We start from the raw sequence: 71,519 nt of genomic DNA, 5'->3' as shown, positions 1-71,519 counted from the left end.
TCCAGCATATGGAATAGATTGGGAGGGGGGGAGGGAAGGCAGACAGGGGGAGAGAAGGGGAGGATGGCCTGCCTACTGAGGTGCCGAACGGAGTCAGGGTGCGGAATGCCCGCTGAGAATACCTGGAGGTGCGGCTGAGGAAACCAGGAGATGCTGGATCACAAGAGGCCTGGTCAGTTATGTTGGGGAGGCTGGATTTCATTCCGAAGCAGGTTAAACAAGCAGGTGCTCATTATAGAAAGGCCTCTGAGGTCTCTTCTCCCACTGTGGCTCTGAAGACAGACTCCTACGGGCCACTTAAGCAGAGGTTCATGTGACATACCTGGGATGTCACATGGGAGTGGTCCCACTGCCACCCTTGGGTTTAGGGTCTGCTCCCATACAACTTAGAGCAAGTTGGGGACAGATGACTCATCCCCAAACAACAAAGCAGTTGTGGGAAGGAGGTGCCTGCTAGGGTTGTGCTTACCTGGTTTGCTGATGGACTACACAGGTCATTATCAAGCAGGATGCCAAGCATCATGTCCTTCTCAAACCTTTTTAATCTCTCCTGCGTACCGTGTCCATGCCCTTCCCCTCCCTGGCGCTCTCTGTGCTCCTCCCCCGCATCGCCCACCTGGTGTTAGCAATGCCCAGGTACTCTGGTTTTCACCTGGTGCCAGAGAAGATCTGAGGCCAGCGACGTCTGATTTGGGCCACGGAAGGAATGTTGTAGGTATCAGCTGGGAGGGCTGGGAAGGTGTCTGCTGTTGGAGGTGGACAACCTCGTTTTCTCATCCTGGTTCAACCAGTCACCAGCCATTTGCCATGGGGAAGAAGCACTTCGCCTCTAGAAGCCTGTTGTCTGAAAAATACGGATAATCTCATGGGGTTGGTGGGAGATTTATAAGGGGTTTTATTTGTGAAAGTGCAAAGCACTTGAGTATTTAGGGGTGATTATGCATTCTTTGCTAGAAGATTCTACTGGAGGGATGGCAAGAGAAAAAAATTGAGGTCCATTGTGTCAGGATATTTTTGACATATAGCATACATACAGGTAAGTATACACCTGTCACAAAATTAAAGCAAAGAAGAATGTCAACTTCTCCCCAATCCCACCCCCAGCCAGCAGCAACTGTTACTGTGTTTGTCACATATTCTCTTATTCATAAGATACATGTGTTTTTTTCTTTTTTTTTAAGATACATGTATTTAAACAAAAAGAATGCCATCACATTTGAAGCTCTATTCTTAGCTTGTTTTTTCACTGTTTGATGTCCTAGCATATAGTTCTGTCTCCCTAGTATATAACTTCACGGTGTAAATGGATCATGGTTTATTTACATATCTTCCTACTGGTGAACATTAATGTATTTTCAAGTTTTGGTCACATACTTCTGGGGTCCTTTGCACATATCTCCACGGGAGAAATTCCAAGTAATGGGATTGCTGAGTCAAAGGATATAAACGTTAACATTTTGATAGATCCCTCCAGATTGCGCTCCATAGAGACTACACACAAACACCCTCCCACAGTGTTCCTGCCTCCCCATGCCTGATCCAAGGATGGGCGTTACCTGTTTTGTTGGGGCTTTTAAAGCTAAAGCCCTACTCCTCCCTGCACTGGTCTGGTGGGCCACTAGCCAGCCCTGTGCCACTGCTCCTCTGCCAGAGTGCTACATGACAGCTGTGGGCAGGTGCCACCCGACAACTGGTCACCCAATAAAATGGTAAGAACCAGGCCCAATGATATCGGGAAAGCTTGTTTTGAGGGTTAAACAGAGTATCGACATCTCCAAACACAAAGTTCAGGAGCAATAGAGGAATCTACTTTAAGCACGTAGCTATATATTCACTATGGTTTTCATTAACAGAACGTTCAGACTCATGGACCTTAGTTGTGCATGGAGGGATGGTCATTGGAAGAGGTCGATGTGGAGAGGTTGAGGTGTTCATTTTGAAAAGTGTGCCTTTGTCAAGCCGTGCTGGTCATATGCAGGCCTTGGGTGTCACAAAATGCAAAACACCAGGTAACCAAATAGCATTTCCATGGAAAGAGCCTGTGACCTCGAGTGCTGTGTGCAGGTGAGAGAGTGAGCACTCGCAGCAAGAGGAACATGAGGGGGTGGGGGAAGGGGGGCATCTTTAGCCTGTGAAACCTAAAACAAGGGGCCACTGGAAATTTCCAGGACTGGATTACCAACAACATGGCCCCACTGCTGGCATGTGTGGGATAACCAAGGACTCAGGGGTTGACTACTCCATCAACTGGCCCATCTTAAAACTCCCACAGGAAGGGGCAGGGAGTCAAGCCCAATGGTCTATGGGGCTATGGTGATCCATGGGAAGCCATGGAAGACGAATGGCTCAGCGTTGGGGAATAAGGAGACAGAAATCAGCATTGCAGGAATAATGCATAAAACAACTGACAGGGGATCCCTGGGTGGCTCAGCGGTTCAGCACCTGCCTTTGGCCCAGGACGTGATCCTGGAGTCCCGAGATTGAGTCCCGTGACGGGCTCCCAGCATGGAGCCTGCTTCTCCCTCCTCCTGTGTCTCTGCCTCTCTCTCTCTTTATGTCTATCATGAAAGAATGAATGAATGAATGAATGAATGAATGAATGAATAAATAACATTTAAAACAACTGACAGAAGCAGCGCTTTACATGCGTTATCTGATTTAATCCCCTTGATTACCCAACACAGTTGGTGCTGTTATATGGTCCACATTTAACAAATGACGAAGTGGAAGCTCAGAGAGGTCAGGTCTACTTGGGCAAAGTCACACCGCAGCAAGTAGCAGATATGGGGAGCAAACTTATGTCTGTCTGACTCACAATCAAAAGGCGAGTAGTGGGGATGCCTGGATAGCTCAGTGGTTGAGCATCTGCCTTGAGCTCAGGGCGTGATCCTGGAGTTCTGGGATCAAGTCCCACATCGGGCTCCCCACAGGGAGTCTGGTTCTCCCTCTGCCTGTGTCTCTGCCTCTCTCTCTATGTCTCTCATGAATAAATAAATAAAATCTTAAAAAAAAAAAAGGGCGAGTAGACCCTCTACTCGGGCATGGCAGGGCTCCCTTGGAGGGTGGAGGATGCTGTCACAGATTGCTGGATGTGATAGTGGTGGTTGTTCATTTTCTATCCTGAAAAAGGATCTGTTTCTACCCAGGCATAGGGCAACGGGAAGAACCAGGACTCCCATTTGTCAACCACATTGCTGATTTTTGTATATTTGACAATTCTATCAAGGTCCCAACAATGTGACCCCAACTGTCTGTCCTCCCATCCTTTCTGAGAATAATAGGTTAAGGCTGGGGCGGGGGTGGGGTAATTAGCATTGGGTTCTTCGGCATGGACTTCCAGAGGGAAGAGAGGCAAGAAGCTTGTGCAGTGTGCTGGTCGGGATGGGGGAGGTTTTTACTTTTAAAATTCTAATTGGGCTCCCAGAGGTCTGGTAGAGGCTCTAGGCCTCCAAGTCTTTGGGGTCATGATCCATTGGTGTCACTAGTCAGCCCTTGGCCTTCATGGTGCCTCTCCAGACTGTAAGGATCTCTGCCACGGGTTCCTACCTAGTCATCTTATGCAGTGAGATGCTCTTCCCCTGGTCCCTTCGGATTCCGGGCACTCCTGGGCTCACAGGTGCTTACTGGGACAGGGGGAGACCCTCGCTATCACATGGGAGGGTGACACAGTTGGGAACAGGGAGGAGCTCCCATGACAGACCTCTCTCTCTTCTCTTCTCTCCAGGCCCTTGTCAGGAAGGATGGGCTGAGAACCGTGGGCAGGAGGAGGATGCGACCACGGGGGAACCTGTGAGTCGGGCATGTTCACACAGGTCATCTCATGGAAAACTGTGTGGCACGTGCTACAGGAGACTGGACATAGGGGTAAGGAGGTAAGGAAGAGGAGAGGGCAGGGGTCTTGGGCAGCCTGGGTCTGAAACTTACTAGAGATATGACTTTGGCCAAATTTCCTAAGTTCTTGGAGCCTCGGCTTCTTCAACTGTGAAACAGAGATTAAAGATATTAAAATATTAAAAATATTTTTAAAATATTAAAATAGTGACTGCATCAAAGCGTTTTTGGGAGGAGTTGATGCAAAGATGCAAGTATCATGCTTAGCACAGTGTGGGATCTCCACGAGGGTTGATGCCACTGCTGATGAACCTAGGACAAAATTCACACCCACTTTACAAGTGGGAGAACTGAGCCTCACATTGTCCCAAGGGCATAACTAGTAAGTAGTAGAGTTGGGATGAAAATCATGTATTTCTGGGGTATCAGAGTGGCTCAGTCGGTCAAGAGACTGATTCTTGATTTTGGCTCAGGTCATGATCTTGGGGTCATGAGATCAAGCACCACTTTGGGCTCTGCACTCAGCAAGGAGTCTGCTTCTCTCCCTCTTCCCTTCCTCTCCCTCTCCCTCTCCCCACACTCTCCTGTGCTCTCTCTCTCCTTCTCTCTCAAATAAGTAAACAAATCTTTAAGAAAAACCCTCTGTTTCTGAGGCAGGAACCCTTCTGTGATGGACAGTCCACAGGAATAGGTCTAAGTATCAAACTATGAGGACTGAAAAACAATCTATCCAATCTGGCGCCAATTTGGCGTGGGTTGATTCTATGTTCCTTTCTCATTCTGAAGCCAGAAGCAAAGTAATGCAATTATGTAAATATTTATTTGGGATTCTGGGAAGCCCAGCAGGGTATAGGGTAAGCCATTCCCCAGCAAACAAGGGCTCACCTGCTAATTCCCCTTCTCTCCAAGGCCAATCAGATTGCTCAGCACCCAGTCAAATGCCAGTTTCCTTCAATGTGCCAGTCTGCTTCTGCTGAGGCCCCGGGAGAGGATGCTTCCTACGTACAGGCAGGTGGTGGCTAGGGATTTAGGTTCTGAAGCCAGGCAGCCTTGGCTTCTGTTGGTCCTTTCCAGCGGTGTGACCTTGGGCCAGTTACCAAATCCCTCTCAACTTCGGCTTCCTCATCCTTAAAACAGAGGATTACAATGCTACCTTGAGGGACTGTGTGAGGATTAAGTGACAAATTGCATGGAAACACAGTTCTTAGTATCTGGCACATAATAAGTGCTTAGGAAAAAGAAGAAGGCAGAGCTGGGGGTTTGGCTTACAGTGCTTTGCGAGCAAGTCTTTTTGTTTCCTGCCCATTCAGGAGACCTGGTGGGACCATGTCTGTTTTGGCCACAAGGTCCTTGGCACATGGGTCTCCAAAAGAGATCCACTCAGTGGCCATCAACAGGCTCATAGATCCTTCGATTCACCTATAGCAATCCATTTTGACACTGCTTCCAGCCCGCCTGCAGAAGTATTCACAGCAACCATTACGGTGCACTGCTGGCCCCCGAGACCTCTTCCATCCCCCACTTCATCCCCGCTGCAGCCTTGGGGGATAGTATCATCTCCATCTGCAGATGAGAAAATAGGGATGCAGAGATGGTCAGTAACCACCCAAGGACACACAGCCTTTAGAGAAGAGCAGATGGGAACACAGTGTTTGCGACATTCAGCTAGGATGACTGGCTTCCCTGGTGCATCTGGGATCACAGGGTTTCCTGATAAACTTGGGGAAGTCTGGGATGGGTTGTTTACTCTACCTGTAGCCTCCCTGCTATGTGTGGCTTGGCAATGGGGGTGAGAGGAGAAGAGGGAGATGCAGTGACAAAACAGCAGGAACAACTCTGCACTGTTTCTGGAAAGACGTCCAGAGCTTTTCCTGCTCCTGACAGGATTCTCAGAGATTCTCCTTTCCAGCAGCTGCTACAGAACCTTGCACAGAGGGGCTCAATAGCTTCTGTGGAGTTGATTTCCATTGGGAAGTAGAATTGTCTCTGTCTGGAGGTGTCCCTCTCTGAGGCATGAGGAGAGCGATCACGGTGGCAAGAGGAGCCCCTGGGAGCCGTGCATCTCACCTCAGGCCCCTGCCTGCCCCATGCACTAACTGCATGAACTCTGGAAAGATGCTGAGCCCGGTAGGGACAATCAGTTTAATGATCTTGTGTGCATCGCACATCTCCGGGATGCTGGGAGGATCTAAGGAGATTCACAGAGGTAACAGTTTCAAAACCACCATAAATACATGGGGCGTGTGGGTTATACCACAGCTTCTAGACACCTGAGCCCCAACTCTGGGGTTTCAACCTCCAGAAACTGCCAGTTCAATGACCCGCTCCTTGAGATGGAGTCATGTTAAGTCTTTCTGGGGATAGGACAATTAAGACCCTGTCTGTCTGTCCGGATGATGCAGCCTGGCTGGGGGAGGGAAAAGCAGTGGTCCAAAGTGGGCTTCCCCCCGCCCCCTGTCAGAATAGGAAACACGCTGACATCCTGCTTCATTAGAATCTACATTCTGTGATGGCAGGGGTTGTGCCTCCCCCCCGCCCCGCATATGGCTTCATCCCTATCACTAGCTCAGAGCCTGATACATGAGAGAAGTTCAATAAACATTTGTGCATTGTCAGCTATTGAATGGTTCCAAATACAGCCCTTCCTCAGTGCGAGGTGGGATTACATCCCAATAAACCCATTGGAAATGGAAAAAAATCGTGAGGTCAGTAATGCACTTGATAAGTCTGACCTACCAAACATCCTAACTTAGCCTCGCCCACCTTAAATGTGCTCAGAACATTTCCATGAGCCCACGGTGGGGGCAAAATCATCTAACAAAAGGCCCATTTTGTAATAAAGTGTGGGACGTTTCATGCCATTTCTTGAATACTGTACTGAAAGTTAAAGACAGAACAGTCATGTGGGTACAGAAGTGTTGTGAGTGTATTGGTTGGACTCTTGTGATCGTGTGGCTGATGGGGAGCTGTGGCTGCCCTGCCCAGCATCACTAGACAGGATGGGACCACATATCACTAGCCTGGAAGAGATCCGAATCCAGAATTTGAAGTGTGGTTTCTATTGAATGTGTAGCACTTCTGCATTACCATGAAGTTGAAAAATCATTGAGTTGAACCATGGAAAGTTGGGGACCATCTGTACAAGCAGACTGTCCCTGGAGATTTAAATCCTAGTTTAGCAGTTGTAGGAGACCAAAGGGAGGAAATAGGTTGCATCCCAGCAGGCAAAGATGGGGAAGGGATGGTCCAAGTGGAGGAACGAGCTTCTAATGAAGCTGGGGAGCACGTGATGCATGTGCAGGAATGATGTGGGTCCACCATGTCTGGGATGCACCCCAAGAGGTATAGTCAGGGGCCAGCGGACTTAAGGCATTGGTGGGGACCAAGTGGTGGAGGGCCAGTAAGTGGTGTACCCTCAGGGAAGCAGGATGTGTCCATCCTGAAGCCACTGTTTCTCCGATTTCCATCACGTAACATTTTCTGAACACTATTTTTGCCATGTCTTCCTATTTATTCCTATTTATTCCTTCCTATTTATTCACTTAATAATTTTCATATTGACTTATACCATTTATACTTTACTAAGTCTGTTCTTGCATCAAAAACATATAACCGTTAAAATAAAAATTATTATTTGCACTTGAAGTCGTCTTGCTTACTACCCTCTCTGTAAGGCAGACTGCTCTCTGAGGAACACCTCCAGGGAGCAGAGATTTCTGCAAGAGGGAAGGATCTAGTGGCTTTCTGGAAAGGCTGCAAACACAAAGAATGGGAACGTGCGTATAAAACTCCGGTACAGTCGTAACAAAAATTGTAAGAAATATTACCAAGGTGAGTCTGTGGGGCATCTCCCAGTCTGTCTAAGGGCATCAGGATAAAACATGCAGAAATTGCTCTTTCCCTCCTGATCTCACCTCACCCTATTTCCTAGCAGCTCAGCCCTACCGCCTAATGCTGGCTTCCAGCAGCTCTGTGGGGAATGGAGGACTGCAGTAAGAGGAACGAATGATGCACTCTGAGGCTGTGGGCCGTGTAGCCACCCATGGTGGGGCTGGACGCCTCTTGATTGTATCCACGTTAACACAATGTTGTGGCTTCCTGGACTTGTCTTACCTGTTTGTTCAAAGAATGTTACCCCCGGCCAAGGCTCAAGTTCACAGAGCATTGACCCATCCCTTAACCAGCCTATTTTCCCCAGCTGTGCATTCAACTTCCAAGTTAAGGTGACCTGCCACGCTGGAAAGAAAAGGATCAGCAAAAATCAGACATTTGCCAAGGGTCCCCCTCCTCCACCACAGCCACATACAATTGTGAGATCTAGAGTTGGACTCCCTGAGGCTTTCTGCTCTGGTGGCTCTGGCAGCCTGGAGACCCACAAACTGGTGAGTCTGGGGACTGTGAGTCTTGGGCAGACTTTGATGTCTTTTGAGAAGAAAATCCATCTACAGTAAACTTTGCTGTTGATGGAGAATGTTCCTAGCAAGACTGACGTTCTCATGCAGTCACCTTGTCAGGGGTGGCTCCCGCCCCTCACCCTCCATATCCCCTTCTTTCTACCATAATAGAATCCAATGGCTTCCATGTTTTCCACTGTAAGGAAGTGTGTAGACGTGGCTGGTTCTTCTCAAAGCAGGGCTGTCCTCTCCGACAGAGCAGTTTTCAGAGGAGCCGACATTGCAGTTTTGGGGTTAAGTTTGCAGAGAAGGAGTTCCTTATTTCAGTTTTACTGTACACCCACCTACAGAATAATTTTTGGTTCTCAGAATTTCAGAGCCATTAACCTCAAACCTTAAATCTGTATTCTCATAAAACTTTCCTGGGGCACTGTCATAAAAGAAACTAGGACTAGTCAAAATATGACTGTTTGGTATATTGTCCTTGTCCAGGAAGACAGATTGACTAATTTCAAGCCCTGAGCTCACATGTAGTTGCTAAGAATGGGGGTGGGGGAGAGATAGGGGAGAAAAACCATAGATATGCCATGATACATGAGGGAAAATTTCATCTGGACTTTCCCCAAATATGGAATTATTTCTGAATAATTATTCAGGGCTTCTCTCTTGACATTCCACCAATGTGCAGGTGCACATGTTTTGAATGGACTGAATGGATAATGTATTTATGCAAATGAGGTTTTTTTGCACAGTTCTAATGGATGTGCTTGTCAACTCTCAGATATCATTTCCAGGAGGTGTCTAGATGCATTCTTTCCAGAGGCATGAGCAGACTCAGAATTCCTAATGTCTATCCGGAAGGCACTTAGGAGCAAAATCTAGTTGATTAGCATTCATGTTACCTTGAGACTCTCTCAACTGCTTATGAAAAAAAGGGATGGAAGAAACTAGGAATTGATGGCAATTTGCACCTTCAATTAGATTCCACTCAACTTTCATACTTAATGCTGTCATCATCACTCTTTGATCTGTGCCTCTGCCATTTCTGGATCCAAATGCCTACGGGCTTCTCACTGTGGTATTTAGCCTTCCCTGTGCTATTAAGCCTGGTGGGTGGCAGGATGACCTTTGTGTCAAAAGATTCTCATGATTTCCCAGGCGAGACCAAGTCACAACTTTTCCAATGGGTTTCCCCTCAACTCTTACTCTGAGCGCTTAGCTTTTCAAGTATTTGGTACCGAATGGCAGGGGCTGAGGACTTTCATAATAAGATCCAGACATGTTTGCTAATTTCATGCTTCTCCCATCTCAACGTTACTATCTCATCCTTCCAAGAAATAGTCACATTTCCAATTGCTTTTCAGAATGGAGCTTGGTTTTCCAAGCCTACGTAAGGTATTATAGTCCAAATTTCAGCAAGTTGTTAAGCTTCTCTTTTTTGGTAGAGGCTTGTGGTTAGGAGGTCTCATTTTTGGAATGACGCGGACTTTGGTTCTGAGCTCCAGCCTTTGGCTTCACTGTGTGACCTTGGTCAGATTACTTCTGAGGCTTATGAGGTTTAATTGCCTCATCTGTAAAGTAAGAATAGTAATAGCACTTTTCTGATGGAATTTTGAGGGGATTAAATAAGCAGATGCAAATTAAATTCTTGGTCTAGGGATCCCTGGGTGGCGCAGCGGTTTAGCGCCTGCCTTTGGCCCAGGGCGCGATCCTGGAGACCCGGGATCGAATCCCACGTTGGGCTCCCGGTGCATGGAGCCTGCTTCTCCCTCTGCCTGTGTCTCTGCCTCTCTCTCCCTCTCCCTGTGTGACTATCATAAATAAAATAAAAATTAAAAAAAAAAATTCTTGGTCTAGAGACCAGGACATGGTTAAAGCTTCATAAATGTGAGTAGTCATTATTACTCTCTGTTCTTCCTATGATGTTTCCAATATCACCCCCTTCTCCTCTTTTGTCTTTTGAAACATGGAGGGTTAGTGTCCTGACCACTGTATGCAACTCATGTGTCCCTAAGGGGATCACTTAAGATTGAAGTTTCATTCTTAGAGGAGACAATAAACATTTCCTGAGAGCCCACCAAGTGCCAGACACTCTGCTAATGCTTTGTACAACTTCTCATTTAACTCCCTACAGCTCGCTGAGAAGTCAACATTCCCATAGGACAGATGGGGAAGCTGAGATCTAAGGTTGACATAGATGTGACAAGGTTGTCCTGGTTCCCAAATCCATGTCCTCTCTATCATACCAGGCTGCTCCCGAGAAAGCTGAGCCATCTTGTTTTATTAGGGTGAGAGAATAGGTTCTGAGCACCCCTAGTCTTCCAAAATGACACGTTCTCCTAAATACTTAGGCATGTAGATGGCTATTTTACACATTTTCTCCTTGGATCTAAGAGTCTGCTGTCTCTTGTAGTCCCTGGGTGAAAGGGACCAGGCGCCAAGATCTTCACCCAAGGTCAGCTCCATTAGAATGTTCTTTTAGATGATAGGAACCCAGTCTTCTGGCTTATCATTAGTGCAATAATATGGGAGCCCACAAAATATAAAGAGAACATGAGGATCAAAAAATTGATTATTTTCTCTGCTGTCACCCACCCTTGCAGGTGTTACTTTGGTGGGCATGAGGAGAGACTCCTGAGCTGTGAAGGTGGTTCTGATGCTCCATTGGCTTAGGGCAAGGAACAGAGTCAGAAGGAGGATCTAGCAGAGAAAGCTGTGTGCTGCCAGTGGATGCCAGGAAGGGCAATGGACTGGGGAGACGTCAGCTGTGTCACCCCCAATCCATACACGACAGCATCTATTCATTCTGTTTTCTGTCTGAGGGCTCCAGGAGCATGGGAAACAAGTTCTTATGCCAAAACAATACATAAAAACACCTGCTATAATTATAAGAAACTTCCCAAGACAAAAAAGAAGAAAATACTGGCTGCAAACAGATTGCCTGGAAGTGGCCAACTTCTACCTGGTCTTCCTTCCTCCCCTGAGACTAAGAAATGTGCCTTCTTGGAGACCCTGATGAGAATACTGTTTCGACACTCAAAGCAGTTTGGTTCGAGAACCAAAGTGCTTATCTCAACAGTGAAGTTGGCACTGAGTGTAGAGCTCTTTGTGAGGAAAGATAAGGTAAGAAAGAGCGTGATAACATATAGGTGAAGGAACAGAGCAGGGTGACTTAAGTTAGGCAAGAATGAGTGTCTTGAGAATAATTAAATATGAAGGGGGAGTTCTGAAAACTCATAGTCCGTGCATAGCTAAGACTGGTGACTTATTTGGATGCCCGAAGAGGTCTTTCTCTCTTTCTCTTTCTGTGTACACATACATGCATATATGAAATGGCTCATTTTTTTCCAGAAATGGTAAGCCACTCTCTCCCACTCCAACATGGGGGTTGTCCCCCATCTGAGTGGTTCAATGGTATGTGCCATTGGTGGAGGATTTGCTCAGCACGTAGGCACAGATATGATGGCAAAAGGCATGATCAGAGGTGCCATGCAAATCTGTTAGGATAGCTGCGAGCATCAGACCTCCCAGAGAGAACTCAGGAGCTACCTTCAGAGTCCATGCAGCTTCTCCTCAGGATTTTAGAAACATGGCTTTTAGAGGATAGTAGGGTAAGAGGCAAGATAATATTTATTAATCCTCGTTCGTTATTCGACCCGAGCCACAGTGATCGATGATAATGTTCTGCTCTATATAACCTCTCCTCCACCACCAGACAGTTCTCATTCCTGTCAGGCCTACTGTAATATTCTTGTGTGGGTCTCACTAAATAGTTGTCAATCTGCCCTGGAGGTAACTCCATGTCATGAAGAGGGGATGATAGACAGAAACATATACAAACACACACTTGCTTTCAAAAATAAATATAGGGCCTCTAGTTAAAAGGCACTGTGTAAAGTAAGCAAGCATCCTCTTTCTTGCAAAGCAAGCACGTAACTCTCATTAACCTTGTAACCACAGCCTGTGTTGGTATTAAGACTCAGACCCCTTAGGGCTTGATACTTGGCTTAAAGAGATTCTTTGTCTTGGCCTTGATTTAGGAAGTGAGGTCTCTTGGGGTTCTTTGGTTCTATGTCTACTAGAAAAGGTGGAGTCTTCTAGTAGACAACCCAACTGAACTCAGGGTCCCCGGGCTATTGCACACCATGTGGTCTAGTTTGCTCTGCCTTCCTTTTCTTCTGTGGGAATGAATGACTTGATTCAAGTGTCTTTGTGCGGATCTGGGACAGGGATAGGGCTTTGGCCTGCGGGGAAGACCAAGAAGAGTAATTGGGTCTGTAGAGCTGGTTCTTTTTCCAGTATTATCTTGATCTTGACCTCAGGGCAACCTGCATTGCCCGGGAACACAGAATGGAAGGAATCTGCTAGGATTGGAGGTCTGACATGATAATGAGACCCTTGCCTGATTCATCCTCAAGAAGGTTGACTTTTAGGAAACAACTGATGTATCCATATAAAGGTTCTGGTGCACTTGATGTTTTTGTGGTTATATTTTTAAATTTCATATCCATGAGAGACATGCTTGAAGTATTTGAGACTCTTGCAACAGAATATCTCAGCACTAAATCCAACTTGTAAAAATAAAATAAAATAAATCCAACTTGTAGTGTTCTCATTTAAAAATTAGGGCTTCCATCCATATCTATCTATCTATCTATCTATCTACCTTTCTATCTATCATCTATCAATCATTCTAATTTGATGCAAGTGTTACCTTGTTGAAGTTAACCATAGGGTGAAAGACCTTATACTCTGAAGGAATTTCTCTACGGATTTAACATGCTAAAAAATATAGTTGTGTATTTGTCTTTTGGGGGTTTTTTGGAGAGGGGAGGTGTTGTTTTGTTTTTCTTCTAGAAGGTTCAAGAAAGACCCAGGTAAAGAAAAGAACCAATGCTTAACAAGAATCCACTAAGTGCCAGACACACTGTTAGGTACTTTATATGCATGAAGACTCCACAAATAAAGTAGCTCATGATTGTGAGGTGACCTCTTTCCATCCCCTTCCACCACCACCATCCCCAAATGATTCGTGTTAGGAATGCCTTAATGGCGCAGTCCTTTGGCCTAAATTAGGCAGGGGAAGAGCGGATGAAGGAATGGAGATATAACCAGAAATATTCAGCTAGAAATGAAAGGTACTATAAATTATAAATGGTTGGGACTGGACCAATGAACTTCCTCACTTTTGGGGTTGCCTTTGAAGTGTACTACCTCTTGACCACACAACCCCTAGCTGCCACCTGCCTTGCCGCTGCCTCAGGTCAATCTCAGGCAAAATTGCAAAGAAGCCCAAGTTTACTTCCGGGAGTCACAGTGGCATTAATAACAGCCCACACCACCCCACCCCCAACACACACATGCAGGAGAACACACACACACACACACACGCACATGCACACGTACACATGGGCACGCACAAATACCCTGGAGTGGGTGGAGGTGCTACTTTAGATTGCTCTTGATTCATCTCTCAAGCAAAACTTCACCAGTCTGTTCCCTCAGGGCCCTTCTCTCAGATCTGGAGCCGATAGACTAATTGGGGCTAATGTGATAATGCGCAATAATGACATTTACTGTTTTTATCAGACATTTGCATTTTAACAGAGCCCTTGGGAAATACACAGCTTGACAATAGGAGAGGGTGGCAATGTTTGGCGAAGGCTCAGAGGCAAAGGGGCTTTTTGGGGCTGCCTAAATTGCGCTCCCCAAACCTTCCAAACCTCCGAGAGACCTGCCAGAATTCCAAGACCCTCCCCAATGCACCCCTGCTCTCCCACCAAGTTTTTCCACACATTCAAAAACCTCTGCATTCATGTTACATAAACTAGGAACACAGGCAAGAAAGGAATGTTACCACCACTCACTCACCATTCCACCTGAGTAGGAACAACCACTTGCTTTTTAGTCTATGGAGTCTTTGCCCCCACACACACTTTCTCTTTTATACAAGGAACTGCTTGGTTTTGATCACAAAATCTTTGTTTCTTTGCCAAAACTCAATTTCCCTTTTCTTTCCCACAGAGGGGAGTTCTGATGAGTTAAAGAAGTCTGTTTGGATGCTTAGCTCATGCCAGGCCAGTATCCAGGAAGACCCGAGAAAGAAAGTTAATGGTTAGGGGATGGTATTTTCCTTGCCAGGAGCCATCTCTCACCCACATGGTGGGATGTGTTTGTGACCCAGTGAAGCTGGCCCTTGGCCCAAGGGGGCTGGGGGTGCAAGAGCACTTGAAATCCATAGATATTCTCTGGGATTCTACTTTGATCTTCCACGCCGTGTTGTTTTATTTCCAGTTTCAGCATCTTGGTCTTTTTCTTTCTAGCTGCTTCCTACAGGGAGTGTCGACATAAAAAAGACCATGTAAGTGTCAAGAAGGAATAAAGAACCTGGATAATCCACCAACTGGATAGTCAGCCCTTGCATTGTTGAGAGTTGACTGCTCCACCTGAACTACACTGAGTGGATCCTCCCCCTCAGGACTCCCCCTTCAAACTTTCCAAAGCTCTTATCTGGGGGGACAGATTGGCTCTTTGAAATCCATTGAGATTGCCAAGGGTCACTGTCAAAGAGGCAGTCATGGCACCTGGGGAAAGCCCCTTCAGAACCTGGTACCTGGAACCATGGCCAGGGCACAGATCTTGATGCCAAAGTAGAGTCGACTAAATACAGATTAGTACACGAGACAGGTGTTTAAGAGGTTCCCCACTCCCCGATACCATCATTTCCTCCATATACGAGCCTCCGTTTAGTTTGCTTTTATGTGTCTTTGGGGAGATAGTGTCTTTGGGGAGCTGGCATGGCGCTTTTTACCTGAAACAGCCTCTAAGCTGAAAAGAACAGTCACCACCAAATCAATTCCTCATCCATTAACAGGTCGTCTCTCTGTTCTTGAGACACAGGCATAACCTGGTTAGACCTGTTTTGTTTGAACACTAACGTGTGAGTTGGCCAAATGCAAATGAGCCAATGTTTGTAATCCTTTATTTTATTTTTTTAAAGAGCCCGGCAGCCAATCAGAAGAGGGGGAAGTGACTTAGGGAATTCCCGGTTGGTGGCTTATTGCTTAACATCCTACAAAATGATTTAAAATTATTGTCATATGCATTTATCTTCACTCTGATGAGGGCTCAGACGTGATAACACCCCTGCTTCCCTATCCCCGTGGGAGCTGGTGTGCGCGCTGCCTGCTGCCTCCCCTCCATTAGCCAGAGCTATTGGATTTCCCACCCAGAATCTTTAGGTAAATGAGGTAAGTCCTTATTTTTAAACCTTCTTTTGAATCTGGAATTCAAACACCTGAGTGGAAAGAGAAGCCTGCCTTGAATCAGAGAGATGAAAATAAAACAGACTCCCGGAGGCAGCTGGCAGGAAGTGCAGCTCGCCCCACCTGTGCTTACCTCACTGGGTCCTATTAGAATTTTATTTTGGAAGGCAGCTGGGCTTCTTCGGATATGATCTGTGAAATCGCTGTGTTCAGTCTAGACTTCCAACCACTGTGAATTTAAAAGCCCCCTGGTTTCCCTCTATCTGTGTGACAAAGGCATTTCCCTGGGTTGAATTCTGAAAGGAAAAGGCAGCTAGGGATAGTTGCCCCTGATAAAACTCAATGAAAAGTGGGTTAGCTGTTGGGGCTCAGAGCACATGTTCTCGCTTTCTAGCGATGTCTGCTATTGGTAATTTTTCTGACTCACTGGTTGGAGGGAAAGGCAGATTTGACTTTGGTATAATCTCTCGTTGGGAAATGGCTGGAAACAGGCAATGGCATATGCACCCACACTGGAAAAAGTGGCCAGGCAGCCCAAGTAGGGAGAGCTGCACACCTAAAAAGGGGTCTGTCCAGGAAAAAAAAAATGACAAAGAATTTTGCTCTATTGCAACGGGGACAGATTCACCTTTCGTCTGTGCCATCATGAGATACTAAGACCAGACAGGCAGATGTGAATCAGCCCCGTCTAATGCCTTCCAAAACGGGGGCTCTTTTAATTTCATTTGGACACCGTAGAGAAGTGTTGACCTCTGTGTGGGTAGAACTGGGAACAGTGTGGAATTAATCTTGTTGGTAAATAATAACATCAGGTCAGGAAAGTCACATTTTCCACCATCTGTCTTTGAGCAGATTTAGTCTACACCCAGGGTTGTGGAAGCATGTGTCTGTTTAAGATGAAGTGGATGACTCGGCACCTACCGTCACAGGTGTCTCTGCTAGTTATCTGCACTGACCTCAGTAAAGGGGAGAAAGTGAGGGTTTGGACTGAGAACTTCCCAATGGAAGGACTAAGTCAGGAATTGGTTTTGCAGGTATGGGGGTGAGAATGTGTTCAGACAGAGCCTTTCGCTGTGTAAAAGGATGGTCAGGGATCACGAGTGGCCATGTGCTAATGCCACTGAGGTCAGGGGACACGTTGATTTGCAATGGGAAAGATGAAGTCGTTAGGGAGCACTTCGTAGGTAAGAGGTGCCACCAGAAAGTGTCTCTGAAAAGATCTCAAGAATAGTTTTAACAGTTGTCTTTGGAGTTTGTTCAAGGCTTCCCTTGTCCTCTTTTTGAGATCTATAATTCTGAGGTTATGAAAGAAGTCATCCATCCCACCTTCTTATAACCCACGGTTGTGTGGAATCTATCGTTTCTACACCAACTGCTAATGGCTGATGGGGATAGATTTGAAAATCCACGGGAACCTGAAATGAGGGTCATCAAGGAGTCTGTGATCACTTTTGAAAAAAACAGCAAATGTAATAGAGACAATCTGTCTCCACATTTCTGAAGTATTTTACAGAGGCATTTTAAAAGAAAAAAACTTGGAGGAAGGAACTGCTGTAGGCTCTCTCGTGTTGCTGTTCAGGGTGGCAGCACTAGTCAGGCCCCTTCTAGGGTGACTGTGGGCAGGGCAATGATTTGATTCAGGCCGCATATGTACGGAAGAGCTCAAATTCAATTATCTTTGTGTTAAAAAGCATCTATTTGTTAAATTCAAACATTTTTTTAAATTTCTTTTTCCATTTTTTGATATATTGTGAGTTCTCTCCCCCAAATGGAAATGTCTTGGGTCTTTCAGGACCTCTGAGAAGCCCTAAATTCACACTTATGTTCCTGTGTTTATGCTCCCATTAAATCACCTCTTCCAATGTCTTTTTGACCCCTTGAGAGGCTGAGACAAAAAGGAAACTGAGAGGTTAGTCAATTAGCTAATTGGAAACTGGAAGGAACCGTATCAGGTCCCAAGTCAGCATGTGAGTGCTTTGGGCCAAAGTTCACTTCTAGGACATCGAATTTAACTTTCTAGAATCTTGTAATGTTTTATGTCCTCCTCTTCCTCCCGCTACCTCCCAAGTTAGGGGATTTTAGCACCAAGCTGTATGCTTTAGACCACCTCCCTTGTCTGAAAGTCCAGTGGGAGAGCCCTGCTCAATGGGAGAGCAGCAGGCACAGGCAGAGAGGTTTATAGAAATCATTAAAAAGCCATTCAGTCTGTTTCCCTTTCGTCCGATGGAGGCATCTCTATGCCCTTTCCATCAGATGTGATTTTGAGAAACCTCTGGGAGATGGGGTGGGGTGGGGTGGGTACCAAGAATGCCACGGCAGAAACTGCTAAGGAGATGGAGGAGTGGTGCTATGGTTTTAAGAAACCAAATATGAGCCTGGAACTTGATATTTGGTGACACCTTTTTGCAGCTGTTTCAGCCGATTTCTCTTGTTTGAGATCTCTTTCTGGCAAAACTGAAATGACAGTCGTTTCCGTTGTGGATGGGGCTCTGATCAGAGGGATGGAGTCCACTGCGAGCTCTGTGTTTCGAGACTACGCATCCTCACCCTGGCTTTGTTACTGGGTAACTGATGGAGTGCAGAGGCTTTCAGCTTGAGTAAACCGAGGCTGTGGTAGGGGACTGTCATCTGAAGACAGAGGGACGACGGCAGTCATGTCTTGCCAGTGTTCTCTTAAATCTGTTGCTGAATAATTGAAGATATGGGGACTATGACAAATTTTATTTAGTGCTTTCTTGTCTACTTTCTAGTAATATGATTTTTAAATAATATGATTTGTTTTATGGTGTAGGTTATGGGCTCTTGTTAGAAATAGGTGACTACTCTGTTTGTTTCAATTCAATGAGGTTTGATTTTATTTTATTGTTGATTGATTGATTTGTAAGATCTTATTTATTTGACAGAATACAAGCAGGGAGAGCAGCAGGTGGAGGGAGAGGGAGACACAGGCTCCCCGCAGAACAGGGAGCCTGATGTGGGACTCAATCCTAGGACTCTGGGATCATGATCTGAGCCAAAGGCAGACACTTAGGTGACTGAGCCACCCAGGTGCCCTCGATGGAGTTCTGAAGGACCAAACTATTGGGCTGTCCAGGGACAAATAGTGTAGTGGGGAGAATGGCTCCCACAGTAGCTACTATTAGGATGGGACGTACGTTCAAGCCAAATGGCATTGATATCAGGAAGCTGAGATGCGTTGGAGTGGAAATTTCCATGGATCCCTCAGAGTTATTTGATAAAAAATCCATTGGGCTTCAGAGGGGAATAATAGGATATTTCTTCAAGAATCTTTCCTGAAGAATTTCAGACTTACATTTTTGAATGATTAGAGCACAGTGTGCACAAGGCAGTACACAGGACTGGCAGTCAGGAGACCTGGTTTTCTAGCCCTGGCAAAGCTGTGTGCACACAGCAGCACATTCCACCTCTCTGGGCTTTAGTTTCTTCATATAGACAAAGGGGTTTGAACCCGATTATCTTTAAGATCTGTTTCTGCCTTCAGATTCTGATGGCTGGGAGAAAGCAGGTAAGCCTAGAGGTCAGCAGGTTTAGCTGGAGTCTACAACAGCTGAGTAGGGGTAGGGGCTACCCTCCTAAGGATGAGCCAGGAAAGAAGATCCGTAGGAGCCCTTCCATGGCTTTCTTAAGGTCTTTGGAACTTGGCTCAAGGCATATGTCTGGTGGAGATACTAAGACCGGCTTCCTGGAGTCTTTATTAAGGGTATCAGCGTCTGTTCCATGACAACATCTTATCTTTATCAATTTGTCTCATGTGTCCAGAGTTGGTGGGAGTGTAGAAGTGGATGAAACCAACTGTTTTGTGGCCACAGGGAGCAGTCGGGTGTACCCAAGCCGGCACTCTAATGACATCTTTTGTAAAACACCCAAAGCAGCCTGCTAAAAAGATTTAGGCACCCGTGGAATCTACTCCATTTGTGGGGTACTAATCACCTTGCTTCACTGATTGTCGGTGGATTATTGGGTAGTTGGATGGATATGGACTCACTTCTTCTCGAGGAAGAACCAAGACGTAATCAGGAGAGCAAGGCTGGCCCAGCCACTGGGCAGCCAACCTGGAGACATGGTGTTGTCAGAGGGCTTCGGCCTGAATCTAGAGCAACCAGAGCTTGCAACAGAGTCAAACAGAGTGGCCCATTTAAAGAGGCTCCAGGGGGTTTAATTGGCCTTGTTTTAAAAGAGACATCCTGGAAAATACTCCTTTGAAAATTGATTTCGCTCACTCCTAACCACACTCTGTCTTTGGTTTGTTTTATGGGCTGGGCCCCTTGTTCTGGTTCATTGGATTCATGTTATCTCTTCTCTTCCAATCTTCCTGCACACCCTGGCCCCTACAGCCACCTTCCCTGCCTTTCTTAGAAGCATCTTCATCATTATTAAGAGTGTCTGCCTATTTTAAAATATGGCCAGCATAGGTGTGCATATAAAACGTTTTCTGTGCTTGCATTGGCAGCACATATACTAAAAGAAAAAAACATGTTTTCTAAGGAAAACAAAGCCAAAAATAAAAAGGAACCTACATGCCTACTATAATATTTTGATTATTACATTAATAGACCACCTCATTAACCCCATTATTTTAACATAGCTACTTATTTTTACTTTTGAATGACCTCATCTAAATGTACACTTCTTTTGAAGTTGTTGTGATTGTGATAACCTTAAAATTGCGTCTTTTCTCACTTCCACCTCACTCTATGTCATAGACACACAATAAGCAATCTTGGAGGCTGGGCCCTCATTGGCCCAACTATGGATAAGAGAAATTTCCGTCACTCTGCCAGCCCTTTATCAGCTTGATACAAACTTCTTCTAAAAGTCTTTTGGGTCTTTTTTGGAATAAAAAGAGAACTTTCTACTTTTTGTACATGACAATGGAGCTTGGAGACCATGGATGTCTTGTAGAGATTATTTTGGGATCCCTCTTGGGAACCTTTGAAAATACTCCCTCAGTAGGGCGAATGATACATTCTAGTGGATGAGGTTAGTGAGGTCTGGAAGGTGAAGATTATATCCGGTGCTGCCTTCGTGGGGACTACTCATCAGACTTGTTCTGTCTTTGCAGTGGGCTTTAGATTTGGTCCCAAGTTCTGTAAAATATTCACTTAGCAACTCAGACAGCACTTAGCTCACCTTTGACCCATTTTAACTCCCACCAACTAGAAGGCTGTGGGTTAAACAACGTTGATGAACAGTAGACTTTGGCCGCTGGTGTGTCTGAATGAGCAGGAGGCTGTGAGTTTTTTGTTGCCTGGAAGCAGCTGGAATGTGGTACAGAGAATATCAGGTTTAGTGTCAGAGTACCTGGGTTCAGATTTGACTCTGTCACTGAGTAGCTGAGTGAGTTTGAGTGAGCTATATAAGCTCTAACTGTAAGTTTCCTCATCTGGAAAATGAGGTTAATAGCATCTTCACATGGCTGTTGTCAGGATTAAATTAAACCAAAAAAATCTGAAAACACCTGGACAAATGCTTGTGAGTAAACAATTAGTAATTTATCGAATGGAAATTGAGGGTAAGTCCTCAACATGGGTGTTCTCAGAGAGTCTCGACTGGATCAGATTGGATGAATAATTCTGGAATTTTGTTTTTCAAAGCGATCAACATTGGTTCTGCACTGTGACCTAGGGGAAAATATGCAATAAGGTTTTCAATGGAGAAGGTGGGCAGCAGGAACATGGGATGAACTAGGTTAATGAAGGACCTTGAAATTGAGCTTGTCTTGAGCTGGCTTCAAACCACAACTTATAGGAGTTCCAAGGAAGACCTGGTGTGGGCACACAGCATGTTCCTATCCATGTGTCTTGATGCCTGGCATGTAAGGGGCCTCCAGAAGAAACTGATTCCCCTCCAGGCAAGTCACTTGACTAACCCCCACATCATATACCATTGCCCACCCCTAAAACTCTTGATAGTGTCTCCAGATGTATACTGACTACTACCCTTGGCATTCTAGGGGCTTCAAAAAAATTGCCAAGACACCATGGGGTTGGCCTCTTGGTAAATTGTTCAAATGACACTCGTAGTCACGTGGAAGTGCTTTCTAGAAGCTATTTGAGTTGACCAGGCAGTCCTTGCTGTTAATAAAACAGCAAGACTAACCTGGGATCCAAGAGGCTCCTGATGTCCATGGAAAAAATTCAGGGAGTTTGTGAAATTGGGTGTGTAAAAGAATGATGCTTTTATTCTTAATAATCTGGCTAAAATTTAACATTTTCTCTCAATGTAAATGTAGGCAAGACTCTCCAGTAGCATTAGCTGTGACTGTCACCAAGAGAGATTAATAGACATTTTCATATCATGTTACACCAGTTACCGATGTCTCAAAATATCGATGTTCATCACTACTTTGACCTCATGGAGGTCATTCGACCTGCGCTAGATGTTCTTATTTAGTGTGTTAGTCAAGAAGCACATATATTATTATGATGTCACACATTAATTTTAAAAAGTATACTGAGAATTGTATTTCAATATAAATTTCCTTTCTAATCTTGTTATTTTAATTTGTCATTTGAAAGCATTATTATGAGAAGGGATCCACAGGTCTCACCAGACTGCAAAATGGGTCCATGTATATAAATGAAAGGTTCCTAGCCTTTCTTTGCTTGGGGCCAATGAAATGATTTCTGAATGACATCGGCTAATAGACGGTCTCCGTCAAAACAGAAGCATATATGTTCTTCCCACACTCATTACTTTTGCCTGTGGAGGCTCTGGAGTTGCGGAGGGACTTTGGCATAATGAGGATAATGATTGATAATAATTAATAATGATACTAGTAATAACAGCTAGCATTTGTTGGATGCCTGCTATAAGCCAGGTGTTTTTATAGACAGGTTCAATGTCATATTTTGTTTAATACTATCAACGACTTCAGGAGGTTATTCATGGGGCAAAGACAAAGATTTCCCCCCACTCCCCACGGTGATAGAGCATTGCTGCAGGTGAAGGCAAAGGATGGGACTGACCCCTGGACAGGGCCAGGGTCCTGGGTACACAGTGCTCCACACTTGGAAGGGCCTTGGGCATGATTTAATGCTCTGCCGTTATGGTCTTGAAATTCTCAATAGCTTTTGAAAACGAGGCCTCACGTTTTCCTTTTGCACTGAGCCCTGCAAATTCTGTAGCTTGGTCGGTCTCTAGACGTGATGAAGTTGTGAGATGTGACAACTCCTGATACTGGAAGCTGGGAATCTGCTTGGAGATCCCCCTTACTCATCTAGCTGACCTTTGGTGGAAAGCTTAGGCCTGTCAAAGAGGGATGCTGTAGTTTCTGAGTTGGTGAGTTTTATGATTTTTTTTTTTTAATGCCAAAGGTTTCTTTCCTCCAAATCAACTGGAGGAATAGCTGAATAACTGGTTGGAAGGTACCTGATTCCTTGGAAAATCTTTCTGGTAGGGAACTGCTTATCTTGCTGTTGGGTTTTTTCATTTTTTATTTTCCAGGGGGACTTACTACACAGACAGGGAGCTAGGAGAAGCAGAGCAAAGCGTGTTCTGGAAGGGAAAATGAGACCAGGTGTGCCGAGAGTCCATCATTCTTGCAGGGAGGTGATATGAATGAACTTTGCTTTCTTGCCTAATGTCATTTAGTGATTATATGTGCAAAAAGAAGACCCTGCTTCTTCTAAAGAGGAGATCCTCTAAACTGTGAGGAAATTCAAATAGAAGTTGCCTCTCATGTCCAAAGATGATCATGGAATAAATATTAGAGGTTCTGTCTGCATTTTGCAGCTATGTTTTTACAAATTGTTCCAGGGTCATGGATGTGGTAAAAGAAGGAGGAACTTTCCTAGATTTATTTATCAAAGTGATGGAATTCAGGCTCCCAATGACACACCCACAGTCTCTCTCTCGTCGGTGTGATGTCTACAACACAGCAGGTCTATCATCAGGATCCATGTGTGATGGCTCAGACATCAGGTGCTCTGCCAAAGGAGCCATAATTTCCCCTTAACTTCTCAATGTTTTTTTTTTTCCTTGTTATTGTTACTGCTCTTTTATCATTGCTAATAAGTCTGAGGTGGCTTCAAGCAGCCAAGCCCAACCCCTGAGTCAATCCAGGGTTTTCAATAAGAAGCCAGACTAAAGTTTTGACAGATGGGTTGGAGTGGCCATGAACTGCTGCTTCTGTAGCATCGGGACTGATGGCCACCAAAGGGGAGTTTTATAGTTGGGCACAGGGAAGACTGGTGTGCCTCCTATTCACACTTAGGAAAAAAAAGATGGGAGCCATCCTTCTGAAAGGTTCCCAATTTCCAAAACAAAAGTGTGGTGTTTTAAAAGATATCCTCTTCTGCTTCAGAAATACAAGGATCCGGGACGCCTGGGTGGCTCAGAGGTTGAGCGTTTGCCTTTGGCTCAGGGTGGGATCCCGGGTCCGGTGATCCAGTCCCACACTGGGCCCCTGCAGGGATCTTGCTTCTCCCTCCGCCTGTGTCTCTGCCTCTCTCTCTGTGTCTCTCATGAATAAATAAATACAATCTTAAAAAAAAAAAAAAGAAATACAAGGATCCATTTTCAGTTACAGAGAATTATTTTGCATATCCTGTCATTCCTTGCCCCCCCGCCCCCACTCCACCCCTGCCAACTCCCCAGCATATCTATTGTAACATATTCAGTCCATTTACTAGTCCTGTGCCCCTGGGTAAGTTGCTTAACCTCTTGTGCCTCCCCACCTGTAAAATAGGGATAATATTAGTACCAATCCAGGGGTTATGGCAAGGATTAAATGAGATCATTTATGTAAAGCCTAGCTCAATGCCTAGCACAATGGGAATGTACGATAAATAGAGACTATCATCACTGTCATAGTTTTGATTGTTGTTTTGTAATTAGTCTGTGAGATTCCATTTAGTGGCTATTGATCTTTCTTTGCTGGAGCGTCTTGGTTTTTCCTGGAAAGAAACTTGAATCTCGAAAATGGTCAAATTCATTGTTGCAGTCCATCCCATCCCTCGCTGGCTCCAATCCCCACCTCTTACCTCTCTCCACCCTTCCCACATTCCTGCACAGTTGGCCTTATTTATTTTTCAGTCAACTGAGGGTGTTGTTAAATCTTTTATTTTTCTGGCTGCCCGGTTTGGTTCTGAGGCACTCCACTCCCTGCCCTGCTCATGACAAGAATGCTGGGGAATGCTCAGCCAGCCATGTCCCTCCCCTGTTGGAACACCCTGTTCTTAATGCTCCTTGAGAAGCAGCATTTCTGAGGCCTCCCCTGACTGCTGTGACTCCCCCATCAAGCCAATGGTTTGGTGATAATTGAGACCCAATGGCTGAGAGAAAGCCAAGGGAAGGTGGTAATAGGGGAACATCACACATTGCCCATGTCCCGTGCTTTCTTCTCAGGGCTTGAAAAGAGATATTGAGAGGCTTTCCCTAATTGTGCGTGTTGAAGACTGGGTGATGATGCCATTGCGTAATTAGTGTTGTTGTGAACTGCGTTTGAGTGACTTGTTTAGTTCTTTGTGATCCTTTCTGGCTTGAGCTCATCATGTGATATCGACAAACTAATGAGAAAGGGAGTGCAATGATGCTTGAATTAATGCAGAAATCACACCCTGAACATCTCAGGTCCTTTCTACCTGGGACGTGACACCTCAAGTCACTTGGCGGGACATGAGTGAGTCCACACAGCCCACCTTTAAGGTAGGTATGGCTAGCTTCACTTCTCCTGTGGAAAAACTGGTCCAGGAACCAGAGGTTTTCCAATTCTGCTTGTTGCCCAGGGCTGGACGTAGGAAGCCTGTGGGAGAGGCTGGACTGAGACTCGGCACGCTTGAGTCTCTGCTTTAGGTTACCTGTAGACCACACCTACTCCCTGAGCCATGTTGACTTTCAGAAGTCAACCATTGGGAAGAGTGTGGTTTGGGTTTCGACCGTATCCTGGCAGCCCCTTCTCTGCTCCTGTTAATCTGATTCATGATCTTAACCTGGGCTGACTGGAGGCTGGCCATGTCATTCTGCAGATCTCGGACACCCCTCAGTGCCCTCACACAGCCAGCCAATGGAAAAGTACAGTGTCTTCTGGCTTCTTGGCCCTGCCAGCTCTGGCCGGTCTATTTGATACCTCCTTTTCTTCAGAGGGAGTGGGGAGGCAGCATCCAAACTGAAAGCACAGGTTTTTCTTTGGTTTTTATAGGAAAAACAAATTGGCATGAATGCTCAGTCAAACCAGCTTAGGCTGTTTGGGCAGATGCCTTTCTTTGCTTTTTTCTGTTTATTTTCCAACAAATCAATGCTTAACTGCGTTGTTATTGGAGCAGAGCAACAGGTGCAAAAAAATAACTCTGCTGCCAACTCAAATGAAAAGGTAGGGCTTATACCCTCTGGGAGGTATTCAGAAGATAACAGAAGACCCTGCCAGCAACTGAATTAACAGCTCTGTTTACGGTGGGTTTTATGTTAACAACCTGCTCCTCACCCTCCCACACATAAACACGCCATTGTCTCAGGGAGAGACAATCAACCATCCAGACAACTTACTACTTTATTCTGTCCTGAGTGGAGATTGGTTTTGGCTGAGGTTGCTTTGTGAAACTCAGGGGCATTATCCTGTCTGCCAACTCGATGTCTTAGTAAGGGTTTTCTGTGAAGACAAGACCATGGGGTTGCCGGACAGAAGGGGATCGGTCCTGCTTTCAAACATAGTCACAGTTCTTTCCAAGATTGGTTGTTTCCAAAGGCCAACAGGCTGCCTGGCTCCCTCTGCACTGGCTTCACTAAATCCCCAACAGGAGGTGGGGAATGAGCTCAGATGACTCTGGAAAGAGCTACCGTTGTTTTGGAAGCTGTGTCTTTGCTGAATAGTCCATCAGGGCAGGGCAGCATCTGTGTTGCATTCATCATTGTGTCCCCAGCACCTAACAGAGTGCCCAGCTCTAGTACACATTCAATAAATATATGTTAACTGGAGAGGATGAATAAATATTTATATTAGCAAGACAAGCACTTCTTGATGACCATTTCTCTCCACTGAAGGCTAAGACATCAATTTTCTTGAGTATGTGGCTTAAAATCTGGGGTGGTTAAGTCATCTTTTGAAGGCTTAACATGGGGGTGGGATTGGGTAAGGGGTGACTCAGCCAGCCACGAGATTCTCTGGATGGAAGGGATTGTCGTAAAAATCCTTGGCAAATGCTGTGTTCTGAGGCCAGATTTGTTTGTTCAGCATTCAGAGACTCATACTTGTGAGCAGTTGAGCATTGTTGAATTTCACAATTTGGTGGTACTGAGCAGTAGGAACTGCTTTATTTCAAGTTGGTAAATAATTTGGTGACAGTCTCCACAGACGGTTTGGAGCTTGAGTTCTCTGGATTGAATGTGTTGTCTCTGACTTTACAAGGATTTCCATTGATAGATGTTTCCTTCAAGGTTAATATCTCTTGGAGTCAGTTATCTTAGTTTGAAAACCGAGGGAAGGCAAGTAGGTAAAGCTCTCAACCATGAGAGTGCTAAAGGGTTGGTTAAGGGAGGTTCTTTAAAATGAAGATTCTGGTTCACAGGTTTGGGGTGGGACCCCAGAAAACTTGAAGTTTAACCCCTCCAGGTGATGATGATGATACAGGTAGTCTATAGATCGAACTTTGAGAAGCACCTGTATGGCCTCTTCAGCTTGGTTGGAAAATAAGCACCCTAGGAGTAGTCCCTTATGTGCCAGCCTCCACACCGGTGCCTTTCCAAAGACCTACAGAGCCCTATGGTTGTAATAGGAAGTGAGGCCTCTTTTTCTTCCACTATTCACTTCCTCTCTATTTTAGGATTATTTGGTTTTAGAAAAGAGAAAGGGGATTAGCAGGAAGACAGATACTGATGTGGGGAAAATGGTGAATTTGTCACTGTATTGTCAAACAGAGGTCCAGAATGGCCCTGTGGGATGCAGCCAGGTTCCTACTTCAGCTGTCAATGGAGAGGGACAATGGGGCTCTTCCTGGTGTCACCGTAGGGGAGGATAGGGGAATAGGGCAACACCCATGCTAAGGAAGAGGACAAGAATAAAATCTCTGAGGCTTTCTGTCATAGGTCTGAATAAACTTATGTCTCCTAACCCTGACTCTACTACAAAGTTTTCTTTAAATTTCAATCCAACGTGAGTGTCAGAGAGATTTCTTAAAGATCCATGGTGTCCATAGATCTGTAGGTGTCGATGGTCTTTAGAGATGGTCTTCAGAGGGTCTGGCACCCACAAAATATATGCAAAGCAATGTATGGATGAATGTGCATTTTTGGTAGGTGAGTTTCAAATAGCTCTATGACCTTTTAAGAGTCAAAGCTTGCCCTATTCTTAGTTTGTCACATCTGAAAGGGACTGATAAGGGCCCTGGAGGTCATGTAAGGCAATCTAGTCTTTTGATCAACTTTGGTGCCTGTCCTCTGCCAGTATCTGCATCTTGTCTGGGTCTGGCACCAAGAATGATAAAGATCAGCATAATATGTATATTTCCAAATGGCTTACAGTCAGTAAAGTGTATCTATAATGGAACAACACTTGGCTTCCCAACACTGCATCATCACTCATGAAAACGCTTGAAAGCCCAGGAATAATACTTCAGATGTTGCCCCTGGGAACATGAAATGTCTATTTCAAAACACATTATGAGGGTATGAAATTACCTGTGATGTAATCCCGAGAGGATCAAATACATTCCCCAAGCTTGATTCACATTTTGATTCATTTGGAAAACACGAATTATTGCCCGCCTTACATTCAGTTAAATTTCACATCTACATGGATTTTCTTTTCTCCTCTTTGGGAGTACTTTTTTTTTTTTTTTTTTTTGAAATGACAGTCAGATTGAAATAGGAAGTCAGGAAGCTATTGCAATATCCCTAGGGCAAATGCTGTGAATTCACCTGCTGGTAACTTTGATTAAGGACTGAGAATGGTCTGGATATCACTGTCATCACAGAAATAATTATTTAAAATGCCTAATTGCTCCTCTGGCTTGAGAGGTAAAAATACCCACAAGGCAGCCAATTCTGTGGCAGTTCAGGGATGATGTGGTTGACCGAATAAAGCTGTTAGGATGAAGGCAGACCGTGACTTTGACTCTCAGTCCTCTGGGGCTGGGGACAGGAAATGCAGGTCAAGCCTTGCTCTCTTGCTCCTGGTGTGTTCTTACCCTCACAGCGAAAACCAACTTTCTGTCCTGAGCTCTAACGTAGAGGAAGAAAATAATTATGGGCCAGTTTATGTCCAAAATATAAAAGAAAAATACCTTTATTGAGTCTTAGGTAAAGTATTTATATCACATATGTATGTATGTATGGCATACATGTCTGTACACGTGTATTTGTGTGCATATATGTATATATGCATAGATCTATTTTAATGGCTGAAGAAGTATCATGGCTCAGCTTTTAAGCCACTAACACATTACTCCCTGAGCATATTATGCAGTGGCAAAATGAAGGCAGCTTCCTATTCTTTCGTTCTAAAGGATCCCTCTGATATACTGCCAAGAGGCATGGCTTTGGGTTGATCTGACAAAGAGGGAAGAGGGGCTCAATCGGGGTCCCTGCGTGACGGAATGAACCAGAGAGTTTTATAATCTTGGAGAAGCCTGAGAAAGGTGCAAGGCCCCAGATGTGACTGTGTATGGAAAGGGGATGGTGGTGAGGATGGGTTGAAGGCAACTTTGTTCTCTGGCAAAGCACCCTCCTCTCCGTAGAAAGTGGCTCAGTTCCCAGGATGTGTTGCTAGGTCTCTTCTAGCTAAGAATTCAATTCTTGTTGAGCTGTGTGATGTTGAACAAGTTACCTGACCTCTCTGAGCTTTAGACAGGCCATCTGATAAATGACATCATGCCTTACAGAGCTATTGTGCGTATTGCCTGAGATAACGCATTGAAGATATCGGCCCAGAGCTCACACACTTTAAGTGTTCAATAAGCCCTAGATACCATAGTATAGTTATTATTTATCTGCTCGTTTGTTTGTTTTTATGGTGTTCAGTCCTAGATCTCAGTAGCACCACCACAGAGCCGAAGACATACCTCCCCTCAGAGCCAAGCTGGGTTGCGTTTGTCAATGCTGGCAGATTTTTCTAAGATTAAGAAGAGAGGGCAGTTGAGCAATCCTTGGCCTTGTCGAGGGCCTTGAGCCTGGGCAAACCTTCTGGGTTCTGGGGGTGCATGGTTCATGGTGTCAGCTCCCTGCCAGAGTCACAGTGGTGCCTCCTTCCCATTGCTTTTCTGTCCCTGCAAGCTCGAATCCCAGTGTTGCAGTAATTGAGCGTTCCTTATGCAAAGGGACTTTGTAGGATAGAGACTCTCTCTGGCCACCCTCTTCCAGGAGCTCCCATTTCAGACGTGGCTTCCCTTTGCACCTGCAAACCGTGTGAAAAGTGCAAGGCTGAGGCGGGAATGCAGAGCCACTGCTCCTGGCAGCCCCAAGCATGGTGTGTCTGCAGGAGGGATGGCTTTTAGTCCCTGAGTGGACACTGTGTCCTGAGGAGCACAGGACAGCTTCTGTGAGCAGGGGCCAAGAGGTGCGGTTCACAGCTCAGCCTCATAGCATCTCCACACAGCAGCCCCGGAATGGGAGGTGGGGAGGCGGGAGATCCCGCCTGGACGTGACTGTGCCAGCCAAAGCCAGAATTGCAAAGTGTTGTATAGAAGTTCCAGGCCTTGCTTGAAATGAACTCAGCTGTCAATTTTGTCCTCGGAGATTCAATAAAATCCTAGTAATAGCACAATAAATAATAATAATAATAGTAATAATGATAAAAAAGCAGCTAATATTCACCAAGTACTCACTATGTGTGGAACTCTTTTCCAAGGATTTTACAGGCATCATCTCATTTTGTCTTTCAACAACCCTTTTCATATCATCCCCAGTTTATAAATGAGAAAATTAGGGCCCAGAGAAACTGAATAACTTGTCCAACCTTGCCCCATCTGTAAATTGGCAAACCCAGGATGTGAACCATGTTTGCCTGATTCCAGAGCCTGGAGCTCCCAAGCATTATACTGTCCTGCCTCTGAAGGGTCTACCCTGACCCCAAGAGTGTCCTTGAAGCCAACGAACACAGTTGAAAGAGAGACTCGGGGACAGACTTTAGAGCTGACATGTGGGGGGCACTCACCGTGTCTGAGCTAATACATGAGAACTTTACAAACATCTTCACTTTACTCACACATTTCCCCCCACTATTTATTAGCTCTATCCCCCCCCCCCCCACTCTTTTATCAGATGGAGAAACTGAGGCTTTAGAGAAAATAGTGCTTCCCTGAGGTCAACACAGCCTGCCAAGGTTCAGAATCAAGATTTCAACCCTTAGCATCTGAGGCATGAGCTCTTCCTCTTAAGAGCCACTCTCGAGACGTGGAGCAATGAGAAGCTAGGTCTGGTGCTCCTCACACCTTGCATATATACGAGAGATTCAGTTTCTGTGGCTAGGCCCCACCGTCTCCCATGTGTATCTCTGAGCAGCCGCCAAAATGTGAGACTCTTAAACTTTAGGCCAAGTGTTCCATCGTCACCCTGTTAACCCATTGGCTACCCCCCTTCCCCGCCCCCTGCCCTACCTTATGCATGGCAGTCAAGTTAGATGGGAACTTAGCCTTTGATGGAAGTCTGGAGGAGGACTGGCCACAAGGAGAGTGGCTTGTCTCTGTGTGAGTGGCACAGAAATGGTCTAAATCCTTAGGAACTGGGGCACTGTGGTGGCTTGTATTTTACCATCAGCTTCTCATTAACAAAATGGGGAGCAGAAAGTGGTCTGTCTCACCCCCCAGAATCCAGACTGTGGCCACCCCAGCACCTTGCAGGTGCTGTCTCTGTAAAACTGCATTGCGGATTGGCCAAACCCTAGTGGCTCATCATTTGTAGGGGAATTGGTGCCTCAGGTCAAATAGGTCCTGACTGGGAGCCTAGCATGAGGCATACATCTGTACGGTCTACTGGGCAGCGCGCATGGCTCCTCCTCTTCAAATAAAGAACAACTCCTATCTCCAGAAGTGTCAGTCTTAGAAACCACCGAGTGGCTAGGGGATGCCCGGCTGGCTCAGTTGGAAGAGCATGCGATTCTTGGTCTTGGGGTTGTGAGTTTGAGCCCCGTGTTGGGTGTAGAGATTATTGAAAAAAAAATCTTTCAAAAACAGGAAAGAAAGAAAGAGAGAGAGTGAAAGAAAGAAACTGCTATGCATCACCTATCCAGGGTGATGTCCTGGGTGAATGAGGAAGTCCGCTCAGTCCCTGGGGGTGCAGTCAAATACCATTCTCTCTGGCTGTTGAGGGAGGGATAAGAGAATGCAGGTGAAAAAAACTTCTGGATAATGCACATTGCATTTTACTTTGGATTTGAAATAAAATGCACAGGTTGTGTGTGTGTGTGTGCGTGTGTGTGTGTGTGTGTGTGTGCAGTTTGTAACAGCCTAAGTCACAACTGATGTTGTGTTCCCGGGACACACAGCACCTAGGACTAGACAAAGGTGCCTGGATTCCCCATGCATTTTCTTTGCCTCCACTTCTGAGGCAATTACTCTTTCTCTGTAGCAAGCACTGCACTGGGGGCTTTAAAGCCCCTTATCTTTTTTAAATCCTCTAGCAAACCTCTGTGGTAGGTACTAAGGCCATGCCTGTTTCCCAGGAGAGGACACAACAGCTCAGAAAAGCTAGTGGACAGCCCAAGGTCACCACGCCAGCATGATCAAAGCCTGGGCTGCGGCCTCCACGGGCTCCCTTTTAACCAGTGTTCTCAACTGGGGGTGATTTGGCCCCAGGGGACATGTGGGGGGTGGGGAGGGGGCTGGAGGGGGCTGTGTCTGGCACATGGTGGCCAGAGCCCAGGGATGCAGCTAACATCCTGAATGCACCTGACCACAGAGCCCTCCCAGCCCAGGATGGCAGTCACGCAGATGCTGAGAAAGTCTGCTTCTCACCCCCAACACGGGTGGCTGAGGAGAACCGGGGGGGTTCTTTTCCCTGCTTGCTTTTGACTTGAAAAGTGGAATCATTCCTATTTAGGCTCTTAGTTGGAAGAACTTAATTAACCATGTTGGAGAAACACCTTTAGAAGCGGCGTTTAAAGAAAGAGGAAGAAACTGATTTCTAATTTGAGGGCATGTGTGCCCCTCTGGACTAGACATCTTCAAGGCCATTAGATCATTCATCCTTCAAAGCAGGGCATTGTCACTCCCCTCATGCCCCTCTAAGGCCAGAGAAGAAACTGAGCTTGAGGGACGCCTGGGTGGCTCAGTGGTGGAGCGTCTGCCTTTGGCTCAGGGGTCCTGGGACCGAGTCCTGCGTCAGGCTCCTTGCATGGAGCCTGCTTCTCCCTCTGCCTGTGTCTCTGCCTCTCTCTCTGTGTCTCTCATGAATAAATAAATAAAATCTAAAAAAAAAAAAAAAGAAAAGAAAAGAAAACTGAGTTTGGAAAGGTTATCATGCTCAAGGTCACATGGCTTATAGACGGGGAGTCTGGATCCTAACCCAGACCTCAAAGGTTCCAAAGTCTCTGCCTGTATCTACGCGATACCTTTCCTTAAACAAACAATAAAAACTACGCTGTGGGTAAACTGGGAAGCTTGAGGGGAGCATTAAAAAAATCCCCCAACTTTGTAATTAAAAGGATTGCTTTTTATACCCCATAAAGTAATCACTCTGTGCCGTAGAAAGTCTACATTAGTGTATATGGGAGTGTGGGTGAGTTGCTTCTAATAATGCTTTTTTACAATTCTCAAGGCACATTTATTATCTATTATCTCATTTGATGTCCTCAAGACTCTTGGGAGGCTGTGGGGGGGGGGGGGCAAATGTCCTCATTTTCCACCTGAGGAACTGGGCCTTGGAGGGAGTAGGGCTTGCAGCTACACTAGCCCCCCGGGCCTCCTGGGCCGGCCTCTGGGGCACCGGCGGTGGAGATGGTGGAGACGCTGACCTTCTTTCTCACAAGCCTGGGTGAGCTCAAGTGAACTCTGACTCAGTAAGGGTTAAGACACATAAACTCTTTTATGAGTAGTAACCATTTACGGTGCCCTGTAAAAAAGGGCCCCTTGCTGTGCTGGCTGCTTTCCCTAGCAAAGGGGGTGCCAGCAAGGCTGGGGAGCACTGGCCAGCCTCTTGGGGAGGGGGCAGGTAGTGATGGGGCCCTCTGTGGCCTCCTCCTGGTCCTAAAGTCTTTCTCTGGGGGGTTGAGAGCGTTCTGGATGCCTTCAGGAGATCCCGGAGAGAAAAGACACTTGCCCCCAGGGAGGGGGCTTGTGGGCGTTGGGTCACAGAGAACTGGCCTGTGTGGTCCTGCGACATTTATTGAATTCCTTGTTGTTACAAGCCAAGCTTTCCACATGCACGACCTCATTTGCTTCCCTCAGCCCTTTGAGTTTGGGGTTGTTCTCATTTTATAGCTGGGGAAAGTGAGGATCAGAAAGTTTTGGGCTTAGAATTTGCTCAACGTCATGCACGACAAGCGGGGGGCCTCGGATCTGAGCCCGCCTCTCCCCAAATCCAAAGCCAGGGCGCCTAGCCCTCATATCAACCTGCCTTCTAGATTTGTGGGAAGTGGGGAACAGAAACCGCCAACTGGCTGGGGAGTAGCGGGTGGTTGGCCCAGGGTAGGTCTTGCTCCCACTGAATGGCCACTTGGAAACAGCCCTGCAGGCAAATCATTCTGACAGCATTTCAGGGAAGCCTTCCCCACCCCCCAACCCCAGGCTGAAGGGCCCCCATCCCTCCACCCTCCTCCCTCCTCAGTGCAGCTGGGCTGGGCCCTGAGCTTCAGCTCTTTCAGGGTTAAACAGTAACCTTTCTACTGCTTGTGGTTGAGCTAATGCTGGCGAGGAACAAGCCCAGCCTTGAGCAAACAGGAGACTGGGCCATGCCCCTTCCCTCCCCCAGCCACCCCTCTGGGGACCTGCAAGGTTTGTTTTTTTTTTTTTTTTTTGCCCTGGAGTCCCCCATTGGATTTCTCAGCTGAAGGCGACTGTTTTAGAAAGCTCGGTGGGAAAAAGAAGAGGAAGGTTTGGCTTGGGTTGGTTTTCCTTCTCTGAGAGTGAGAAGCAAAGAGGTTTCTGGTCGGGAATTTAAGAATCGGCGTAGCAACTGCTTTAAATTTTTGTATGGGGAAACTGAGGCCCAAGGTTGTTTCTGGTTGGGGTGACCAGATGGTGGGGGAGTGACTCTCCTCATCATAACACCTGCCATATAGCTGTGCCTTACTTTGCACCGAGTGCTCCAGGTGTAGAGACTCATTTCATCTCCAACCAACGCACACAGTAGGTGTGGTGATTCGCATTCTGCATATGAGGACACAGGTTAATGACTTGTCTGAGTTAATTAATTAGCTGGTAAGGGGTAGAGCTTGGAATCAAGCCTGGCTTTGAGGCTCACATACATGGTGCCATTACACAGAACCCAGCTCCGCGCTCTTCCCGGCTCGTGGCCTGCTGTGGTCCTATGATTCCTTCTCCATCTTTTACTTGGGCTGGATTCAGGCCTAATTATTTGCCAAACAACCATGACAATGTTAATAATCATCACAAATGTTCCTGTTTGGCCTCACTTGATTCCTAGTCACTGCTCTGTCCCGGGTCCTTGGAACGTGTACCCAGCGCATGGTAGGGCTGGTACATCTTTGTTGAATAAATCAATACAGGAATGAATTTCTATACCTCTTCTTCCCTCTGAAGCCCCACCTAGAACCAGAGAGGTACGAGCTGCGTTAGAGGAAGGGCCTTGGGGGGCTGGAACTACTCTGAGCAGTTTCAAGCCTTGGGTGTCACCCAAGGATGCAAGATTTCCCCCAAACAGGCAGAAAAATTGCCATGAGCTGCTGCTATAAGGCTCCCTCCTCTCCCCACCCCAACATTTTAGAAAGAGCAAGTTAGGGCACCTGGGTGGCTCAGCGGTTGAGGGTCTGCCTTTAGCTCAGGCCGTGATCCCGGGGTCCTGGGATCGAGTCCCACATCGGGCTCCCTACAGGGAGCCTGCTTCTCCCTCTGCCTGTGTCCCTGCCTCTCTCTCTGTGTCTCATGAATAAATAAATGCAATCTTTTTTTAAAATTTTCATTTATTTATGATAGTCACAGAGAGAGAGAGAGAGAGAGAGAGAGAGGCAGAGACACAGGTAGAGGGAGAAGCAGGCTCCATGCACCGGGAGCCCGACGTGGGATTTGATCCCGGGTCTCCAGGATCGCGCCCCGGGCCGAAGGCAGGCGCCAAACCACTGTGCCACCCAGGGATCCCCAATAAATGCAATCTTATATATAAAAAAGAAGTACTTAAAAAGTAGAAAGAGCAAGTTATCTTTTCAGGCCCTGGGTAACACTCAGTCACCTTCTGGAAACAGGTCACTCTTCTTTTGAATGATTGAACAGACTTGTAGGGCTCGAGTGGGAAAGGAGGAGGGTGTAGGGCACACATAAACGCTGGAGGACTGAGGTCAATATTTCTAAAGTGCAACATTTTTATGCATTTACAAACATCCAAACAGTCCCTGGTGAGAAAGTCTCTTCTTCCCCTGTGCCCTTTCCTGAGACAAGGAGATGAGAGAGTCCTTCCCGGGTGGGCTACCACTCCCGTGGGAGTCTCCAGGGCTCTGATCGGACAGAGAAAGCTCATCAGAATTTTCACCAGGAAGGAAAGAGAGGGGCAGTGTCTCATCAGGGAACCCGACTGGTTCCTGATGTTATCAGGGAGCTAAATACTGGAGGGGCGCTGGGGACACAGGCCTGCCGGCCGAGCTGTGGTCACGGAGCCTGGCAGTGGCTGAGAGCAGGGCCTCCGATGCCCGTCGTGCCAACGCCGGACTTCAGATCCGAGCTCCTGCCCAGGGGCCCGGCCAGCTGCCTCCCGCCTGGATCTTTATCGATTACAATTCCACTTTATGCAAAATCTCTTTGGCATTCTCACTTTCGTAAAAAAAAAAAAGAAAAGAAAAGAAAAGAAAAGAAAAGAAAAGAAAAGAAAAGAAGAAAAGAAAAAAAAAGAAAGAAAGAAAAAGAAAAAAAATCGTGGCTGCTGGCCAGACTCGCCCTGTGAGCAGGTATTGCATTTTTCTCCTGCTTCATTCCTGATCAGAGATTATTCATTTATGAATGGGTGGCTGTAAAAACTTGCCTCATGCATATGAAAGTTGAAACTGGAAATTTTTAATTGCCAGTGAGTTTTGCTTTTACTGAAAGGGCTGTGGTAACATGCTTTGGAGGCGATGGATGGAAGGACAAATTATTATTTTTTTTTCTTCTTTTTCTTTTTCTTCTTCTTCTTCTTCCCGAACTAACTCTATGATCTGTGGTCTCCAGTGACGTTTGTCCAGAAGACACTGACTGAACGAACTCTTTGATCCCCTTACAGATCATGATTCTGGAAGGAAGCGGTGTAATGAATCTCAACCCCAGCAACAACCTCCTCCACCAGCAGCCAGCCTGGACAGACAGCTACTCCACGTGCAATGGTAAGGGGACCAAGAGGGGTCAGTGTCACTCCCCCTGGAGTTCCCCCACCTGCTTTAATTAGGTTTTCCAACTTCATGTTTGAAAAATACAGGTTTTATTCAGCAGGGGTGTGGGGACGAGGGGAAATGGGCAACGCCTCATGCTGGAGGTCCCGACGGGTTCTTTGGGGCTGGGGACAGAAGCCTGTTCGAGATATTCCATTTTTTCCTCCCAATACTCAAGGCAGCCTGGCAGAGAGGGTGGTGGAAGTTCTGCCCAAAGGCAAGGCCACCTGCTGATGCTCTTAACAGTATTTGGCTGGTATATCAGGATAGGATGGCAGAGAAAGGTGTGTGTCTGTGTGAGTGCGCGTGCACATGCGCGTGTGTGCACATGTGTGCATGTGTGCTGTGCAGACACATGGAACTTAGCTCCTTGACTTCCTTCTTAAGGAAGATGGGGATAGAGCAGCTTATGCTTTCTGTTTCATCTTCCAGTGACCTCTCTTTGTAAAAGGGAGAGATTTGTCAGGAGCCCCCAAGACTCCCTTTGGTGCTTTGATTTGGAGCCACTCCATTAGAGAGGGAGGGCCTACCGCTGGGGCTGGAGGGGGGGGCTGGAGAGGGGGGTTGGAGATGGAGCCCAGGGTGTACTGTAGAAGCACACAGAATCCAGATGTTGACAAATCAGGCCCCATACCTCCCCGTGAAGGTGTCAGGTCCAGGCAGACGGCTGTGCATCAGACGGCAGTGGGTCAAAGAAGCCCTGGGCCTTCTCCCGCCCCATACTTGCAGCTAATCTGCTTGCAAATGGCCCTGAAATGAAATGAAAATGGCCCGTCGGTAAGCAGAGTCTGCAAAGCAGGGGCCGGAGGGTAATGGAAGGGTTGTATTTTCCAATGAGCAAGTGCAGCTCCACCCCCTTTCGATTCAGAACCCCAGTCAAACAGGGTTGGGAAGTGTGGTCAGGTGACCTTCCCTTACTTGCTCACCTGTCCGCAAAACGGCCATCCCTTCTGGGCAGTGACATTTTCCGTTGCAAGCCTCAGCTTCCTTGTGAGGACCTCAAAGGAACATTCCAAATAGGGTAGGAAGTTCCTGGAGACTGGAATGCCTTTGGTATCCCTAGATCAAGGCTGCGTTCCTTCTGCGTGCGCTGGAGAAAGCTTGGGGCAGTGGGTTTTAGCAGCAAGGAGAATCTTGGCACCCCTTTCACATCTTAACTTACAGAGGCCCCAAAGAAGGCCCAGCTCCTGGCCATGATTGATGGGGTGAGGGAGGTCAGTTGATTAACAGACAAGAGCTGAACTCACAGGATTTTCACATCTTCTCCTAAAACTTCGGCAATCTGAGGAATCCCCTTGGCAGGTGGAAAGAATCCTCCAGTCAACTTTAGACGAAATCCTCTTGTTCACCCAAGCTCTAACAGGATACGATTATCAGGAGCTGTCCTTTATTCTGGATCATGTGAAGCTGGGAGAGAAAATAGAAAGGCTTGTTGTTGGGTTATTGAGAGTTATTATTTATTTGCAGACTCAGAGCTATACTGTCATAGCAGTGTAATTATTTTGGAAAAAAAGACCAAAGCCCCAGGGAGCCACAAAAATACATCCTATCCTTAAACAGCTATTTTTGTGAGACACCAAAAAATGAGAGGGACATGGAAATATCTAAGGTGTGTGTTTGTATATTTGGGAATATTTCTATGTGATTAAATTTTGGGACTAGATTGTTCCAATCCTCGCCCCTGTTTCCCACCACAACTGGCTTTCCCTCCAGGGCCCAAGCAGAGGGTTTAGGGCTGCTTTTGTCTGGCCATGCTATGTGAGGAATGAAGCACAAACTGAGACTGGTAGGTGTGACCCATCTTTGTGCCTAATGACCTCCATCCCCTGATGTTAGCGCTCCTGAGGTCTGGAAGCAGGGGGTGGATTCAGAGGGGGTGAGCACAAGTGGGGTTGGGTTGGAAACATTCCCCCTTTAGCCGCTCTGGGGTGTTGAGGCTAGGTAATGGCCATTATAGGAATCAAAACTTTAGAGCTCTCTAGCTCCCGGCCCCTCAACCTGTATCCATGGACCATCATCACCATCATTATCATCATCATCATCACTGTCATGTAGAAGCTTGTTAGGAATGCAGAAACTCAGGCCTCACCCCAGATGTATGGAATTTGAGTCTGCATTTGAACAACATTCCCTGGTGATTGACAATCGCAGTAGAGTTTGAGAAGTACTGATCTAGCAGGCCTTTGAAGAAAGGAATCAGGGACAGTTTTCTTGTACTATGTTTTCCCCTGTTAGTCCATCATTCAGTTTGTGGGAGTATCTCTATGTCATTGTTCAATTTGATTTCTTCCACTTCAGCTTGGTGAGCTACAGTAGTGTCTTCCCCTCATTCCTTGCCCCCCATCTTTCCTGGATGAAAGCACTTCCCTTTGACCTCTGTTTTCAAGGGGACTATAAGGTCTCAGCCCTGTTACCATGTCCCCAGAGGACGGCTCTCTCTTCTCCCTCCCCTCCCAGGACTTCTGGGCTGACTTTGTGATGTTCTCTTAAGTGAGCACAGGAGAGTCACATAGGCACAAGTTTAGCTCATACCCAGTCCAGCACTATTTATTGGCTTGGATGAACTCGATTGCTTCACTGGTATTTAATACAACCATCTTGTGAGGGCACCACAAACTCTTCTAGATTTCTACAGTATCTCTCCTTCAGCAATAAATTCTAACAGAGAACTAGTGGGAGAGCAACGACGATGGCATAGTCTCTGAGGTAGTTTTTGTAGGAGATGCAAAGATGACTAAGATAGAGTCCATGACCTTGAGTTTACAATTTATAAAGGAGAGTAAGACAAAACCTAGAGATGTGTAAAGAAAAGCAGAACATGACAAAAGCCATTAGAAGAAATAACCAAGTACAACCGTTAGAGATTCCGGGGACATCAGGTTGGGGAGTGGTGGGGGTCTGTGATGGCTTTATGGGGTGGCCAGAGTCTGCAGGCTGGTCAGTATTCAACAGGGAGTGATTGGCAGGATAGAAACCAGGCTGAAAGAACACCGGAGGAAAAAGGCAGAAGTGGTTGGTAGGTCACTTGAAGAATAGTCACTGAGGAGCCTCAAAGTTTGGCTTGGCCATTTTGCATCTAATTTTTTTTTCTTTTTTTTTTCATTTAGCATCTAATTCTGGTGAATAAAGGGGAAGCTCCTGAAGGTAGCTGAGTAGGGAAGTGACATCACAGTGGCTGGAATAACCATTGCGGGACTGGGCTAGAGCTGCACAGTTAGCAGGTGGCTAATCCAGGCCACTCTGGTGAGAAGCAAAGGCATCATAGAGAAAAAGAATCTTACTCTCAAGCCTCATGTTTTGTTGAGAATGGTCTGAATTTCAGATGATGTGTGTGTGCGTGTGCATGTGTGTAAGAGAGAGTTAAAAATGGGAGAGAGAAAAGAGAGGAAGGGAACCGTGTCGGTGTGAACAACAGGCTAATACGTCGCTGAAACTATAGCAACACATTAGCTTGCACGGTGCTTTGCAGGGGGTGAGCTCATGATCTCAGAGCATTCCAGGCCTGTGTCCCCGTGAAGCACCGAGCCTAAGTACTGTACCAGGGAGGATGTCATGATGCAGGGAGGCTAAAGTTTGGGGAGAAGGACCCCGTTTCTGAGAGCCTCCTCCCTAGAGCCTGTCCCATGCTCCCCCCGGCACCTTGACTCCCAGCTGCTGTCATTGGCAGCAGCAGGGCGGCCCACCTCTGAGGGTATGTTCCGGAAGAACCATGGGTCACTCACAGGACCACCTCCTATGTTGCAGTCTCCAGCGGGTTCTTCGGAGGCCAGTGGCATGAAATCCATCCTCAGTACTGGACCAAGTACCAGGTGTGGGAGTGGCTCCAGCACCTCCTGGACACCAACCAGCTGGATGCCAGCTGCATCCCTTTCCAGGAGTTCGACATCAACGGCGAGCACCTCTGCAGCATGAGTTTGCAGGAGTTCACCCGGGCAGCGGGGACGGCGGGGCAGCTCCTCTACAGCAACCTGCAGCACCTCAAGTGGAACGGTGACTATCTCGGCCTCCCCCTCGAGGAGGCTCCTTGTCAGGGACGTCAGAGGATGGTCTCACCTCCAAATTACTGGTTCCCGAGGTTGGGAAGGAGAAGGGGGACGAGAGGACGGGCACAAGTCTAGGGGTCCAGGTGTGTCCAATCCCACAGAAACCCAAAGTAATTTCATTTCTCCTTAGGGTTATTTTTTAAGGAGATGGACGCTAGCTGGGTCTTGACAGGAGACTTGCTCTCAGAAAACCTTTCCTCCCTCTCCCCGCAAATGGGTTTTGATGGCCTGATCCCCAGTCACTGGCTTGTTAAGATCATCATGGGGGTTATTCTTTTCTATAAACTTCTAGACCGAGGTTCCTAAGATGGGACCTACATGTGGTAAGAAGATGCAGAATTAGGTCTGTGTGTGTTTTGGGGAAGAGGAGGCTGTCAATATCTCAACAGGTTCTTTAAAGGTTCAACACACACACACACACACACACAAAGAGAAAGAGAGAGAGATTGAGAGAGAGAAAGGGTTAGAACTAATAATGGTCTGGACATGTATGGGATGTTTCTGCAGGGATTCCTGGAATTAGAGGTGCCCTAGAGCCCCAGACGTGTCTCTCTTGAGGCCCCGCCTGGAACACCAGGCAAGCTATCACTTCAAACGCTGCCCATCGGTGATGGTTTATTCACACATGGTCCATCCTGGCACGTGAGACGCAATAGGGCGGACGGCCTATCCTGCAGAATGTCTCTGACACTGACATAAGGTTCTCCTGACAATGCTGGTAAAAGCAATGAGCTCTTCTGGGAACTGAGGGCACCTTGGAAGGCGGTGGTATTATACAGGAGTAGTGAGCTGGCCTGTCCACGTCAGAACGGGCGTGTCTGTCTTAGCAGAACCTATGTTGGGGCAGGTAGCTGGAACTTTGGGAACCATGAGTTCCAGGGCTAGGAACCAGCTTCAGACCCCGACAGCTCCATCATCACTAGGAGGACCCACGGTCTGGCTGTGAAGCTGGTAGCTGGGGTGGCCTTGTTGGACGACCTCATTCAGCTCCCGGGCACTCCCTTCTTCCCATCCACCTCACAGGGGTGGTTGTTCACTTTTCTTTGATGAGGAGCAAACCCAACAAAGCTCTATAAACAACTCCCAGGAATCTTCAGGAGACGCAGACTTACACTTGAAGACTTAAATATGTTGGCTTTCCTACCTCCACTTAGATCCACTCCTTTAAAGCTTTACCTTGACTGAAGCCTGAGCCTGAGAGACTTGGGAGGCCGAGAGCAAAGGGGCTGTGGCCACCTTTGTCTGTCTTTGACCTTCCATCACTTCTTTGGCCCTGCTACATGCTGTTGGTGCCTCTGAGCAGATTTCTCTCCTTTGCTTCACTGTTTGCCTTTTTGTGGACATTCTATTAGCTTATATTCACTATTTATACTGGACACTCGAAGTGAATTGATTCATTTAATGACCTGATGAAAAAAAAAAAAACCACTGTACCCATCTTACAGATCAGAGACCCGAAGGTCAGAGAGGTTAAAGGTATGACCTCTGCTCCTGACGTATTTATAATCTGTCTGGGGAGGAAAAAACATACTAAACTCATCCACGTGTGTGTATATATGTTTTTACATTTTTATATGTATTTTATATACATAAAATATATTTATATATATATATATATATATATATATATATATATATACACAGCTGAGAGAGGAGTTGCAAGGCATAAAAAGAGGGGAATTACTTCATTTATCCAGACATAGCTCATAGATTGGATCTAATCAAAATGGTTTGATTACATTTAAGATCAAAGAAGAATCAAGCTGGTTAAAATGGGTTCTTTCTTCCATATTTCCGTTTCATCTTATATCATATCTTAGTAGGGGAAAGCGCCTTAGGAGCCATTTATCTGACTTTATCTAGTTCAATCCCCTAAGTTTACAGGTGAGGAAGCCGAGACCCAGCAAGACAAAGTGCCTTGTGGCTACGAGTGGGAAAACTGGCCTTCTGACATCCTCAGCTCTATTTCCACCATCCTGGATGGCTCCCCTACTACCAGGCCAGATAATTCCAACGGATGTAGATGCCCTGTACCTACTGACTTTCTGGGCCAGGGGCTCCAGGCTCGCATGTGGAGATGCTGAGAAGGAAGCCCTCTCACATAGGCACACAGAGGTGGACAAGTGGCAGGAACCCACAGAAGCTCTTCCAAGAAGCCAGCCGTGTTCCTGTTAAAGCTTTTGGGGCTCTTTGTGGGCCAGCTCTGACCTTCCCCATCTGTCCCCTACAGGCCAGTGCAGCAGCGACCTGTTCCAGTCCACGCACAACGTCATTGTCAAGACGGAACAAAGCGGTGAGTAGCAGCAGACAAAGGGAGCCAACTTGGTAGCAAAGCCCGGGGGGATGGCAGCTGGGAGGGAGTGAGCAGAGTGTGGGAGCAGGCCTCCGGCAGGAAGGCAAGGGATGCTCTTCCCTGGCTGCCTCCGATGGGCCACCCCTCCATGAGTCTTGTTCCTGGCCTTGGGGACCAGTGACTGCCAAGTATTTCTAATCTAGACTGAAGCTCTCTGTGCTTCTGTGTTTCCCACTGCTGGTTGGGGCATCACCCGGGCTTGGGTCCAGGAGCTGGGGAAAATGCAGATTTCGAGGAGGGCCTCCTTCTCTCTCTTTTTTTTTTATAAATTTATTTTTTATTGGTGTTCAATTTGCCAACATATAGAATAACACGCAGTGCTCATCCCATCAGGTGAGGGCCTTCTTCTCACATCAAGGGAGTCCTGGCCTTGGGCCGGGTCAAGTTAGGAGAAGCAAGGGGGGGGAAGAGAAACCTCCACTGACTCCTCCCCTCATCCCCCCTTGGTGGGAGTGCATTTCACAAAAAGGAGGAAGCCACAGACTTGCTGTTGTAGTTGCTGTAGCTCCTGCCGGCTGGAGGAGGGGGGACATCCAAAAGCAGCTGTAGAACCCATGCCCTGCCTCAAGTACAGTTTTAGGCAAATGACACTCTTCAGGGCTCTGAGCAGGGTCTGCAGTTTCATAGTATTTACATTTATTTTTTGTTTCTCTGTCCCCAGTCCAATCACCCCTCCTTTCTCTGTCCCAAATCTTTCTCCCTGGGGACCTTCTATGGGGCTGTTGGACTTGCAGGGGTGGGGGGGAAGAAATGTGCCCCAGGGCCTCACACCCATCAGGGCTCTTTGCATATTGATCTTTGGCCTATGACCTCTCAGGCTGGGGAGAACTATGCAAGCCCCTAGAATCCCCTGGCCGTGACCGGTCCAGGGTCACTCCCCACATCCCCATCAGTGAGATTGTGAGCCAAGTGGGATGGCTGAGTTTGCCACAGGCCTCCCTGCGGGTTGCGTGCCAGCCACCAAGGACAGAATTTGACCCGGGGTGATTGTGAGTTGCTAGGGGCTGAAACTGGCCCCATGCAGTTATTTACTCTTTTATAAGGGGCTGGTCACCATTATTAAAGAAAAAGCAATCGCTGTTAAGCATGTTAATTAGGTTTTCCTAGGCTTCCCCCTGCAGAGGCCAGGGGTTGGGTTCTCCTGGGCCTGATTGCTCTAGAGGCAGACACAGGACTTGGCCCAGAGGTGGTGCTCCACACCCAGCTCCCCCGGGACCTGACAGATAGTCCCACTGGAGGAGCCAGCTGGTATTGGAGAGGGCCCAAATAACCTGGTAATTCCTCCTTGACCATCCAGACATTCTTGTGTCGCCAGTTCAGAAAAGCTGAGCCAAGGGGTGGAGAAGAAGGTCCACCCTAGGAGGAGGGGAGAAGAGGCTCATAGAGGGGCCAACACCCCCCCTCCCCAAACCTTTTCGGTTCAGTTTGTTTTCAGAGACAACAACAGGTGTACGAGGTGACCCAACAAGGAGAGAGGGTGTAACCCCATGAGATTGGGCTTGGGGTGCCCAAACACGTAGCTATTAGTTAAAATACCAGCTAAATCCCTATGTCGTAAACAGGAGGACTTAGCCAGTGAGTCAGGTTTTATACTATTTATGCTATAAAAACAAAATGTAACTCGGCCAGTGGCTTACCACCCTGACCCTGAAATTCAGAATGCAGACAGCAGGGGAGCTGAGGGCAGCTTCCATCTGTGAAGAGGGGAAAGCAGGAAGTTCCTGGTGGGGACGAGGTGAGAGCTCCTGCCAGGTCTCAGAGCTCTTGGCCAGGAAAGAAAATGCTTCTGTTGGAGATCAGCCCAGACGTGGGGGTTGTGTAGGAGTTGGGCTTCATTTGGGGTAGGTGGACGGGAGTTTCCTTTGAATCTGGAATCTGAAGAGTCAGACATGCTTACCCAGCACGTTGCAGGGGTGGGGTGAGAGGGGGAGAGGGTGCACGCTTCTTGTCCAACATGAGGCAACGGGGCCCCACTCTTAAAAGTTGTTTGCTTGATTTGGTGACACTCTCTTCTCCTTCTCCTCTGTTTTGTTTTGAGAATTTTATGTCCATCCCATAAGTTAATTGGAGAACTCCTGAAGGGGGCAGGGGCTGTCCCCCGACTGAAGGGGGGACTTAGGAATTTCAGCCATGAAGACAACCATGATAAGACTGACTAGACTTTCCTGAAAGAAACCTTAATGCTCCCAGGAAGATATTTCTAGGACAACGCTCATGAATTAGGAATTATTTGTCGCTAGCAATTTCTTTCTTTTTCGAATATAAAAATATTCTGGTGATTGTACAGTAGAACACAAGGTGATGCCAGGCTCCTGAGCTCCCCCCTCCCTCCACTGTGTGCATCCTGGGAAAATTGCCTGGAAGCCAAAGCAGTCTAGGACAGGTCTCACTGCAGTTAACTTCCCTCAGTTCCCTAAAGAGGCAATGGTGGGGTAGGTACATGGTGGGGGCCGTAACCAAACCCATTTCCCACAGGACACTGGGAGAAAAAATGAGTTCACAATCTTATAAAGTAACATGTGGTAGAGGCAGAAGCTTGACCTTTCTCTCTGAGGACCACCCACCTCTCTGATGAGCTGTGAGTCAGAAGATGCAAACTCATCACCCAGGGAAAGATGATTGCTGATCATTCCCGTTTTCTATCTTTTGTAGACCCTTCCATCATGAACACCTGGAAAGAAGAGAACTATTTATATGACACCAACTATGGTAGCACAGTAGGTAACTAACTCCCCAACACTTAAGGGCCCTGGACATTCTTCTTCTGTTTTCTAACAGCCACAGAGTCATAGTGTAAGGAGGGGGCTCTTAACATCCTTCATCATTTCATTGCTGCAGATTTGTTGGACAGCAAGACTTTCTGCCGGGCCCAGATCTCCATGACAAGCACGGGTCACCTTCCTGTGGGTAAGTGACATCCTGACATCAGGGCTGAGCGTGCCTCGTGCAAATGCTGACTGAGGATTAATGAGAATTACAACACCCTGTGTTTCCACTCCGTTAGAGCCTTTCTCGTGAAAAGATTAGGAAAGAAATGGAGTTAACTATTTTTTAAAAGATCTGCTTTTGAGCTAATATTTGTGCATTGAAGATGACCGGCAAGGAAACCTCTAGGAAAAGTGTTGGTCTCCTGTGAAACCAAGTGACAACAAAAACTCTTTTTTAGCAAAAGCCTACTCTTAGGACATTATCTGATAGAACTATTCAGACTTGGGTATACTTTTGGGGGAAGAAGGCTATGTTTAATTTTCAACGCACTATGTCTGACTCTAGAGAAAGAATACCTAAGACTGGCCTTCAGAGATCAGTGAAACTGCAGTGATGATTGCTGAGTAGTAGGGTAGCTGTCAGAACTTTCTAGAACCTTGGTTATCACAGATCAGCTTTTAAGCCTCACCCTGATGGTTCATTAGGACTCTCTGATTAGTCAGACCACCCGCGCTTCATGAAGTATGTTCATGTTAGTTGTGTTTGGTTATAATGGGGTGCACCCCGGGGTTGTCCTTGATGCTTACGCAAGATTCCCCTGCGAGGTTGATCTGTTGGAAGTCCGGAGAGGAGCTTTCGGATGGTATTTCACACCCCCCCCCCTTATGGAGAGGCGCATTGGCACGTGCCCCGTGAGAATGAACGCACAAGGGTTTCGTGATGTCCCTTGACCTGGATGCGAACTCGTAGATCTGCTTGGGTCTGTGAAATTTGGAGCTTAGACTTGTCATGAGTCAATTGCTCTTTTCCCGGAACTGAACTTGGGGCATCTTCAGGATTGGGGATTTAAACGAGTGCTTATGAAAGAACTTGGGATTGTACAGCCTCTCCCCCCCAGAACCTCACCTTGTCTTTGCTTTTGTTCAGTGTGCTTTCGAGAACCAAAATAACGAGGTTTGAGGTTTTGTTCAGGTCAAACCCCTTGAATGAAGCAGGGTTGGGATGAAGAATCTGGAATAAGGCCAATTTATTTATCTATGTCCCCCGCCCCCAGCGGCCACAGAGTTCCGTGTCACTCTAAGTTGAACTGAAGAAACAGATCAGATACTGGAAAGGCTCTGCAGTGGGTTTGCCGTTCTGGGGGAACTGATCCAATGGGGGGGAAATTTCTGCAGCAGTCATTGCCACCCAGTCAAGACTGCTTTCAGAGAGGAGGAAACCAGGCGATCGCACCCTGACTTCCTCTCACACTTTGTAAGGTGGCGCCTCCCGTGTCCTTCTGGTTGGGTCTCTGGCTTATGGTAAAAGATTGCAGCTGAGAATAAACCTGCACCATCCACTTCCTGAGCCTCGGGGGTTGGTAGGTCCTGAGGCACCGGGAAAACATCAAAAGCCATAGTCCCAGCTCTCCTGCTCTCACAGCCCCGCCACCCTTCTCTCTTCTGTATCCTGACTCACCTTCTAGAATCTCAGAATCCCTAGGGGCCAGTTCTGCTTTTCTATTTGCAGTAACAGAGAACTCACGGTGCCCTTACTCCATTTTTGAACAACCCTTAAGAAGGCCTTTCCAGATCTGCATTCTTTACTCCCCTGGATCCCCATCTCCCCCGATCCCCTGGCCTCCCGGTCCCATCCTACAACCGTGACACGGGGAAGCCAGCCAGGACCTCGACCAGAATTATTACTGATAGAACCAACTTGGCATCGGGGCTGGCAGCTTCTTTGGAGTCATTATTCCTCAGCCCCCTCCAGAGGGGTAGTCGATTACAGCCTTGTAGGGGGCCGTTCCTTCCAGAAAGGTCTAGTCTCTACTGGATGGGACCAGAACACCACCCATCTCAAAAAAAAAAAAAAAAAAAAAAAAAAGGACCTCTGCCATTCGTCTGAGTCTTTAGATTTCAAGTTCCCAGGAAATCGAGTGCAGTTAAGCCTCTCTCTACGTTTTAATGCAAGCTGCAAGCCAGCCGAAGGCAGGGCCCAGCATACACTGATGCCCTCTGCGATAAAGGCAGGTGGGGAAGCCGGCTTTGTTTGGACTTCTGTGTCAGCTGCCCAGGTCACAAAGTGGCCGCTGCCAGGGTTCGTGATGGGCCCGATAGTCCCCGAGCCAATCACGCCAGCTCGGGCCCGACGTGTTTATTCGCTGACTTGTCGAGCCTCGAGCTAGGGAGGCTCGCCCTGGTAGGACACGGACATTTGTATATCCCGTAAAGGAATGGCTCACGGCTGAATCACATGCAAATGCTTCTAATCTTTGCTTCTTGCGAAGTGGCTTAGCTGAAGTCATAGTCTGGAACTTGCGTCACCGACCTGTGGCTTGGTGCTCCCCTTGCCCAGACTGGACCTTGGCCGGCTGTGCCTGGGAGCAGAGCGAGAGAAAGCCCGGGCCCCACGACTTCCCCAGAGCAGGCCATTCCTTTACGAGAATGAATCACTTAACCACACGGCTCACTTCAAAGGTTGTGACTTTTATTTTTGGGGTGAGGGGAAGACACAGGGGGAGAGGCCATCGCAGTAAAGTGAGGCTTCAGATCAAAGGACTTTGTGGGTGATTCCACAGCTGGGCCCGGAGAGGAGGCTGCAAGAAACCCGAGTTTTTCTTTTGCCTTTGGCTGCGTATTCCCCTGTGCTGGGATGGAAACCTTTGCATCGGGGGGTGTCGTTGGTTTTCCAGCTGTGTTTCTTTTCTGGAAGCTGGGTGGAGGGGCAGCTGCGTAAGTGGCCGACATCTCACAGAGAAAATTCCCCCGCGATCTGTCTGGTCTGGGGTCTTGCAGTCTGGAGGCCAGGGACTCAGGCGAGCCTAAGCCCCGGGAGCAGTTTGCAGATTGTCACGAGCGCACACGCATGTGCACGTTTCTGGGGTAGTGGGTCCAAGATCCCGTCTTATTTGCAAAGGTCCCCTAACCCCCAACGTGACTGATTCCGTGTCAGCTGGCAACCCCTAAACAGTGGTGGGGGCCAATAAGCCAAGCAACGCTTGGGTTTTTCTGAATTCAGTCCTGGCTCTGAAATCATGGGCCGCCATCCCTCCTGGATGCCACTGGAAAAAGAGCTTTGCTTGTGGCCTACTGGGTAAATGCCACTCTTTGTCTGCAGAACAACGTGGCCCTGTCAGAGTGATGTATCACTTGGAAACCGGGGTGGGTGCCAGACCTGTCGCAATATTGTCACATCCTGATGGGATGTCGCAACCTTACCCTGAAACCTACAGGGAGAGAGAGTGGAGTCTCCTTGCGTTTCCTGCGAATTCGCCCTTCCAGGTTTCAGAGAAACCCGAGTCAGGTGCAGGCTCTCCTGCTGACAGTGCCAGGGGACAGATTCTTCACCTGAATAAGAGGTTTCTCTGCGAACCAGCGCTTATGAAATCCCTGTCCTCCTGCCCCCGTGGCTTGCAGAGAGACTGCCGGGAATGCTGAGTCGTGACAAGCTGGGCGCTCTTGTAGTTGAATGTGCCCATGCACGCTGGAAAACAGAATCATCAAGTTGGAATTACTGGTTCCCACTAACGAGAGCATTGGAGATCTGAACCTGATTCTTGGCAGGGAAGGCTTCTTCTGTGAAGTCTGTTACGTGCCGTCATCTCTGGAAATGGAACAGGAAGGTGGTTATGAGCACAGCCTCTGGATGCAAATTGTGTGTGTTCACATGGTGGCTCCACGCTCGGGCTGGGTGCCTCTGGACAAGTCACCTGACCTCTCTGTGTCTCAGCAACTCCACAAACCTTTGGATCATGACAGTACCCACCTCATAAGGTTGTTGAGTGAAGTCCGTGAATGCATTCCTGTAAAAAGCTTAGCCCAGTGTTTGGTACATAGTAAGTGCTCAGTGAACAGTAGCTATTCTTCGTAACCACTTGATTTAGGAGCTAATGGTTCTTTTAATGTTTTTGAATAATGAACCACTCTTGACAATTAAATGAATGCCATGGATCCTGTCCATCTGCGTGAAGTTTCAGTTAGTCCATAATGCCCTTGAAGGCCACACGGGAGCCAGTGAACCCTAGCTTAGGAAGCCCTGATGTACTGTGCACTGAAGAGGTGTGTTACTGGCCCAGTTTCTTAGCAGGATTGACTTGCATTGAGGGACTACTCTGTATTCAAATTGGGAGATTACTCTTAGATTTTGGTGATGACTGATTTTTGGTAACATCTGCCTTGGTCTTCCCAACACCTGACGTGCCCATTCTCACACACACACACACACACACACACACACACACACACACACGCTGCCGGACCATTTATTTTTCTTTTTAAGAAGTTTTATTTCACTTGATCTGCCTCTGACATCTTCTCTTTGGTGATACTCACAAGGGTTACCATAATGAGTCATTTGTTAAACTAATCTGAGTTTCCATAGTCCACTGGTGGCCCTCTGTACTGAGTTCAGGCCAGTCAATGGTTCCTTTGTCAGACTGATTAAAATGTAACTTTGCATGCCAAAAAAGGGCACTCCTCTGGCTTAAAAGCCATTTTTCTTTGTTATAAATGTTTACATTTTGTATTATGTAAAAAAACACACACACATAACTTCTTTCAATGACCTAAATCCTTCAATGGCTCCTATCTCTCTCAGAATAAAAGCTAAACATCCAAAAAGAGTCCCACAAAGCCTTACTGATCTCAGCCTCTACCCCTTGTTCATAGTCATGCGGCTTCCTTCTATTCTGTGAAATGTTCCAAACACATACTGACCTCAGGGCCTTTGCATTTATTATTCTTATTCATAGACGGTTCTTCGGCAAGCTCTTTGCATGGCTAGCTGTCTCTCTCGCATCTACTGGTCTCCTGCTCTGAGAGGTCTTCTGTGAGCACCTTATATTAAATTGCAAATTATTCCCACCTTCCCGCTTCTAGCCCATTCCTTACCCTGTAAGATTTTTCTTCATAGTACTTAGCCTCTCTGTTTTGTTTTGCTCGTATATCACATATGCAAACAGTGCCAGGCATATAGTAGGCGCTCAATAAATATTAGTTAAATGAGTGGATGAATGAATGGAAATGATGACTGTAGGAAATAGGTGAATTAAGCAGCTCTCATTTTTCCTTTTAGCAGAGTCACCTGAGATGAAAAAGGAGCAAGAGCACCCTGCAAAATCCCACACCAAAAAGCATAGTAAGTTGGCTGGCTGTTGCCCTTTCCTTTTAGGGTGGGTGTCCTTGGAGGCCACCAGTTTTTAGGCAAATGCCTCCTTAGCCTGTCACCTCCACTTCTTTATCTCAGCCTGTTTAGAATAAGACAGTGGGGGCATCACTCGCTGGCAAAGTAAGCCACTCTGCAGTTTCTTAAAGTGGAGATCCACCGGATATTTCTTCCCTGTGCTGTTCTATTTGTTCTAAAACTGAGACACCCATTGAATGAGAACTTCTTGTAGGCATGAGGTTAGCAATTTCCCTCTCTCCAGAAAAAGGGATGGGAAGAGAAGATGGGAAGAAACAACCGAGATGTATTCTTTTTTTCTCTTGTTGACCCTTGGCTTCCTACCTTTGCTGAGTTATTGATTCAAGAAATGAGTGTTTACTCTTCATATTCAACAGTGCCCTTTGGAAGTTGTCTTTCCCCCAATAATAAAACTTTATGAAAATATATGAACTCTCAGAGACATTGAGGGGAGGGCTCAGAAAGAAATCAGGATGGCATAATCTACAAATTATTGGAATTGAACATCGTTACTATTTGCTACTCCATGCCATTCCACAGAATTGAATGAACACAGCACATCAAATAGAGGGGAGGTGTTGTGTAGCACAGGGCTAGTAAGAGTGAAATAGGATTTGGTTGCTAATCTGATTAGAGTAGCTGCTTCACTTTCAAATTATCCCCCTTAACTCCTACCAGATCCCGTCCCAATATATTCTAGGACTTAATGTTCTAGAGTCCTGTTGTTGTGCATTGGACTGAAGTACAGTCACTGGGTAAGAGTGGTTTACTTGGGGGACGCCTGGGTGGCTCAGTGGTTGAGTGTTTGCATTTGGCTCAGGGCGTGATCCCGGGGTCCTGGGATCGAGTCCTGTATCCAGCTCCCCAGCAGGGACTCTCCCTCCCCCTATATCTCTGTGTCTCTCATGAATAAATAAATAAAATCTTTTTTTTTTTTTAAAGAGTGGTGTACTTGGGCTGAGGTATTCAATGAAAGAATGAAAGTGGTTGAAATTTGCTCTTCAGGGAAATGGCAGATTACAAGGAATCCTGAGCAATTTGTCAAGAGTAATTAAAAGAGACTCCCCCTGGCATAGGAGGTCTAAGACCTATTCCTTAATCTTAGCTTTGCCACTAGCTAATTGGGTGATCTTGGTCAGATCACTTAAATTCTCCGTGTCTCAGTTTCCTGATGTATAAACTAAAAAAAGTATGCTATTTCATTCTCAAAAGCCTATTTTTTAATTTTTAATTTTAATTTTTAATTTTTTTAAAAGCTTATTTTTTTAGATCCAATATTTGATGAGTCTGTGATCTGACTTTGCTGGTGGAGAGGGGAAAAATGAATTTGTTCTCCTTGAGGGAAGATGTTGCCACTCTAGGCTTCCTCTGTGCCTTCTTTGCTGTGACTTAGGCCATTCATAAATTCCTTTTCCAACTTGTCCTCAGATCCACGAGGAACTCACTTGTGGGAATTTATCCGCGACATCCTCCTGAACCCAGACAAGAACCCAGGGTTAATCAAGTGGGAAGACCGGTCTGAGGGCATCTTCAGGTTCTTGAAATCAGAGGCTGTGGCTCAGCTATGGGGCAAAAAGAAAAACAACAACAGCATGACCTATGAAAAACTCAGCCGGGCGATGAGGTGAGGAGTTTCCAGTCCCGACCACGACCACTTATTTCCCTGGCAGTCTTAGTCTGACCGGCCATCTTATGCACTGTCCTTTGTTACAGATATTACTACAAAAGGGAAATTCTGGAACGTGTAGATGGACGAAGGCTGGTATATAAATTTGGGAAGAATGCACGTGGCTGGCGAGAAAATGAAAACTGAACCTGCCAACCCTTTGAACATGAACCAAAACATTCCCCAAATGATAGCAAGTCAAGAACTCCTGGACATAAGTATCCCAAGGACTACTTTTCTCTGATATTTATGTACCTTGAGAGGGAAAAACATCCACTTCTAATGGGAAGAAGGAACACTACAGTTGATGAAATTATTTTGTTACTTTGAAGTATGTTCTATATGGGGAACAAACGTACACAGTTTTCTGTGAAATATGATGCTGTACGTGGTCATGATTTGTTTTTGCCTCTATTGTGAAGTTCCTTTCCACAGCAAGAAGAGCGGGATTTGTAGCCTTGTGCTTCTTGCTAAAAGAAAGAAAAAAAAATTAGAGGGCATTAAATGTTTTTATATGCAAAATGATTAGGAAAAGGTGATGTGTCCTCTGCGCATGAGCGTTCACGTGGCCTCATCAAAACAGGTGGGTTTGGTTGCTAGGATGAACTCCAAGGTCTGAGATTGATAGGATGAACCCGAGGATGCTGGGAAGTTTAACCTGACCTTTGGGAGCCGGTGAGTGGAGCATGAAGACTTCCAAAATCCAAGTGGACTATAATCACTGCGTAATCACAATGACTTGCAATGCTTAAATCAGCAAGAATAATGGTGAGGGCTTTCTACTCATTCAAGAATGATTTACCTGATGCCAAGGCTATCTCTCTCCTTCCCTCTTCAATGGTTGGGGGAAAAAAAAACTTCAATTGCCATCTCTGCTCACTTATAGGTATTTAAGAAAGGGTCTAGCCTTGGTTGTTTTTATCCCAATTGTACCAAAATAAATGGGAAAAAGGAGGTGGTGGTGAGTTTGCTCTTGTATTCCTATTGCCCATGTAATTATTTGTTGTGCATTATTTGGCGGTCTTGTGCATTGCAGGATGTTTAGCATTATCCGTGACCTTTACTTATGGGATGCCAGTTGCACTCTCGTCCCCAAAGTTGTGACATTTTCAGACATTGTCAGATATCCATTGAGAGGCAAAGTTGTCCTTGACTGAGAACCCCTGAGGTAGTCCCTCAAGATGAAGATGGTGATTTGCTCTCGTAACAAAAACATGTGTAGATCTTTTAGTCCCTAGAGTGAAGTAAAAGCAAGATTTCAAAGTCAACCAATTTTTAAGTTTTAAAATGTTAGGGACAATGGGAATTTCAGAAATGGGACATCTAGAGGGAATTTTCAGGAGACCAGATAAAAGCCAAAGTCAGAGAAGTTAAACATAGTAACATAGCAAGAACTATAATAGAAGGCGTTTCACTAGAATGACAAAGCAGAGTAAAAAATACATTGCAAAAGGAAATGCTGAGGAAAGAATGAGAGAGAGAGAGAGAGAGAGAGAGAGAGAGAGAGAGAGAGAGAGACTGTGTGTGTGCCAGGGAAAATGTTTGCAGATGTTAATTCTTAAAGGCTTTCCTCTTTTGAATAATCTCTTTCCTGTCTTATCTAGACTCTCCAAAGTGAATGGTGTATTACCTAGATTTGTGTCCCGAGGATATATATATATATATATATATATATATTATTTTTTTTTTTTTTTTTCTAAGACAGAAAAGAAAGTAAGATGGAAGAGGAACAGAGAGCTTAGCTCAGGAGCTATGATCAGTAAGAAGTTGGGAATTTCTTCAGTGGAATGGAATTGTTCTGGGGTACCTGGAGATATCGCTGGACCCTGTAGTCTGGGAGGAACTGGAGCCTGTAGACACTTTGAAAATGAGTTTAAATACCCATTTTCCTTTTGCACTTTTTTTGGCTCCCCTTATCCTAGCTTTCTCCCCTCTTTTTGCCCCTGTATCTTTTGAGTAATAATATGGGGATAAGGACAACTAATCTCATTGACTAATGGAGCACCTACCCTGGTGTCTTAGCCAGTGAAGGAGGGCGATTCATAGTCAAAGGTTGGAAAGTGTTTGTAATGTATTCAGGAAGTTGGAAGTAGGAATTAAAAATTGTCCTGATTATAATGAGAACCGTTATGGATGGTGACCTTGGGGCGCCAACGTAGTGAGATGATCTTCTGAAGGTATAACTAAGTCATTTTTATTTCTGCCTGGCCTGGTCATCGCCACATAGGTATTGTGTAGTGTCGTCAAGTAACAGTTACTGAGGGAGCTGAGAGAAATAACAACGAGCAACACAGACCTGAGACATGCCTGCATAAAAGACACACCTTGCTTTTGAAGCAGAGCTGAAGAACTCTGAGGCTTTCCCAGCGTTTTACTATGTTTCACCCAGAACAAATTAAACATCCAAATATCCAAATTGGTGCAAATGCATGAATGTTTGCATCTGAATTGTGTGGAGTTTTTAGGGACACCTGCTGATTCGCTCTCTGCTCTTTCTTCCCCGGCTTTTCCTTTTCATCATCTAAGGGGCCTAGATCCTGCCCTGAGTTCACCCACTTCCAAACCTGCAAGTTTCTCATAGTCCTCCAAACTGGCCTTGGCTCTTTCTGCACCCTCCCCATGGAAGAGCAATTTCTGCTAGGTAGTAAGTAAATCTGGGGAGTACCGATTGGAACAGCTCTGCAGATAATTAACAGATTGTGCTATTCGTTGAAAGTGACGGTTTCTTGGCACCCAGTTCCTGCTTAAATAGGCTGGAGTATTAAGTTTTCAGCATATCTCTCTATTGTCTTGGCTTGAGTTGATGCATTTTCTATGTGCTGTTCGTGACTTGGAGAACCCTAGGTAACTGAGCCATGCCAACTTGGGGTGTGAACAGAATACTTCCCACCACGGTGTTGCAAGGGAGAGCAAAATCCCAGAGATAAGCCAGCATCAGGTGAAGCCCCCCTTCTCATGGAGACTCACAGCTTCTCACTCAAGAAGCTTATCTGTGCTGGTTGCTCACATGGTCTCTACACCTGGTCTCCTTGAGCTCTCAAGGATGAGGCTTTAATTTGGCCATTTTCATGGGAATCTGAGACAGGAAATGTGTTGCTAAGACTTTGCCAGACTCACACCAATCTGAGGCTCCTGGATGTTTGACTTGACAAAATTTGAACAAGGCCCTGGATGCCAGAGACATATACCTATAGCTTCTTGAACTTGCCTTCTGAACAGGGCAGACCAGGTGATGAGTTTTTCTTTGAACATGCTGGTCCTTCTTCAAAGTTATTGCCTTGCTAGACTGTAAGCAATTTGAAGGCAGGGACCATATCTTATCCATATTGGTTTCCCAGCACCTAGCATGGGCTAGGTCCTTAGTAAATATATGTTGACTTAATGAATGAATGTCTTCTGGAAGCCTTCTTCATATCCATAATTAAGATGTAGATCATTTCTTCATTGGAATAAGAGCACAATGGCCAAAACATCAGGGACATATTATCTATTATATGAGGATTCTACTGTGAGACGTTTTCCTTTTCCTTCCTACTCATCCTGAAATGAAACCAGACAAGTTGTTTGGTTCTACAAGCCAACATATGTTGGATGAAAATTTTGTTGCCTAAATGGGAGCTGTGAGATTTATTTGGTACAAGAAGCCAGTGATGGAACTTTCACCTGTTTTAACCAATGTGTTTATATGATGTAAATTGCTATTTAAGTGTAAAGCAGTTCTAAGTTTTAGTATTTTGGGGTTGATTTATATACATATTTCTCTTTTTGGAAAAAAAAAGGGATCTTTTGATAAGGTTAATCATGCACATTAGATCTTAATTTTGCAAGTGTGCTGTTTTTCAAACGTATGAAATAGAGGGAAAGGTAAAATAGAAAGAGGGAAAGGCAGTTATATATCTTCTTTTATCATTAAAAAAAGCATTTGTTGAGTGCCTACTGTGCCTACTCCACAGCATGGAGCCATATATGTGAGGAGCTTCTTTAATTATACAGAATGTAAGAGATGTTCCACACGACCCTAATGCATGGACACATACGGTATGAAAGAAGGAACAGCACAGCAGTCACAATATCAGAACTGAATTAACCTCAGCATTGGTTCTCAGGATTCCTTTTCTGGAATAGAAGCTAGAGCACTTAATAAAAACCCACTGAGACTGTGCCTTAGGAACCACTGAAATGTATAAGCCTTCACAAATTTAGCATAATTGGGATTAATCTTTCTGTAGCTATCTGCATAATCCTTGCTTTTTTTCCCACTTGGTTTCTGGGTCAACAGAATTTGTGGGAAACAATCCTACTGCCACTATTTTTTTTTTTAATCTGAAATCTTGCCCTTTATGTGAAATTCAAACTGAGTATTTTGTTTTGTGAAAGAATTATATTTTTCAAAGTATGGTTTTTTTTTTTGTTTGTTTGTTTGATGGGTCCCAGGACACACTAATAAAAACTCTAGAGACCAGGCTGTAATTGTATTTCATGCTTCAACAAACCATCCAAAACTGGGCTCTGAGGAGATGCACTTGGCCTATAGCGACAGAATGCATGCACTTCTTGCATATATTTATTCCATAAGCATTTATTGAGCATCTGCTACATGTCAGGCACTATCCTAGACACTAAGCTATGATAAGAATGAAAGAGACAAAATACTCTCATGAAGTTTATGTTTCACTGGATGGAAGCAGATAAGAAACAAAACAAGAAACACTAACAAGCAAATATCAGATGCGTAGTAAAGAAATGTAGAGCAAAGAGGAGTAGAGGGTGCTGGGGTATGTAGTGATGCATGCAAGTTTCGGCAGGGGTAAGGAGGAAACATTTCAGTGAAGGCCCAAAGGATGTAAGGAAAAGAGCCAAGCAGGTAACAGGGAGTAAGACTTTACTGAAGGGACCAGCAAGTGCAAAGTTCCTGAGGTTCTTCACATGTGTTCTTGACATGTCCAAGGTGCAGGAAGGAAGTCTACTCACCAGAGCAGAATAAGCAACAGTAGGAAATGATGTAAAAGAGGCATTGGCAGGTGAGATGACATAGAACATGGAGAATGTTATGAAGGCTCCAGGTTTTCTTTTGAGTGAGGTGGGGAGCCATGAAGAAGTGACATGCTCTCACTTCTGGTCTAAAAGAACCCTGTTCCGACTGTTCCCAACGAATTGCAGGGAGGCATTCAACGCTGAGCATACATTCTTACTGAAGGATGAATAAAAGAAGGTAGAAGAGCTCACACTCACGTCCAGGTTCCCCATACAATACTTAACAAATATTTCAAGGCAGTAGGTAGGCTCTATGAATTCATAACATATTTCTCCTGTGGCCCAGAAAGTCTCAGTCATTCGATTAACTTCATAAACAATAATATGAAAATAATAATAGGTGATCATTTGATCATTAGATACGTGATTTATCTACGTTATTACATTTAATCCTCCCACAAGTCTTTGAAATATAGATAGGATCTCCAATTTTCAAATGAAGGAAACCAAGGGCAGAAAGGTTATGTGGCTTTCTTAGGGCCACATAGCTAGAAATAAGCAGTAAAACTGTCATGTTCACACAGACCTCATTCCCCTGAAGCCCATATTCTTTTTTTTTTTTTTAAATTCATGAGAGACACACACAGAGAGAGGCAGAGACAGAAGCAGAGGGAGAAGCAGGCTGTATGCCGGGAGCACGTTGTAGGACTTGATTCTAGGACTCCGGTTCACAACCAGAGCCAAAGAGAGATACTCAACCACTGAGCCACCCAGGCACCCTCAAAGCCCATATTCTTAATTCTAATATTCTCAAGTTCATCAAAATGCTAGCGTTGCACCATACATGCACACACGGTTTCATGGTTAAATATATTGGAGTGATACTGAGTTAAGCAATGTCTTACGGAGTTATTTACTGCAGGAATTCTGAGAGCCTTTATGAAGATGGTGTGCACTATGCATCTATAAGAGAGGGAAAAGTGTTCCCAACTTCCCAAAACATGTGTAAAATGGACCTTTTTTTTTTTTTTTATCAAGGCAGACTTGATGACATCAGCACCCTTTAGATTCCCAAGGAAATGAAGATATGTAGAGATTACTTTTCTGACTTAGAAGAAACAGTATTTTCATGTTTGGGCCAAATTCATATGCTGATAATATTCATGCGCATCACACTTGGCCAACTTTGAATATATTCCATTTTTTTTCTCATTGAGAAGAAATTCCTTCCCTGCCCTGGGCATTATTTGCATGGATGCATTTCTCAGCAATCACAGCAAACTTGCCAAGTGACTCTTCTTTGGGAACTTGTGAACCCTCCTGGATTTTAGCTATTTAGACCCGTCCCAAACTACAGGCACTAGCCCCATGTGGCTAACTCAAGTTTCATTGAATTAAATATAGAAATTGAAAATTTAGTTCCTTAATCACATTATCCACATTCCAAGTGCTGGCCAGCCACAAAGGGCTAGTGGTTACCCTACCGGACAGTGCAGTTGTAGAACATTTTCATAATCAGAGAAAGATCTATCAGACAGCAGAGAACGACTGGAGCAGCTTCATTTTGTGTGCTCGAGAACGTGACTGTGAGGGGGAGGTGAGGGTGAAAACGGGAGTGAGCAAAATTAACCCAAGCTGAAATTAGATCCGGTGAGCCTTAGAAACCAAAGGTGACCCTGAATTGTAGAGAACAATAAAAATAAGGATCCAAAGCAAATATCTCTGTGTTTGCTGGAATGGTGACAATATCTGCGAGTGCAAACAAGTTTGACGCTGTCAGTGGAGTCTCGGAGTAGGAGGATTTTATTATTCTTATCTCCAAACCCCACACATACCCTACAGTCATTAATATGAGTGTTCCAAGGATGTGGCTTTCTGGTTGAGAATATTGGCATTGTGGGAAGATCACAGAAATTGGTGGGGAAATGAAAAGTCTTTAAGTAGTAACGGTTGGCACCCCCACTGTCTGCTACAAATAACACTAATGCCATTTTCTTCCTTTTTTCCAAGACTAACTTCTCGAATCATTAGTTGACCCATTAGTTTTTTCCTTATAAATCAAATCTCTTCTATTAACTAGCATGATCTGGCTTCTGTTCATATCAAGTCACTGAAAATCCTCCGTTGAAGGTCATGGACAAACTCACTGCTGCCTCAGGGACTTTGCTTTAGCTTTTCTCTCTGCCTAAAATGTGCTTTTGAGCCTCATGTGGCTGGCAACTTCCAGTCATGCAGATTTCAGTTCAAAATTTGCCTTTCCTAATCATACTTGGAGCTAGAAGATCATTTGGTGCAAACCCCTGTCCTAAGGACACAGAGAGCTTAATGCATAGACCCAAGGTCACACAGGCTTTTAGCTAGGAGGGGAATCATGAATCCTTGCAATCCCATATTATGGGTTCTTATAATCACAGGAATCTTCCATCTCCAACATGGGGACCTCCTCAAGGAAGCTCCTTTTCCTCTGCCTTCATGGTGATGTCATGCAACTTTCTTATGCTGATTCTTTGAATCCAGTCAATATCATTTCCTGCCTGGAGCCCAGCCAGGTCTGGGAGGAAAAAAATCCACACATCCTAGATGTTAGTGGAAGAGCAGATGAGACTGAGTTAAAGCTGCTAAGGAACCATAAATGTAAAGGTCCCTGGCACTGCTGAGGAAGGAGCACAGGAGAATAGAGAATCTAGTGAAAGATCCAAGTAATCATCAGCTTTCTGACCTCTCAGCTTCATTGTGTGTGTGTGTGTGTATGTGTGTGCAAGCACCTTCCTCACTCTTACTCTGTGTCTCTTTCAGAGTTCTCATTTTTTTCCCATACCTTTCCTTCCTCTTCCTCAACAGTCCCTCTCAGACTCCTTCCCGCTCCAAACCTGTCTTTCCAGGTTGCTGAAAGACAGAGGGCTGACAAGAGGACAGTCCTGGACCAGGAATAGTGCCACCTCTCTGAAAGCCTCAGTGGTGACAATAACAAATGGTATTTACCTAAGAGTTATTAACACATCAACTGTTCTCCCCTTGACTGTTTAGTCATGTCATTCAGCATTAATGGACTTTTCCAATGGCAAACAGAAAGAGAAGAAGGAAAACAAACAGTGTATTCACACTTGATAGAGTCAGTGATCCCTGCCAAAGCTGTGAAAACAGAGGTGATCTCTTAAGTTTGACCTGAGGACACGTCTCACCTGAATGGGGATACATAGGATCCCGAGTCCATGTTGGATTTTCCACTGAGGTTGCCTGTGAAAGGGAAAGCAAGAAGTAAAGGAAGGTGCAGAGGAAAAAGTACTTCACTTGTTTCCAAGTCCATAATGATTACAGCCAAGGTGCCAGGTACTGTACCAGGTGCTGCCACAGAACACAAGACAGACCAAAGATAAAATCAAATGACAGGTCCAGGTTCACACTGTAGATAGTATGAGAGCTCATTTTGCTTCCCGTTCTATTCTACTGTGCTGTCTCCATCAATGTCCATGTTTTCTTTAGGAAGGCACTGGGATTAGAAAACAGGCCAACAGAGTAAAAAGCACACATAGGCTTTTGAGTGGGAGCAACCCCAGCTGGGTTTTTTTTTTTTAACTTTCTTTATATGTGTGTGTGTGTGTGTGTTATCTGATATATATCTTAATATATATCTAATATATATGTCTTTCTTACTATATGTAGTAAGAATATATATAATGATTATATATAATCATCATATAAACCTCATTTCTTCTCCTATAAGCTGGGTGACTTTGGTCATTTGACTTAACCTCTCACTTTACAGCCCAACTTCCTCATGAACAAGTAGGAGTTCCTAAGCTGGAGCTTATGCTTTATGGGGAAGACAGCCAAATAACTGGATATTACATTGCAATGTGATCAATGATAAGAAAATACAAGAAGATGAGTCCTGGGATCCCATCATGGCTTCATCACCAATTAGCCATGGCCCTTTGGAAAATTTCTTAAACCCTCTTGCTCTTGCTCTGGTTACTTCATTTGTAAATTAGCAGGTTGGACTAGATCATCTCCAGAGTCGTTTCAAATAGAAAGTTCCAGGAATTTATGAAAATAAGTTTGAGTCTAGTCCAAATATTATTTAAATGTTTATGATTCTGCCCTGGGATGGGTGGGGTTGCTATAATGAACATGGAGGTGTCTCTGGTGGTTTTATAGGACAATGGAAGTGGGAAGGGAGTGGAGACAGCAGAGTCTGGATCCCTGGACATATGTAGGCAGTTTCAGCAGAAGCCATCCTTCCAGATCTAAGAGCTGTGTCTCCACCTAGTGAGGCTGCTCCCTGGGGAAATGGCTCATCAGTGACAGTGATGGCTGATATTTATTTAGTACTTACTGTGTCAGGCAAAGTACCATACGCTTTGCTTATATAATCTCATTTAATCCTATGATGTAAGTAATATCATTATTCTCATCTTTCCCTTGGGATGAGGATAGTGAGGACCAGAAGGATTACATCATTGGCCAAGTGGCAGAATTAAGACTTGAACTCAGCTCCCAAGCAATGATGTTTCTATCACATGAATTCTTAAGCTACTGAAGGAAGCTACTAAAGGAAGCACTACTAAAGGAAGTGAAGTTTCAACTGTTGAGTAGGCTTTCTTAGAAACAGGAAGTGGGATTTTGCCAAAAGTACCAAAAATAAACAGGTCCCTGAGGCATTGAGTGCAATTTGAGATTCAAAACTCACAAGAGGTATTGTCTTTTCTTGAGTCTGATTGGTCCTAGTAACGCTAACGGTGGAACGACAGATTGGACTCCCAGGGAGCTCCTGTAGGAGACACGCATTCCATGTCTACAAACATTGGTGGTCTCAGAGAATATGTGTGTGCTGTGTGAGTGGTGCCAAGTAAGGGACACAGGATGACGGAGAAGAGAATAGTCATTTCTGGTGCCAACCACCTGCAAAGCCTTCACAAGAGTGGGATTTAATTGGCTATTGAAGGAGAGAAAGTATTTTCATTTTTAATATAACTTTAAAAATGTCTAACATAACTTTAAAAATGATGTCTAATCATTATATATATTCTTACTACATATAGTAAGAAAGACATATATATTAGATATATATTAAGATATATATCAGATAACACACACACACACACACACACACACACACATATAAAGAAAGTTAAAAAAAAACTCCTTAAATTCCAACCTCAAAATAACCAGTGTACACATTTGGTAGACACTATTTCGGGTCTCTAGAGTAATAAATAGATAAGTGGATTGAGAGCTGGGAACTAGGAGGGTGGAGGATATGGGAACAAGACTTTTCATTGTAAAACTCTATATCTGAACCATATTCATTTATTAGCTACTGAATAAAAAAATAGGTGTGTAGACAGAATTTTATAAACATGTGATCTTAAGTATTATTTAACAATAAAAAACATTCAATTTGACTTGAACTCAGTATGAAGCAAAAGAAATGAAAAGGATCTCTGAATTCAAATAAATGTTTCTTTAATATGAAACATTTAGCTCAAAAAGATACTCCTAAGTTGATGACAATAAAGTAAGAATATTGACCTTGGAGGAATTATGCTTTCTAAAGGTACATGTTTCCATTCTAGTTTTTAGATTTTTTTCTTTTTCTGTTTTTAAATTTAAATTCAATTAACCAACATAGTAATCATTAGTTTTAGATGTAGTTTTCAATAATTCGTCAGCTGTGTATAACATCCAGGGCTCCTCCCATATTAGATGGAATTGATTGACTCCTTATTCTGAAAGATGATAAAATTCACGTATTTTCCCTCATATTTCCCTTCCCCCACTTACTCATTTGATTAGTATTTTTGCATTTTCATATCACTGAAGATTAAATAGTTTTATGCTTTTTGGTAAAATCAAAACCCAGACTCCAAAGTTGTTTAGTCTTAGATCTAAATTTAAGTGTGTTAAATGTTTGCTACCAGTTTTCTACCTTGGTTATCCATTTTGTATTTATTTCTTTATTTGGATTCACCTCTCAGATGTCTGGATTTCATAATGTAATGGATTCCTATGAATCCCTCTTGTGTATGCATTCTTCTCTCTTTCTAGAGGTTCTCAACTTCCACTGGGGATCCATATGTAGTTCTGAGAAAACTAGCTCCTCGTTGAACTCCAGGTATGGAGCACATGACCCAAGCTGAGCAAATCAGAGTATTCTATATCCTTGATGAGGATTATCTCTATGACATAACCTGCTGCACTCAGAGTGAGTCTCAGGAGATTTTTCTGGGAAAGTTTGGATTGGAACTCTCTTCCTCAGGATTGTGTGATGTGAGGATGTGAATCACAGAATTACTGCAACTAAATCTTTCCTTCCATAAAGGAAAAGTTAGCCTGAGGATAAAGTCACTACACTGAGGAGGGGTAGCACAAACCAAATTTCAGAGAACTGACACTAGATCCCTGATGATATCATGGATGTTGGATTGGGCTGCACCTGATGCCCTCCTACCACTGGACTTCTGTTATAGGAGCATAAGTTTTTCTTTTAGATTTCTGAGTTTTCTCTTGATTGCAAAATGAAGAGTACTAGTTAAGGCAATTGTGATGATAGATGGTGACAGGAACTAATGACAAGAGCATTCCTATAAAGGTAAAGGCATGAACAAAGCTTCAGAGGCCAGAGAACAGACAGCATGTGGCTTAGTCTTTTTTTTTTTTAAGATTTTATTTATTTATTCATGAGAGACATGGGGGGGGGGGGAAGAAACACAGGCAGAGAGAGAAGCAGGTTCCACTCAGGGAGCCTGACTTGGGACTCGATCCCGGGTCTCCAGGATCACACCCCAGACTGCAGGCAACGCTAAACTGCTGCACCACGGGGGCTGCCCCTGACTTAGTCTTTAGAAGCTTAGTTTTTCTCAGGTTACAAGGGATCTTATTCTTGTTAAACAGGAGTAGAACCTTGGAGTGAAAACTTGCCTATCACAGTATATTTCCTTATAGGAAGATCTTTCTTTTTAAAAAAGATTTATTTATTTTAGAGAAAGAGAGAGAGAAAGAGTGACCACAAGTAGAGGGAGAGGCAAAGGGAGACTGAGAGAGAGAGAATCCCTAAGCAGACTCCCCACTGAGCATGTGTCCCTACATGAGGCTCTGTCCTAGGGCCCTGAGATCATGACCTGAGCTGAAATTGAGTCAGACTCTTAACTGACTGAGCAACCTAGGGAACCCTCCTTATAGGAAAATCTTACCTGGTGCTGGGAAAATGTAAAGAAGCCAAGAAGAACTTGATGGGGGAGCTGGGAAATGAGGGAAAGGAATTGTCCTGGCAAATAGATGAAGCTCATTTCATTCTCTTGTGGAATGTTTTTTTTTTTTTAATAATTTTTTTAATTTTTATTTATTTATGATAGTCACAGAGAGAGAGAGAGAGAGAGAGAGAGAGAGAGGCAGAGACACAGGCAGAGGGAGAAGCAGGCTCCATGCACCGGGAGCCCGATGTGGGATTCGATCCCGGGTCTCCAGGATCGCGCCCTGGGCCAAAGGCAGGCGCCAAACCGCTGTGCCACCCAGGGATCCCTCTTGTGGAATGTTTTAAGGCATTGGTTACAATTCATTTCTGGGACAAGTAGAGACAAAATCCTGAGTAAGAACGAACTTAACTCATACCAATGAAGGTGTTGACTTTTTATCAGAAAGTCTGATGGTAGTTTCTCTATCTACAGGACAAAGCCTTGTTTTCTAACCTCCTGAAAGAGTCCATCTTTGGAGCCATTGATCTCTGATCTGGTTGAAACTATGAGCCAGAACAACCACAGGACTTGGATGACTGTGCAAGATCCCTCTTGTCCCTAAACTGACCTGCACAAGCAGATTGCCTTTGGGAATATTTGACTTAGGGAATTTCAACAACAATCTCTGATTCTTAGAGAGGCAGTATATTGTAGGACTTAAATACTTGGCTCCAGGGCCAGATTGCTTGAGTTTGAATCCTGGCCCAAGCATGATCCTAAAATCCAATTTAACCTATAAGGTAACTCTATGCAGTATTAATATTTCCATTGTACAGATTAAAAAATGAAGTTCAGAGATTTCGTGATGTTACCAAATTCATACAATTAGTAGCAGAGAGAGGATTTAAGTCAGGTCAATCTGGCTTCAAAGTCCTTATTTTTATCCCTCAACTACCTTTTTTTTTTCCCTCAACTACTTTTTATCACTTCTGTTAAGAGATGGCACTCATAAGCTCACTGTTGTAGGAAGAACACCTTTTTCTGACTTTTCTAGAGCAGGGAATAGGAGCCTAAAAGGTTGGGTTATTTCCCAAGCAGAGACAAGAGGTAGGGAAATAATTGCCAGTATCTCCATTTTCTGCCTCTCTCACCTCTATTATAGTCCATACACTCCTGCCAGGAAACTCTATGTAATATGCAGCTCCCGTCATGCAACCACTGGGCATTAACATCTTCAAAATCTTCCCAATATTGGAGCACCTGGGTGGTTCAGTAGGCTAAGCATCTGCCTTTAGCTCAGATCATGATCCCTTGTGTCTGGGATTAAGCCCTGTGTTGGGCTCCCTGTGCAATGGGGAGCCTGCTTCTCCTCTTCCTCTGCCCCTCTGGACCTATGGCCACTTGGGCTTGGCATTCCCTCTCTTAAATAAATAAAATCTTGAAAAAAAATCTTCCTGTTATTTACCAATCAAACCCTAGCTGCATGTTTCCATTCTTACCCTTCATAAAAATAAAATAAAATTATGGTCTAACTCTCCAAATTTTAAATAAAACTGTAGACTTCTATTTTCAACTGTAATATAGTAGTTTACAGCAGGAGGATTAGAGAGGTTGAAGGACACTGAGACCTGATAAGGCAATCAGGACTTCAGGAGACAAAGTCCCAAGGAAGAGGGAATCATACGAGGTGAGTTGTCATTTTGAGTGACTTTCTAATTTCAGGTCATTTTTCAAGTTTGGATTTGAGACAAAAAGTCTAGGTAGGAGGCAGCTACCAGAGGCAGAGAAACATAGAGGTTTTAATAGTCTTGTAGGACTGGTGAGACAAAAAAGGAGATGCTTAAGGAATTAGAATAACAATGAGAAGACAGGGCTGGAGAACTAATCCCAACACTCCATAGGGCTCCCCACCCAGGATTTGCCAAATTCTGAAACTGCTTATGGTAAGAGATGAATAAACCTAGACTCTGAAAAGCAGAAGAAAATGCTGTTAGTGTTCTAATGCTAAAGGGTTAAGGATTAGGATTCAGGACCAAGCAGGTAGAAAAATCTTCAATAAACATCTGAGGCCTTTATTGGGAACTCCAGATGGTGGAGATAAACCCAAAGTGGTAACTCCTCACCATAATTGCAAATATACTTCAAATCAGCTAAGTACTTAATTAGCAGAAGTTGATAGACCCTAATCTGTCTGGTTTACAAAAGAAAGAGTGAATCTTTTCAAGGAGAAGATAACATTATTCAACATCTTGATGGTTTTTCATACATATTTCTTTTTTTAAAAGACATATTTCAAAAAATATTACTAGGACCAAATAACAAAAATCTAGGAAAAAATCTAGGCAATAGAAAATATTTATGGAGTCAGTAAATAGGTCTAAAAGCTGTATAATTGGAGTGCCAGAATGAGAGGAGAGAGAATGAACCAAAGCAATGTTGAAGAGGTAACGGGCGATAATTTTCCAAAATGCATGAAACCCACAGAGTCAGTGATTTCTGTAAACTCTGAGAAGAAGGAAGCAGAAGAAAACCACACCTAGGCTTTCACTGCTACACTCTAAAAACAAGAAACAAAGACAAGAGACAAAGAAAATTTTAAATGTAAGCAGAGAAAAAAAAAATTAGTTCCATCACTTTTCTTAAGAAATAATGGAACCCAGAAGACTTCAGAGTGGAATAACTTCTATGAAGTTCTGAAAAAATTTTCCAAATTAAAATTCTATACCCATCAAAAATATCCTTCAAATGTCAAGGCCAAATAATGACATTAAACAAACCAGAATAACTAAAATGAGCTACTAACAGGCCTACAGTAAAATTAATACTAAAAGGAGGTCTGGGAGAAGAAGAAAAACTATCCTAGTCTGGAAAGGACATGAAAAGACCATCTGGTCTTTTCCTATCTCTGGGAGCACAAAATTCCCTGCTCTTGGGGATGCCTGGAGCCCAGTGGTAATTGGTATAAAGTCTGCACATTGCCCGACACCAGATGACCACATAATAAATGAAAGGGATATTTGCACTGTCACTAGATTGCATCTAAAATCTTTGCCTTTCTGCTCTTGTTGAATGAATGACAACAAAAATATCTTTGTTCAGATAAATAAAGCCTTAGAATTCTACAGTGTCTAAGTTGGGAGTATAATAGTCTGGTTCACTGCCTTCGGGCAAAGGGATTGAGGATTGTATCACCTTGTGGTAGCCAACCTCTCAGATGGCCTCCCAGTGATCCCCACTCCCTGGAACTCACATCTTCGCATATTTGACTCCTTCAATTTACCAGGTTTGGTCTGCGGGAGCAATAGAAAATGGCAGAGTAATGGTACATCACTTCTAATGTCAGACTACAGAAGATATCAAGCCTTCCCTCCTGGGCATTCTCTTTCTTTGTCTTTTGAAATCCTTGCTCTAAAAGAAGTCAGCTGCCCTGTTGTGAGCAGCTTCACAGAGAGGCCTGCCTGGTGAGGAGCTGAGGTCTCTAGACCATGGCCACCTTGATGATCCTTTGGCCCCAGTCAAGATTTTCAGATGATGTAGTTTGACTACAATGTCATGAGAGACTGTGAGCCAGACCTACCCCACTAAGCAGCTCTTAGACTTCTGATCCTCAGAAACCATGTGACAATATAAATGTTTCTAATTTTAAGATGCTAAGTTTTATATTAATACAGCAATAAATACTAATACACCCCTTATATATGCTTAATAATTATTTGTGGAGTAATTTAATGCACCTGTATTTGGTTTCTCATCCTAAGTTCAATGTATTAAGTAACTTTCCCAAGATACCACCCTTGCCTCTTCCATACCAGTGAATCATATTTCTGCTTCTTGGTCATGGCATTTTCTCAGGTCTTCCTACTGCTCTTCCTGCTTTCAGCCTGATGGCAAGATGGTTAGACTGTGGGTCCCTTGACTTGGGTTGGCTCTTCTCCACTGCAATGACTGGGCCTGTTTTCCTTAAGAGAGAATAATCCTGACCTTTCTATGCATCCAGAAACTATGGGAATTATTTCCCTCTGGGTTTGTTTTCATTACAAATTTCAACACATTAACAGAAATCTTATATCTGAGCTCTTGAAGGAAGCACCATTTTAAAATGACTCCATTCTGATCTTCATATTCCTTTCCAGAGGGTAGGCTGGGGTTGAAGAGGCACTTGTGGGAACCAAAAAAAGGCCTTTTCAAGTCATCCCATTACACCAGGACCTGGGAAAAATCAAGACAGAGGTTGGGAATGAATCCTAGGGTCAAACCAGATCAAGGAAAAAGTACAGCCTATTAAGAAAAACTATGTGAGAAGCCTCTGGTGTTTTTCCTGCTTCAATGAGAACCAGGATAGAGATTCCCAGAGTTCGGTACTCCAAGCTGCTGTGCCGTCATGATTTGCCATACTGAGAAGAGTTTGGAAATTTCCTGTATGTGTGTGTGATTGTGTGTGTACGATTGTGCATATAGTGGACAGTTAAGTTCCTCCAGGGCAGGTAAGAGTCATATTGTGTATTCCATGTCAGTACCACACAGTTCTAGGGACAAGGTAAATGTTGAGTGTGGTCAATGATGTGCATCTTTCAGCTTCAGAGACTACGTATGCTTGTTTTAAGATATGTTTTCTTTATTCATTTTAACCCTTAAAAATTTCTTCCTCATTCTGCAAAAAGCAAAAGAAAACATACCACAAAAAAACAAAATTAAAACTCATATTGGTGATCTAATAGCTAGCAGTTGTTTCTCTTCTTCTGTATGTCTTTTACAGTCTGAGGCTATTTTTATCTATGACTTCATTTTTTTTCTCTCAGCCTTGGGTTGGGATCAGAACTCCATTTTACACAGGAGGAGATACGCTCAGAAGATTCTTCACCAAAACCACATCCATCAGAAAGGTTAGAGATAAGATATGAACTGACGATTTCAAAGCCCCATACACGTTCCACCACCCACACGCTGATGACACAGTCTTTTAGCCACCATCTTTGGCAACCATCTTGAATTAAGAGGTGTATATGTTAGGGCTCCTTGGAGAAGGTGAGGCTCTGGGTCTCCCCATCATTTTTGACAGATGGGTTCTACTTTTGTTGATTTTACACTTTGGACTTTCCTATAATATTCATTTAAGCAAAGCTTTCCAAAGCGAAAGAAGTCCACTTGGAATGAACAGGTCCACCGACCTTAATGATTAGGTAACCTCTAAGGTCCCTACTATAAAAACCCACTCCAGGTCCTTCCCTCTGAACCATCAGCCTTCAGTCTTGGGGGTTCCTGGTAATGAAGAATGAGTATGGATCCAACTTCCTTTGGCACAATGCAGCATTTGCTGCCCTCCTGCTATGCTCAGTTTCAGGGCTCAGTCCTATGGGAAATGGGAAAATTGGGCAACCTTAAAGTGAGATTATTTAGCAGGTCATGACTCCCACTAGCAAGCTAAAAGCCAGTATACCCTGGTGACTAAAAGCACAGGCTTTGGACTCCTATATATTTAGCTTAAGTCCTATTTTCCATTGATTGCAGCTTTTTGACTGTGAGCAAGTTCCTTAATCTTGTTCTTTTATCTGTGCTCATTGGTAAAACAGAGAGAGTAGTGATACGTGTTTCATCAGTTGTTGGAAAGATGAAATGAGACCATGTATGTAAAGTACCAGCAGCTACACTTATTGAGCAATTACTATATGCCATGAGTTCTGCTAAGTGTTTTCAGATGGGTTGCCTTATTGCAGCTTCACAACAACTTTGTGAGGTGGGAATACTTGGCCCATGACTGGCTCCCTGAGAAGCAATCAGTCAGTGGGAGTTGCCATTATATGGTTATTACTTTACAGTGACACGGTGTTAGGTCAGCAGTGCCAGGTGACTATAGTGAGTTCCCACACGCGATGGTGCTGACTGTACCTTCCCACGTGCTGCCTCTGCCCAATTCTCTGGCTGGGGTGGACCATGCTGCCACAGAGCTCAAGGGTTTTTCTCTGTTGGCTCTTCCTCATGGGTTTTCTCCTCTAGGTCCCCACCAGTTAGCCTTGATAGACACAAATGCAAAAAAGAATTTTCAGAAAATTAGATTTTAAATCAGAAAAGTAACTGAAGACCCAGTTCTCCCACTTCCCAGATGGAAAACAATGTGTGTCATTCACCATTGATGTGGGAGGCTTTGGCAAATTATAAAATCTCTCCAAGCCCTACTTTCCATATCTGACAAAACTGGATAGGGAATGAAATGATCATTGAGCATTTACTACATGCCAGGAGATCCATATAAGCTATCTCAATTGTTCA

The 71,519-nt window shown here is 45.1% G+C and overlaps 1 protein-coding gene across 3 annotated transcripts; it reads left to right on the top strand.

Annotated features, from left to right (window-relative positions):
• Positions 1 to 15,324: 15,324 nt before the first annotated feature.
• Positions 15,325 to 54,057, top strand: EHF (ETS homologous factor). 3 transcript variants are annotated; one of them, XM_055301091.1, is made up of 9 exons: positions 15,325 to 15,475; positions 36,806 to 36,905; positions 40,695 to 40,940; positions 43,224 to 43,286; positions 45,999 to 46,067; positions 46,185 to 46,253; positions 51,330 to 51,392; positions 52,866 to 53,061; positions 53,151 to 54,057. In XM_055301091.1, exons 2-9 carry the CDS (start codon positions 36,809 to 36,811, stop codon positions 53,248 to 53,250), a joined length of 903 nt encoding a protein of 300 aa, XP_055157066.1. In that variant the 5' UTR covers positions 15,325 to 15,475; positions 36,806 to 36,808; the 3' UTR covers positions 53,251 to 54,057. The 3 variants fall into 3 exon arrangements, with proteins under 3 accessions (XP_055157066.1, XP_055157065.1, XP_055157064.1); XM_055301090.1 differs by lacking the exon at positions 15,325 to 15,475 and adding an exon at positions 25,040 to 25,159 and having other exon boundaries at positions 51,333 to 51,392; XM_055301089.1 differs by lacking the exon at positions 15,325 to 15,475 and adding an exon at positions 25,042 to 25,159.
• The last annotated feature ends 17,462 nt before the right edge of the window (positions 54,058 to 71,519 follow it).

The sequence above is a fragment of the Nyctereutes procyonoides genome, unplaced genomic scaffold, assembly GCF_905146905.1.
Source record: "Nyctereutes procyonoides isolate TBG_1078 unplaced genomic scaffold, NYPRO_anot_genome, whole genome shotgun sequence".
NCBI lineage: Eukaryota > Metazoa > Chordata > Mammalia > Carnivora > Canidae > Nyctereutes > Nyctereutes procyonoides.
Note: the sequence above shows the minus strand (reverse complement) of the source record. Positions and strands in the feature narration are given on the sequence as shown.

Excerpts from the sequence above, each read along its gene's own strand:
- EHF (XM_055301089.1), top strand. The coding sequence starts at position 25,130 with ATGAGTGAGTCCACACAGCCCACCTTTAAG. Across the intron at positions 51,393-52,865 it reads ATCCCACACCAAAAAGCATA|ATCCACGAGGAACTCACTTG; the intron begins GTAAGTTGGCTG and ends ACTTGTCCTCAG. Across the intron at positions 53,062-53,150 it reads AAACTCAGCCGGGCGATGAG|ATATTACTACAAAAGGGAAA; the intron begins GTGAGGAGTTTC and ends CCTTTGTTACAG.